General features: G+C 50.0%; 1 protein-coding gene and 1 pseudogene across 2 annotated transcripts; one reads left to right on the forward strand and one right to left on the reverse strand.

The window, feature by feature from the left end:
• The first annotated feature begins 6,247 nt into the window (after nt 1–6,247).
• On the forward strand, nt 6,248–58,853 carry ANXA6 (annexin A6). Of its 2 annotated transcripts, XM_060008498.2 has the most exons (26): nt 6,260–6,365; nt 15,716–15,759; nt 21,320–21,410; nt 22,112–22,206; nt 23,053–23,166; nt 24,136–24,226; nt 25,150–25,229; nt 27,218–27,274; nt 28,091–28,184; nt 28,614–28,709; nt 29,339–29,397; nt 30,662–30,784; nt 32,221–32,279; nt 33,692–33,770; nt 35,483–35,564; nt 36,821–36,915; nt 37,482–37,595; nt 38,939–39,029; nt 39,850–39,929; nt 40,534–40,587; nt 45,602–45,619; nt 46,410–46,503; nt 47,761–47,856; nt 50,552–50,610; nt 51,958–52,080; nt 58,033–58,853. In XM_060008498.2, the coding sequence occupies exons 2-26, from the start codon at nt 15,742–15,744 to the stop codon at nt 58,090–58,092; spliced, it is 2,022 nt and encodes a 673-aa protein (XP_059864481.1). In that variant the 5' UTR covers nt 6,260–6,365; nt 15,716–15,741; the 3' UTR covers nt 58,093–58,853. The 2 variants fall into 2 exon arrangements, with proteins under 2 accessions (XP_059864482.1, XP_059864481.1); XM_060008499.1 differs by lacking the exon at nt 45,602–45,619 and having other exon boundaries at nt 6,248–6,365.
• Nucleotides 54,056–56,680, reverse strand: LOC132423135 (N-acetyllactosaminide beta-1,3-N-acetylglucosaminyltransferase 2-like; annotated as a pseudogene).
• Nucleotides 58,854–70,430: the final 11,577 nt, after the last annotated feature.

Raw genomic sequence — 70,430 nt, forward strand, 5'->3', positions numbered from 1 at the left:
AAAGTTAAATTAGCTTTATTTACTGTAGATTAATCCTAGATCATGTGGACTTGAAAAACATTTGGCTTAGTTTCTGTTATATTTTGGCAAGTATACTCAATTTATATACTGCTTTTTTGTTTTAAGCCAATTAAATAGAGTTCTTTTACAAATTAGTTTTAGCAACACCATCTGAAGGTAGAAAAAATACCATTATCTATAATGTGCATACGTAGATATATATACAAATAGACACAAAGATCTCATAGTTTTCATTTTAAAACTTTAGTCATGAATCAGGTATAATACTGATTATATTACTAGGTATAAAACTCACTCGTTTATAGAGTTTATTATACTTAGTGAAGTAAATCAGACAGAGAAAGACAAATATATAATATTGCCTATTTGTAGAATCTTAAAAAAAGATACAAATGAACTTATTTACCAAACAGAAACAGACTCACAAACATAGAGAACAATCCTATGGTTACCAAAGGTGAAGGGGGTGGCATAAATTAGGAGTTTGGGATTAACAGATACAGAATACTATATATAAAATTGATAGGGACTTCCCTAGTGGTGCAGTGGTTAAGAATCCGCCTGCCAATGCAGGGGACACAGGTTCCAGCCTTGGTCCAGGAAGATCCCACATGCTGCAGAGCAACTAAGCCCACGTGCCACAACTACTGAAGCCCGCGCTCCTAGAGCCCACGCTCCTAGAACCCGTGCTCCACAACGAGAAGCCACCGCAATAAGAAGCCTGCACACCATAACAAAGAGCAGCCCCTGCTCTCCGCAACTAGAGAAAGCCCACCCGCAGCAACGAAGACCCAACACAGCCAAATATAAATAATAAAATAAATAATAAAAAATTTTTAAAAATAAAATAGATAAGTAACAAGGACCTACTGTACAGCACAGGGAGCGATATTCAGTATCTTGTAATAACCTATAAAGGAAAAGAATCTGAAAAAGAATATATAACTGAATCACTTTGCTGTGCAACTGAAACTAACACAACACTGTAAATCAATTATACTTCAATAAAAAAACAAAAAAACTCACTAGCTTAGGGCTTCCCTGGTGGCGCAGTGGTTGAGAGTCCGCCTGCTAATGCAGGGGACATGGGTTCGTGCCCCATTCCGGGAAGATTCCACATGCTGCGGAGCGGCTGGGCCCGTGAGCCAATGGCGGCCGCTGAGCCTGCGCGTCCGGAGCCTGTGCTCCGCAACGGGAGAGGCCACAACAGTGAGAGGCCCGCGTACCACAAAAAAAAAAAAACAAAAAAACCCCACAACACCTCACTAGCTTATAAATAACAGTTGGAATAAATTGCCTACTCACTCAGATGACTAAAGTCTTTCACTATTTGTAGAGAAGATTTTTAAGATCTGTATGTGCCCTTGACAAGCAGTTTTAAGGAGGCTATTTGGGCAAGAGTGTCCTTTAAGCAGTTTGTGTTTAAAAAGGCCTCTTTTCCTTTTTTTTTTTTTTCCCCTCCTGTCTTGGAAATTGGAGATGGCCTAGGTAAGAGTTCTCAGAGAGGTTACAAGCCTTTTGAGATAAAAGGGGCTCCATGAAAAAGAATGGGTAGAATGGGTAGAATTTGAACTGTCTCTACAGCTGCAGTTACAGTTGTGCAAAGATTTGTAAGATGTAACTTAAATGACATTGTAGGTTGAGCCACCCATCTAAAAGCATTATATCTGGTTTTAAAAGGGGCTGTCAGAGGGCTTCCCTGGTACCGCAAAAAAAAAAAAAAAGGGGGTTGTCATTACAGAAAAGTCAGTATGGCTAGCCTTCTGCACGGGATAAATCTCAGTGTTAAAAAAAAAAAAAAGGAAGTTCAGAGTGAGATGGCTAGCAGGGAGGAGAGCATCGTGGTAGATATTCAGAGGAACAGGGAGGAAGAGAGGAAGCCGGAGAGAGAGCTCTCAGCAGCCTCAGAGGATGTTTCCAATGTGGAAATCCTTTGAGATAATTAGGAGTTTCTCTAAGGGAAGCAACAGTGGGTTCATTATGATGTTTCGAGGCTTCCAATACCAATTGAAATAGGCTTCCCATTATTTGTTGTGTTACATCCTTTTTCTAATTAACTGTGCAGATAAACTAATTTAGAAATTTCAAGTGAGACCCAGTTTGGCCAATTTAATTGTAAATCATCCCAGGTAATCATAGTCCAGTAAGATCAATACTTGCAGGACTAGGATACATAGTTTTTACACATAAATCCAGCAGGAGTTCCAGAAAGGGGCTGCTCTGCAGCCTCACCCTTAGAGAGCGAAGTTTCCATTTTTCTAAGAGTGATTAGTCACCAGACCAACGTGGGAAACAAAGTCCTGAAAACAGAGGCCAGCACAGAGGAGACCCAAATAGAGTAGAACTTCTGCCAAGGTGGGAGGTTCAGGTACAAAACTTACCACTATGAGCCAGGACCACCTAAGAAACAACAGAGCACAAAGGACTCTTAGAGGTACCTTATTCCCATCATAGTGATGCTGGAGTTCGGGAGAAGGCAGGTCACTCTGTATCCCATTTGTCTGACACCAGGTCCACCAAAGACATGCAGAAGGCTGCAGATAAGAAGAGAGTTTATTTGGTCTTCAGAACTGCAATTTGGGAGACACAGATTCCAGTAGAACTGAAAGAGTGCTCCAAGGAAGAGAAAGAATCAGGGCTTATAAAGGCAAAAGCGGTGAGGCTGGGAATTCCCTGGCGGTCCAGTGGTTAGGACACCACGTTTTCACTGCCAAGGGCGTGGGTTCAATCCCTGGTCAGAGAACTAAGATCCTGCAAGCCATGTGGTACGGCCAAAAAAAAAAAAAAAAAAAAGTAAGGGAAAATTGTACTTGTATTTAAAAAAAAAAAACAGCCATGAGGCTGGACTCTGACATAAGAAAGTAAATATTTGTCCTTAAGGGATGGCTATTATGAGTTGTTTCAGGGTAAGGGTCTGATGAGTACTTTGAGTACCAGGCTCTGGATGACAATAGATATTCTGGAGAACAATACGTCAAAAGATCGGATTCCAAATAGGCTGAGACAAGCATAAGTCACACTTCCTCAGTGGCCTCCAGGCTCCATATTTAGAGAGCTCTCTTAACAATACCAAGTCCATTTGGATTTTCCTTTCACATTGCTCTGCCCAGAGAGCTAGGTAAAACATTATTTCTGAGTGTATCTGTGAGGATTAGCATTTGATTCAGTAGACTGAGTACAGAGGCTTGCCCTCACCAACGGGGTAGGTATCATCCAATCCACTGAGGGACCAAATGGAACAAAAGGCAAATGAAGGGCAAATTCCTCTGTCTCTTCTAGAGCTGGGACGTCTCTCTGTTCCTGCCTTTACACCTAAGAGCTACGTCTTCTCATCCCCCTGCCCATCCCTGTCCCCTCACTACCTTCCTGCCCCCTTACTCTCCCTCTGGCTCACCTCACTCCAGCCACACTGGCCTCCTTGCTGTTCCTTCAATATTCCAGGCTTGCTCCTGCCCTGGAACATTTGTTCCAGCTGTTTCCTCTGCCTAAAACACTCTTCCCACAGATCTCCCATCAGCTCTGCTACCTTCCTCACCTCCTGCATGTCTTTGTTCGAATCTCACCCTCTCATTGAGGCCTCTGCTGAACACCCTACATAATACTGCAACTTCCCATATCATCCTGGGACACTTCATCTGCTTCTTCTTCTTACTGTCCACACCACTTGTCACCTCCTAACATATTGTCATGTTTACTTATTGTGTGTCTATCTTCCCTCTGCTGGAATGCAGATTCCATGAGGGCAGAGATCTTCATTTTGTTTACTAATAAAACTCCTAAAATAGTGCCTGGCATGCAGTAGGTGCTGAATAAATATTTACTAATGAATTGTGAGGATTCAATGTGACATTGCAAGTAAAGCACTTACAACAGTGCCTGGCTCATACAAAATGCTCAATAAATAGCACATACGATTACGATGCTTGAGGAAACCTCACCTCTATCCTTGCTGGGGCCAGCCTCCTCATATCCTATCTCAGAAGGTGTTGCTTCTGAAGCCAAGCAGGACCCTGTGGGGCTCCCAGGTACAAATCCTTTCTGTGTCCCCATTTCTTGTTTGTAGAAAATAGGCTTTATTTAGAAGCAGGTTCAAACAGTTGCTAATCAGGGAAGGGAGGGAATGCAGAAACAAGGGAGGAGCAGTGAAGAAACAGTGCAGCCTTGGGTCAGGGTCCTGGTTCTTCCTGAAGGAATATACATAACAATATCTTTTCTTTTTTTAAAAATAAATTTATTTGTTTATTTTTGGCTGCGTTGGGTCTTCATTGCTGCACGCGGGCTTTCTCTAGTTGCAGAGAGCGGGGGCTACTCTTTGTTGCAGTGTGCAGGCTTCTCATTGCGGTGGCTTTTCTTGTTGTGGAGCACCAGCTCTATGCATGCGGGCTCAGTAGTTGTGGCTCGCGGGCTCTGTAGTTGTGGCTCACGGGCTCTAGAGTGCAGGCTCAGTACTTGTGGCGCACAGGCTTAGCTGCTCTGCGGCATGTGGGATCCTCCCGGACCAGGGCTCAAACCCGTGTCCTCTGCATTGGCAGGCGGATTCTTAACCTCTGCGCCACCAGGGAAGTCCCTCATAACAATATCTTTGAGTTCTTCTGCAGGAACTAAGGCCCCCACCCAGGAGGAGGATGTTAACTTCAGCCTGAGCACAAGATTCCTGGAACCACCCTGTTACCTCGCCACCAGCCAATCAGAAGAAAGTCACACACCTTGCAGCCCTCACCCCAAATTTTGCCTATTAAAAATTTCCCCCCCCAAACAATTGGGGAGTTTGGGGATTTTGAGCATGAGCCACCCATTTTCCTTGCTTGGCCCTGCAATAAACCTTTCTCTGCTCCAACTCTGATGTTTCAGTGTGTTTGGTGTCACTCTACTTCAGACACATGAACTTGCGATCGGTAACACTTCTGTTGAATACTAACAGCAGATCTCATCTTAAGGTAATTACTTACTTTATTTATTTATTTATCTATTTTAATTTCTTCTTAGTCTCCTACTAGATTGCATTCATCTTTTGGTCACAACACTACTCTCATTCAAAGGTCTAGGTTATGTGGGATCCATCTGCTGTGGCCATCATAGCACTTTATAGTTTCCAGATTACAACTGCCTAAACCGTATTGTAACAAAGACCTAACCATCTGTCTTCCATAAGAGTGGAAGCTCCATGCGGGCAGGTCTAGGCAGCATTTCCCATTTGCTCACTTTAGTCTCCCAGCTCAGTGCCCAGCATGCAGCAGGTAATCAATAAATGTTGGGGGGATGTATAGATGAAAGAACATACTAGGTCCCCTTGCTAAAAAGGCTTAGAGTTCTCTAATTAGTGAGAGGTTGAAGACAGCCTTTGGAAAGAGCATTGATCATCCCTATCTTTTGCTTGAGCTAACTGAAAATCAGAGCATCTAAGAGTCTTGCCTATGAAGACTCAGCAGCCCAGGGTTGCCATCTTTCCACCAAAGCAGAATTTCTAAGGGGTGGGTGGGTGGGAAGTACTACTGATTTCACTGCAGCATCACCTCCTCCAGGAAGTCTTTACAAATCCCCTGGGGGACAGTCATTCTCAGTTTCCTCTGGATTCCCAAAGAGTTTATCACTTTTTTATTATTCTATGGTTTTCCCCACAGCCCCGGATTATAACTGGTGGTCTGTCTCCCTTTCTTCTGGACTATGCACTCTCCTGAGCCAAGCTAGAGCAAGCGCCCCCCTGGAGTCACCTGGCACAGGTTTGAATCCGCCTCCACAACTTACTAGCTGTGTGACCGTTTAAAAACTGGGCTTCTCTGGGCTCTCCTCTGGAAAGTGGCTAAGTAATGTCACAGACCTGAAGGGGCTATGGAGGGACAGAATCTGATCAGGCAGGTTAAGTGCTTGGCTTTAATTTTATCAAGCCTCAAGGTTCTGTTTCTCAACAAATCTTTGGTGAGCAGTAGGAATTTGGGGACAGTGTCCAGAACTGGAGTCGGGAGCTTTGACTTCCAGCCCTGAACGGCCGAGTGACCTTGGCCAAATCCTCCTCCCCTCTTCAGGTCGCAGGTCTGGGGTCTGAGCAGAGACGGAGTTTTTCCTGGCGAGGCCCCTCCCGGCTGGTGACATTCTAAGATTCCAGGAGCGAATGAACTTGGCGGGGGCTGGGGGGTGGGGGGTGGGGTCGGCGGGGAGGGGGGGAGGCGGGACGAGCCCGATTGGGCCCCGCGCGCCACGTGTCCGGCCCAGGAGCCGAGGACTGTTCTCCCGGCCCGCCCCTGCGCTGCGGCTGCTGCTGCTAACGGGCTCTGACCCAGCGAGCTCCGCGTCCGCGCGTCCGCCTGCTCGTCCGTCCGTCCGCTACAGGAGGCTTCCGCCGCGCGGTAAGTAGGTTGAGGTAGGAGACGGGATCGCTCCAGTGGACCCCCACCCCTTCCGGCGGGCTTCAGGGATGCGGGGGGCGAGCCATAAATGCCCAGTCATCGCTGACCCACGCCTGCCGCCGGCTCCGGGGAGGGGCGCGGGAGGTGGAGGCCGCGGGGACCGGGAACCCGAGGGCGCGGGAACCCGAGTGGGTCGCAGGCAGGGCGCGTCTGCGCAGCATAGTGGAGCAAATCCACTGCCGCAGGCGGGGAAGCGGAGGCGGACGGCGGGCGGGAGGGAAGGGAAGAGAAAGGAGGGGAAGGGAAGGGAGGCGAGGGGAGGCGAGGCGAGGGGAGGGCCGGCTCTGCAGAGGGTGTGGTGGAGGGGCGGGGGGCACCTGGGCCGGGGCCACGCAAGCTGCTGGCCGTGCTTTGCGGGACTAAAGCGACTCTGAAGGCCCGGGATTGGAGACAGCTGGACAGGGGACGGACCCACAGGGAAGGGTGTAGCTGAAGCCGAAGACTGAGGGCAAGAAGAGTCGGACCCTGCGCTGCACCTGAAATGGTGGTCGTTGGGGCAGGGCTTTTTGTGTGCAGACTGATGGGGGACCGGCTGTCCACACCTCAGGGCCCCAGTGGACCCTCCCGCCCTCTTGGGGCCACTCCTCGCCTCTAAAGGAGACTCCAGCTGGGCTCCAGGGGCCTTGTGATGGGCCAGAGGCCCCACCCTTCTTCCTGCGCCCCCTCAGCCCAGTTTCAGCCTTTCCAAAGCTTGGGGGCTTCAGATGACTCCGCAGATGCGAGCATGGGCGTGAAATACCTTGAGTCGGAATCCCAGCTCCACCAACAGCGTGCAGTGTGACCTTGAATCCGTAGCTTTCCCTGTCTGAGCCTCAGTTTCCTTCCCCAAGTCCAGAGCTGATAAACCCAGCCTTTCAGAGGAAACAATGGCTGTGAAAATTGATTTATCTGTCAGCTGCAAGGAATGATTACAGGTTTGGAAGTCTTGACTACAGGCCTGGGAAGCCTGGCCTACCCAGCTAGGCCGTGCAAGGGGACAGGGTGGGGGTGGGGGTCCTTTGGGAGGATCCACCCTTTGCTTCCTCCCTCCCCCTCCTTTTCTCTAAACTCTGGTGGGTCTTCCCCGACAATTCCAAATTTGGACATACAGCTTCTGGGTTTGTAAAAGGACTCTGGTTTCCCTGGTCTGCCCTTTTCCCTCACTTCCCCTTCTCCCCTCTACCCAAAGCACACCTTAAATTGCCCGCCCCACTGACCCAAATGGGATATCGTGACCTGCTTAGCCCTCCCTTTGGAGGTGAATGACTGCCCAGCTTCAGCTGCCATGGACCCTGCCCCTCTGGCTGGCAGGCCCTGTGCCATGGCAGAGGGCACTGGCCTAGGGGCCAGTGGGAAGCTGGGTCACAGTTCCAGGTGCCAGGGGTCCTTGGGCAAGCCCCTTCCTTCCCTGTGCTTTAGTTACCATTCTGTGGCGAAGTCTGCTGAACTGGCTGCCCCTTGCAGTGCTGGTGTTCTAGAATTCAACTGTTCTAAGATTTAGGATGGTGGGAGTAGGGTGGGGCGGAGGCCTCTATCCCCCTATGCAGCTGTGACATTCACTCAGACATCTTTCTCTGCCTTCCACTCCTTGTTCCCGAGGCGCGGGCTGCTGGGATACAGAAAATATTTGTGGTTTCTGGGTAAGGGTCACAGCTGTTGCTGGGGCAGACTGTGGATGTGAATGTGTAGAGGAGGGGGCTGTCCCTGGGAAGTCGGGGACCTGGCCTCTTGGGGCTTGTTCCTGGGATAGGATCGGGGAGCTCTGCAGTGTTGGGTAGCCGCCAGCGTCTGGACCATCTGCACTGCAGCACCCAGAGGGAGCCCTGGGCCACCAGGCTCCAGCCACACCCAGTCCCAGCCTCTGCCCTGCCACTAGCCACCTGGAGCCCTGGGGACATGCCTACCCCTCTGAGCCTTAGTGCCTGCCTCTCTAGAGGGACAAGAGCTGTGCCCAGGGCACCCAGCTGGTAAAATGGGTTGGAGTTGCCTGGCTTTTCTTAATGGCCATTCTAGAATTTTCCAGGGAGGTCCAGTAGTGTCACCAGCCTCACCCCACCCATCCCCTCTGAGATGCTTCCTGGGTGGGGACAAAGCACAGGATGTGGTCTCTACCCTGATTTTCGAGCAAGCATGTCTGTCTACCTCCCTCTCAAAAGAGGAGAGGAAGTCTTGGGTGAGGGTGCCTTTATTCGTCCTTTTAAACTTCTTGGTTTGGAATCCAGCCATACTCCCTTTCCTCCTGGGCTTGAGAACCCTCCCCACTCACCCCACCCCCAGACGGGCTAAGGAGGAGAGCCTGTCCTTGGGTTCTCGGAGCCTCAGATCCCCCGCCTGTAAAATGAGGATGAGGTTGATAGCCCCCTCATGAGATTATAAGATGGGAGATGTGAAAAAGTGCCTTGTAAACTGTAGAGTGCCCTGCCCAGAGAATCGAGTGCTCTGTGGTGTGCCACAGAAGGGTGTAGTGCTTGAGAAAGCAGGTGATCCGAGCCTCAGGTTCCTCATCTGCAAAATGGGTGTCCTCGTAAATAATAGTAAAGCAGTCATTTTTATTATTTATTGAGCACCTCTAACTCACCAGGCCTTGGCTGAACCCTGTGTTAGATGCTGTTACCACGCCCGTTTTGCAGATGTGGAAACTCAGCCCTCAAAAGTTTAGAGTAGAAAGAATATTAACACTTACCTAGGGCCTCCTGTGTGCCAGGGCGTCTTCTGAGCACTAGATATGTCTTAATTCTTTTCACGCTCACCACAACTCTTCTGAGGTGAGCATAATTTTTATCCCCCATTTTACATTTGAGGTTAAGTGTGTGCCCAAGGCCACACAGCTCCTAAATAACAGGTCAGGCTCTGATCTCAGGCAGTCTGGCTCCTGCCTCTGTACTGGGAGACACCATGCTTCGCTATCTCTCACAAAAGTGACCTGAGCATTCCAACCCAGGCCAGTCCAACTCCAAACCCGGGGCCCCTGGACCATATCCTGGGGCCTTATCCTGCCTGAGGATCAATGATTCTGGGTCAGGAGAGGGAAAGACTCTGCTCTCTAAGAAACCCTAGTGCTGTGAGCTGGGGGGTGTGCCCGGGCACAGGGCCAGGAATGGCATTTACTCTGGCTTCATTAAAGGCAGGTCCTGGAGGGCGGAGGGGCTGGTCTTTGGTGTCTCCCTGCAGACTGGGGGAGGAGCCATCAGGAAAGGGGAAAGGGAAGGATCTAGATTTTGTAGGCCAGGGGCCTCCAGAGGGGGGTACATACAACCTGGGAGGCACTAAGATGATTTTCTGGGATGCCGGAAGAAACTTAGACTTCTTATTATATATGCTTTTAATCTTATGCTTAAAAATGTATATGTTTGTTTATCATGATGAATGATCATTTTTTTTCCTTAGTTACTGGCGGTGTATAGGGTCAAAAAAATTTGCAGATCACTGCACAAAAATTTGTCAGCTTCGTGGGGTGGGAGATTCGTCTGTCTCATTGTCTGCTCTACCCCCAACTCCTGCCAATGGGCATGCAGGAGGCGCTCAATAAATAGGTTTTGAAAAGTGAACCTCTGCTTAATCACTAGCTTTCTTTATGAGCTGGGCAAGTTACTTAACCCCTCAAGTTATTTCCTCTCCTGGCTGTTTAACGAGTCTGAAAACCAGTAGGCAAGGTGATTCCTTTTTATTCTATGACTTTTCAAGGGAGTCACTAGAGAAAGCATGAAAACCACTCAGTACCTTTCACTCAACAATCCTTATGAACCACACTTAGTAGTAAGGGTACATTAAGGAAGCATATACAGTAATTTTAAAGAAAAGGTAAAATCATTCCTCAGATATAAAAATGATCATGTGCGAAAGATTTTATTCTACCCAATAATCAGTGACTGGACCAGGCAGATGTTAGAACCAGCTCAGAAGAGAATCAGCAGATGCCTTTATATTGAAAGGAATGTACAAATGGAGGCAAACTTGTTTTTCCACCAGAGGTGGGGGAAGGGAAGGGAAGTCCACTGAACCTTTATCAGATGGGACAGAATGAGCATGTCTCTAAGAATTATCGTGCATTTTTACAGATTTTTTTTTTTCTCACAATACCTTGGAGACAAGCAGCCTCCATCTCATTGAGGAATGATAAATCCACAACGCTTGGCCCAAGCCACTCACGAGTAGATAGTCACACTGTGGTTCAGAGGTGGGAGAAATCCCTCCTGGCTTCCTAGAAAAGTTAGCAGAATCACCTAGGAAAGTTTTCAAAAATTACCAAAGCCCAGGCTTCCTCCCTGGCCTGTTGAATCTCTGGGGGTGGCCTTATGTGTTGGTAAGTTCGAAAAACTCCCCAGGTGGTATTGATAAAGCCAGAATGGAAAAGGCAGTGGTTTTGTTGCTAGAAGGCTGGTTAGAAAATGCCAGTGGAAGAGATTCCTGGTTTAGGGGGGAGAGGGTGTGGTAGTGGGTGAAGAGGTGGAAGGCGAAGGCAGACAGATCAGGACGGGTGTCAGTGGCCATGAGTGCGGAGCTCAGAGGGCCTGCATCGAAGGGGGGCCGTTGGAGATGAGTGGGCAGAGTCCCTCCGGCACTCCTGGGGCGCAGGGGTCTGGGTGATTGTTTTTTGCATGATCTTCCAGGTTATAAAATTTTTCTCAATTTGCCCTTACCCTCCACACCTGATCTCACCCCCTAATACTCAACATCTCCTCTCTCCTCTCAGAAGTACGCTCTGTTCCACCAAAGCCCACAGGCTACGTCTTGAGAACAGAAATGCTTTTTCTTACGCCGGTGTTTCTTCTCCCCTCTTTCTTCTCCTTCCTCTGCCTCATTCTATCGAGTCCAAACTTTTTTTTTTTTTTTGGTTGCGGCAGGCGGGCTCCTTAGTTGCATCATGTGAACTCTTAGTTGCGGCGTGCATGTGGGATCTAGTTCCCTGACCAGGGATCGAACCCGGGCCCCCTGCATTGGGAGTGCGGAGTCTTAACCCCTGTACCACCAGGGAAGTCCCAAGTCCAAACTCTTGATTGTGTACTTTTATCAGCCCTAATACGCATCTTTAACTTTATATATGTATAGCGAACATCAACAATGGAACATGAAAGGGCAAGATCAATTTAGAAAGTTGTAATATTCTCATTCTGCACCCCAATGGATCACTGTGCCCAGTACCCCACTTTGGAGACCACTGCTCTAATAACGGTGATTGTGATAACAGAAGCTACCACTTACTAAACATCTACTCTGAACCTGACCATGCTAAGTATTTTACCTGCCCTACTTCATTGAATTTTCACAAAAACCTTATGAGATTATCATTTCTGAGATGAAGAAACCGAGTCAGAGAGAAATGATGTAACTCCCCCAAGGTCATGAGCAGTCAGGATTTGAACTCAGGCCATGACTACAAAGCCCACATTCTTTATTACAGAGCCACCCTGCCTCCTTTGTAAATGTTTGGGACTTCATAGGCATCTTGTAGATGCGGAAATTGAGATTCATATTTAGGTAACTTACAAAATTACTAATTGGTGGGGAGCAGAGCTGTGACTCAGTCCTTCTGTAGGACTTGGACAAGACCTTCTGTCTGGCTCTCGGTTTCCCCAATGCTATAGTTAGGCAGTGGTGGTTGAGCCAGCCCTGGTATTCTCTACCCCAGAGTGTTCCTTCTGGAGCGAGTCCTGATTGCTTGCAGCCTAAAGGACTGAGGCAGGAGGTGGCCACAGCAGCACAAGGCCACCATCAGCTCTATCGTTGAATGGGTTTCTGGAAAATGGGTTTCTGGAATGATCTTCCATGATGAGCCTTCATGGAAATCCAGGTCCAAAGAGATTCAGGGTTCCTGAGAGGAGAGAGGCACTGGTGTATAGCGGCCATACCTGCCAGTCTTGAGAAGCTATTTTAACCAAGATGGTGAAACTTGCCTATTGGGGGTGGGGTGGGGATAGAGAGGAGTCCTGTGGCCTTGGGGGAGAACTCTCCTAGGACTGTTATTCTGAGATTTTGCTGTGAAAATCCCTGGTGGATACCTACAAAAGCCTCTCACATCCACTCTGGGTTTTCCCAAGGAGGGAGTGATATTATCCACATTGTGCAGATGAAGAAACTGAGGTCTAGAGAGACAACCTGGCTTGTCTGTGGTTACAGAGGGGCAGGCTGGGAACCAGAACCTGGGTCTTTTCCTTCGGCCTCTTCCTAACGTCCCAGCGTGTTATTACCCGGGGGTGGGATGCAGGGATGTGAGCCATTGTCTGGGCCTGGCAAGTCACTTATCCTCCCTGAGATGCCTTTACTTCATCTAGAAAGTGAGGGGCTTGGAAGTAATTGTTAAGGGCCCTCTGGGGTTCTGAAACATTGGATATAAAACATTTATTCAGGCAACCTGGAAAGTGTGGTCTGGGTCGCCCTGGGAGGGATCAGAGCCCCTCGTAAAGCCAGGGTAGATGGCGCCTCTGTGATTAGCTCCAGAGCTTCCCTGAAACCTCAGAGGAGGGGCTGTGGGAGCCTGGCCCCCCTGAACTGCAATCAGAACATCTAGTTCTGGAAGTTTGCTTTCCATGTATACACAAGACGTGCACTCACAAGAGGCACATATAAACTGCTCTCAGAGCTGAGAGTATTTTCCCAAAGACTTGGAGGCTCCTCCTCTGAGCCGTCCAGATGGGCCTGGGCTGCCGCCAGCAGCTGAAGTTTCCAGCAACAAGGCCAAAGGAAAATGCTTCGAGGCTGGAGGTGCAGGTGACGGGCCTCAGCTGACTTCCTGGGCCTCATGCAGTCCCTTTTTCTCTGCCGGCCCTGGAGCTCCCTCCAAACCTATGTTCTCCCTGCTGTGTCACATGTATTTTGCCCATACCATCCCCCAGACCTGGGGAAACCCAGAGCTGGCTCCTGGCCAGACCCTAGGGTAGATGTGGGTTCCTGCTCCCCCTCGGGGGAGTTTCTATTTCCTGAGGAGAGCTCAAGTTTGTACCAAAGGGCCCCTGGTTGTCAGGGAAACAGCAGGGTTTCCTCAAGCTCTGCTGTCAGCTCGCTGCGGTTACAGGCAGATCACTGCCCTCTGCTCTTCACTCCCAAGCCCATCATCTCACATCTGTCTGCTGACTGTAGTTTGGGGGACTTGTATTCAGGCAGTGGGGACACATGGGTAAACATGACAAAGCCCTGTCCTCAGAATGTCCCCCTAGCACACTGAATGCCACCATTTACGTCTCTGGCCTGGCCTTGACATAAGTTGGGTCTCATCCTCCAACTCTCCAAGGCAGAAAGGGGAAAGCCCCAGTTCTGTACTTAAGATAAGCTTGAATTCAGAGATGAGCAACGTGCCCAAGCTCACATAGCTGGTAAGTGACAAAACAGACTTGAATCCAGGTCTGTCTGTCTGACTCCAAACCTATGTTCTCCCTGCTGTGTCACATGTCTCCTGTGTCCCCAGAGTGAGAGAGCAGGATTATGGGCTGAGATCAGGGGCTGATTTCCCCTCAGTGTTGTTTTTTTTTTTTTTTTTTGGCGGGGTGTGGTGGCGTAGGGGTGATGGTATGTGAAGAACTGGAAAACACTGAGGTTACGCATCTCCTTTGTTTCTACCCTCTGTTCTGGTTCAGTTCCTTGTAGCTCTTACTGGATATAAGTCTGATAGAGTTTGTTATTTTTACTTTAAAAAAGTAATACGTAGACATGGTTTAAAAAGATCAAACCGTGCAGTCCTGACTACAATGGACAGCACTGGTCCTTTCTCCTCACATCCCAAGAAGATTGTGGCTCTTCCATCTCTGCCCTCCTGCAGAGAGTGCTCAGTAGCTCCTCCGCTCCCCCTTCTCTAACCCCTTTCCAAAGCAGCAATGTCCCTTTTTACGTTTCTTTTTAGATAAGATATCTTTGTTTCTTATTCCTTCACTGCAGACCCTGTGTCCTGACACCCCTTTCAGTGAGGTCGTGTGTCCTGTTTGTTCAGTTGCCCACCCTCACCCATGATCTGTCCCATCAGAGAAAAACCCAAGTCTTTACAGTGGCCTTAGGCACTGGTCCCTTGATGCCACGTCTTACCAGTGTCCCCACCCCACTCCCTGCCTCTGTATCAGCCACACTGACCTCACTGCCTTCAGGTAGCCACATGGTTCATGAGGCCTCTGGCCACTCCACCTGAGATCACACCCCTTGTCACTCTCTCCCAACCAAGCTTCATCTTTTCTCCTTAGTTTTTATCATATGTTTGTTATCCTTCCCCATTATAGAGGAAGCTCCAGCAAAGCACATGTTTTAGAAAGTCTCTTTTATTTACTGGTATATCCTCAGTGCCCAGAGCAGTGCCTTATAGGAGTAGACGCTAAAGAAACCATAGCCCGTCAGATATTTGCAACAGGTGACCCAGAGCCCCTTGAGGGTGCCCATCTACAGACTGTTAAGCCCCGAATTCTGGAACTGTTCTTGGTGACTTGGAAAGAGAGCATGCATGGTGCAGATGGCATGGACCCTGGGATCTAGACTTTGTTGAATTCAGGGTCTTTTTTTTTTTTTGCGGTACGCGGGCCTCTCACTGTTGTGGTCTCTCCCGTTGCGGAGCACAGGCTCCGGATGCGCAGGCTCAGCGGCCATGGCTCACGGGCCCAGCCACTCCGCGGCACGTGGGATCTTCCTGGACCGGGGCACGAACCCGTGTCCCCTGCATCGGCAGGCGGCCTCTCAACCACTGCACCACCAGGGAAGCCCCAGTGTCTTTTTTTAATTGAAGTATAGTTGATTTACAATGTTGTGTTAGTTTCAGGTGTACAGCAGAGTGATTCAGCTTTTTCAGATTCTTTTCCATTTTATGTTATCACAAGATATTGAATATAATTCCCTGTGCTATGCAGTAGGTCCTTGTTTATTTCATATATAGTGAATTCAGTTTTAAGATGTATGATCTTGGGCAGATTATTTAACCTCCCTGAACCCCCATCCTCAGTTTCCTCCTCTATAAAAAAGGGGAATTTGACTCCAGGAAGGATTGCTGTGAGGATTAAGTGAGACAGCATCTGGGAAAGTGCCCTGCGTGGCCTGGAGGCGTCGTGCTGGTTAGTGGTCGTGCCCTTTCCCTCTTTCAAGTTCTCCTGGTTCCAAGAGTCTTTCCCATCCTGCTGTGAGCATCTGGACACTGGCTAGTCCATCCATTATCCTCCAAAAACTGCGCCTGGCCCTGAGCTGGGTCTTTGGGTGTGATTTAACCTGAAGGGCTGGAGGCAGCTGGAAAACAGCTGCGGGAGCACACTCTCCCTTGAAGGGAATGAGGCTGAGGAAATTGAGGGGAAAGAATGGAGGGAATCAGAGTGCAGAGGAATCTCATGGCATTTCTTTTTTCTCCGCAGTGTTGTCTGCTGCAGAACTCGAGACCATGGCCAAGCTAGCACAGGTAAGGAGGCTTTCCCCTCCTATAGTCCTTCCCCTGGGCCTGGGCTTCTCACTGTGCCTGCAGCACAGATCCCTGGTACCTTCAGTTACAAAAGAGCTGGAGAGGTTCTCAGGCTTTGCTTGCTCCTATTATATAAGTCACGGCTCTTTCAGATGCAAGTGACCAATGACAACACACAACATTCTAAGCAGAAAGGAGGTGTATTGGCTCACATGACTGAGAAGCCTAGGGCTTCAGGTCTGGCTGGATCCAGGGGCCCATGTGATATTGTCAGGATCCTGCCTCCGTGAACTGGGCCTCCTCTGGGTGGCTTCATTCTTGGACACATTCTTCCTTAATTATTCATACTAGCCATCAGCAGCAGCTCTAGGCTTCCATTCTGCTTCCTGGGCAGCGTGCAGGATACAACATAATTTATACCAAACGATTCCAGGGAAAGTCTTGGGTTTGGTTTTCATTGGCTGGGCCTGGGTAACTTGGATCCAGGTGGTAGAGCTGGTCCCACCTGAACTGCCTGGCCCAAGAGTGGTTCCCCCAGGAAGGGAGATGGATACTGGATAGGCAAAAGCATTAGAGAGGGTCCTCTCTGCTCTGGAGGTGGATTTGGGTCCTCTCTGTCACATGCATTTGGGATTAAGTTTCCCTGGCTTGGGAGACAGCAGTCTTTCACGCTGTCTGAGCGCTTTGCTGGGCTGTGGAATTGGAGGTGTATCAGAGCTTCTACTCCTGTGTGTGGCCAGGATTAGGTTCCGTCCTTGGTCAGAGCTAGGTGTTGCTCTGGGCCAGGGTTTGCCCTGTTGGCTGGCCTCAGAGAAAAAGACGTGGTCACTGCAACAGTGGGGTTGAAAAGGGAGAATAAAACAAAGGGACCCCTGACTTGGCCCCTTTGGTCCCTCATGCCAATCGTAGAGCTATTGGCCACAGACATAATACAGGAGCTGTGTGATCTTGGGTGAGTTCTTTACCTTCTCTGTGCCCCCAGTTTCCATTAGGAGGTGATTGAGCTCAGTGATAGCTAAACTTTGTCCCCATCTTCAGGACTTGCCACCCAATGAACAAGGGCCTTAAGGATGTCTATTCACAATGTTTGAAGAGCCCAGTGTGTTATATGATGTAGGATCAGTACTCAAAAAAGTCTTAGCCGTGGCCTCCCTGTCGGCCTCTGAGGAGCACACTTTGCACAAGTGGCCTCTCTGACCAGGAGAGAGTGCTAGTGGTTATAGACAAAGATCCAAGGCGTAGTTGTTGTTGCTACCCATTTCCCATGAGTAATCATCCCAGAGTTACTTCCTGAGAGGCGTTCGAATTGCAGGGTTCTGGATGACCCAAGTGGACAGATCAGGTCCTGGGAGACCAGGGTGGCCAGGAGCTAGGGCACACATCTTTGGACTCCTGCACCAGTGCTCCCAGACCCTGCTGTCTGCCTAGCTGACCTGTGCTTTCTTGTCGCAACGGACCAGCAGCCATAGACATCCTACAAGCAAGAGTCCTAGGATGGCAGAGCCTTAGGGCGTCCCTTATCCTATGGGATGCGTTGGACCCCCCATGCACAGCTAATGCTCTAGTGGGAGCAGTAAAGGAGCTCTGGGGGCACGCAGGTTGAGGAAATAGGAAAAGTTGCCTGGAGAGAGCTACTTGAGGAAGAGCAAGGGAGCTGAGAGTGCTTTAGGTAGAGGGGATGCTGGAACAGAGGGGCAGAGGGGAGAGAACCTAGTGTGTGCAGGGCAGTAAAAGCAAGTTGGATGTTTGGAGTGCAAGGGTCGGGGGAAAGAAGAAGGTGGCTGAAGAAAATACAGGTCTTCCTTGACCTGCAGTGGGGTTACCTCCCAGTAAACCCATGGTTAGTTGAAAACATCATGCGTTGAAAATGCATTTAATCCACTGACCCCACTGACCGTCAGAGCTTAGCCTCATCTACCTTAACTGTGCTCAGAACTCTTACAGGAGCCTACTGTTGGGCTAAGTCATCTAACACAGCCTATTTCGTACTAAAGTGTTGACTATCTCATGTAATGTATTGAATACGGTACTTAACGTGAAAGCCAGAATGGTTGGGTACAGAATCGCCGTCAGTGTATTCGATGACCACCCTCGTGGTCGCGTGGCTGCCTGGGAGCTGCGGCTTGCCCCTGCTGCCCAGCATCACGAGAGAGGACCCTACAGCATATCGCAAGCCCAGAAGAAGATCAAAATGTACAATTCGAAGTACAGTTTCTACTGGAAGTGTATCACTTTTCGAATAATCGAAGTTGGATCAGTCGGGTACTGCCTGTGCTAGGGAAGAGTGAGAAAGGGCTTCCTTCCACTGAGCTGAAGTTTGTGTCTAATGCTCCCAATTATTAGCACCCCAACTCTGCTGTGCACCCCTTCCCAACACACACATGCGTGCACACACGTGTACACACACACACACACACACACACAGAGGCACAGAACAAGCCACTCCCTCTTTTCTCTGGTCCAGGCCGCCCCCAGTTACTTCTACTGTGATCTCTGTGTCAGTTCTCCTTCTCTCCTTCCAGAAGGGGGGACCCTGAGGCCCAAAGTCATAAAGAAATAGTGTGGTGTCATAGAAAGGCCCAGAAGCATGGCTCTGTGGCCTTCATTTCACAGGGATGTTCTGGGTTTGACGTGAAGGTGAGGGAACAGGGTGAGAGTGGCAGGTGTTGGTGGGGAGGCCTGGGTCAGGCCTGCTCCAGGTGGAGTCCTGGTTGGGCAGCCACCTCTCTGACTCATGTGGCTTAGGTTCCTGAGCGGCCTCGGGACTCCTGCTCTAGCAGCAGCCTGGGTGGAGCCTGGGGTCCAGGCTGCTCACCAGCTGGCACTGGGGCCTGCTGAATATTTCAGGGTAGAAAGTCCTTTCTCCTCTTCTCTCCCCTCCCCTCGCCGGTACTTGAGGCCAGGAACCTGTGTGCCAGAGGAGTGGCAGGCGGTCAGGGTGAGGTGGAGAAGTGGGGACGGCTGTGCAGGTGGCCCTTGGAGATGTAAATTCACCAGGTTGGTGTGAGAATGACCAATGATGGGAAACCTGGGTGATTTGAAGGACTGTCCCTGCGTCTCTAAATGTGACCAGTGCTGGGGCCCCCCTGCGCCGCCCTCTCCCCGTGGCTGTGATCCTGCAGGGTGCTGGGATAACTAGTCTGATGGGCTACTTACTATTGTTGTGCAAAGAGCCACATGGGAGAGAGACCGACTTGCAGCTGGCCAAGCCCGCCTCTAAGGGAGCGTTTTCTCCCGTTGCGGACACGCGGGCTCAGCGGCCATGGCTCACGGGCCCAGCTGCTTTGCGGCATGTGGGATCTTCCCGGACCGGGGCACGAACCCGTGTCCCCTGCATCGGCAGGCGGACTCTCAACCACTGCGCCACCAGGGAAGCCCTAAGGGAGCGTTTTGATCGGGACTTGTGTCAGCAGTTGGACTTCCTGTCCTCCAGCATGGCATGGCCCCATCTTTCAGCTGCAGCCTCTGCCCCAAATGCTGCCTCAACCACTGCACTGGGTGAGGAGGGAAGAGGGGGGAGCAGAAGCAGGAGAGAAGGTGTCAGCTTACTGCTGGGACCTCTTCCCTTCTTCCTGGGGGCTCCGCTTCCATCCTTCCCCTCTCCTCCTCCCTCCCTCCTGCCCACTTACAATCCCACGATCTTGGCAACTTTGGGCATCCGCAAGAGCCCTGAAGAATCTGTGCTTGCTTTCCTGACTGTTCTTGTATGCTCTTGGCTCCAGGCCTTTGCCATGCTGTTTCTCTGTATGAAGCCTTTTCCTTCCCTCCCCCACCCCTTGGGCCAGCTGTTGCTCATCCTTTAGGGCTCAGCTTAGCCTTCTCCTCCAGGAAGTCTTCTTTGATTGCTCAGGGTATGTTCACAGTCCTGTGTCTGCCCGTACACCTATCCACCTAGGAAACAAATGGTGCCTAGTTGTGGCAAGCCTTGAGCTAGCTGCTGGGAATACATCAAGACAGGTACGCGTGGAGCTTTCTAAAGGGAGTATCTCTTTTCTGGTCTGGGTATCTGGCGTGTGTCACTCTTTCTTTCTCTGTCCAGCGGTGTGATCAGGTTGCAGGGGATTCACGGGTGGCGGGAAGAGGGCCGTTTCCCTTTCTGGTCATCCTCCCTGCCAGAACTTTAAATAGCAACCCTGCACCCACGCATGCATACCTTGGAGGAGCCGGCAACGGCTGACATAAACCAACAGAGCGTTCAAATGCCAGGCCGGGTCCTGCAGTGCAGGTGCCGGGAGACACAGGAGGTGGTTGGAGGCTCATTTGCTGCCGTGCACTTCTTACTGCTCTAGGCACAGTTATGCGAGCCACCCTGCCCCTCCCATGAAGCCTGTCCTGGTTCCCTCATGCACCTGGAATTGCCCTCCACTGTTTTCCCAAGTCGCTTTGCCTCTGTTGTGGGGTATTTATTACGAGCTCTATGCTAATTTGTGTTCTAGTCTCTCTCCTCCACTGGGTCAGAAGCTCATGAAAGTCAGGCTCGGGTCTTCTTTCTCCCTGAATCTTCGGCCCCTCACATCGGACCTGGCACAGGCTAAGTGCCCTGTCACTGCACTGTGTGCTTAGTGCCCTGGGCTCTGGTATCCACGGCTATCCCAGCTCTCGCTGCTCTCCGGGGCCCCGTGGCTGACCCATATCTGACTTCTCTGTGAACCAGCCCATTGTGCATTCAGCTTCGATGTCTAAGATTCTCTGGCTCTGCCTCTCCCCGCCTTTGTCCCAAGGACCCAGCCAGCTTGTCCTCAGATGCCAGTTCATGGCTCAGTTTACTGGGCCCAGAAGAGCAGCACCTCATCTGGGTGTTGATTCTGAGGGTGGCTCTGGGCCCCCCACCCTGGGCCAGGACCCCACCCTCAGAAGCTGGCAGCTGCAAGGTTTCTGGAGCTAGAGAGCAAAGAGGAACTGGAGAGAGATGTGGGTTCTGTGTGACCCCAGCAAGTGGCTTCCCTTTGTGGGGCTTGGTTTCTTTGTTTCCATGATAGAGATCATCTGAAGCGCTTCTACAAGACACTAAAAAAATCACACTCGTGGAGGTGAAAGGGCTTTGTACATAGACATATATGGAGCTCTGGTTATTTTTGCAGGAATCATTCCCACCCCCTGCACTCAGTCTGGGTTTTATCTCTCCCGGCTCCTGGGAAAGTGGTGCAGAGCCGGGGGCTTGGCCGAGCGCTCCTCCCGTGGGGAAATGGTACCACCCTTGGGGCAGGCGGTGGCAGGAGGTACAGGGAGAGTCCTCCGTACCCTTGCCCGGGCTTTCTGTAGCCAGAAAGAGGCAGGGAGCTCAGCCACGCTCCAGGTGAGCGACGACGGTGTCTGGGGTAGGACAGTGCAGGTGGGGATAGAGAGAAGTGGGCAGATTCCATCTCACCACGTCCCGGGTCTCTTCAGAGAACTGTGAAAATACACCCCTGGGTCTTGCCGTGGCCATTATGGAGGCTGAGTTTTGGGATTTGTAGCAAATATCTGATCATTTTAGGGACAGCGGGGACCTGTATCCTGTGGCCAGGGCTGGGAACCCCGTTCAGGGCCAGCACCTCACCCTCTGCTCTTCTCTCCACAGGGTGCCAGGTACCGCGGCTCCATTCACGACTTCCCCGACTTTGACCCCAGCCAGGATGCCGAGACTCTGTACAACGCCATGAAGGGCTTCGGTGGGTGCTCGGCCCCCAGGAGTGGGGCCCTCAGGAAGAGAAGCGGGATTCAACTGGGCTTGAGGGTGTCCCCATACCAAAAGGATAGCCCTCTTGGTGGGCGGTGGGGTGGGATGGTGAGATGTACTCGGTCATTCTTTGGTCTCCTCTCTTTATTATTATAATTTTATAATGAACTATTCGAATAAAAAGATCTAAAGAGTAGGAGAAACTTTACCCATAGACCTGCCACCCAACTGGAGAAATAGCACTTACTTCCTCCTATAGTTGAAACCTCCATGGTGGGTCGCCCTCCTGATAGCATCACTCTGTCTTTTCTCTTGGGGGTAAGCACTACCCTGAATTTGCTGCTTATTCTCTTTTCTTTTCCCTATCACTGAAATAACCCTGTCCTGGGCGTTAGGACACCTTGGTTTCTCTAAGCCAGGCTCATTAGAAGACCTTGGGTGAGTTGTTGCTCCTTTCTGGGCCTCAGTTTCCTTATCTGTGTGATGAGCTAGATCACGGGCCCTCTGAGCTCGGATACTACATGTGCTAGGATCTCTCTCAGTGGTGGCTTGTCAGGTCCCCATAGATTCCCCCCTCCAATGTCACTGCCTCACGTGAGCAGAAGGCTGATGCTGAGGACTTGCAGGGAACAGCCCTGGTGGGCTTCCTGGAGGCAGGTTGGGGTAGGGTGACGGGTGCCTCCCCTCTTCTAGGCAGTGACAAGGAGGCCATACTGGAGCTGATTACTTCCCGGAGCAACAGGCAGAGGCAGGAGATCTGCCAGAACTACAAGTCCCTCTATGGCAAGGTAACCATGGCAACCAGAGGGCGGGTGGGATGGGGGTGGTGGTGAATGATTTCATTCACCTGTGTGTTCAGGGCCTTTTCTGAGTATTTTACTCCAGGTCAGCCTCTGTGCTGGCACTTCCGCCCTCCTTTTTTCTTTTTCTTTTTTTTTGGCTGTGTTGGGTCTTTGTTGCTGTGCGCGGGCTACTCTTCATCGCGGTGCGTGGGCGTCTCATTGCAGTGGCTTCTCGTTGCGGAGCAAGGGCTTAGGTAGTTGCGGGCGCGTGGGCTCAGTAGTTGTGGCGCACGGGCTCTAGAGCGCAGGCTCAGTAGTTGTGGCGCTTAGTTGCTCCATGGCAGGTGGGATCTTCCTGGACCAGGGATCAAACTTGTGTCCCCTGCATTGGCAGGCGGATTCTCAACCACTGCGCCACCAGGGAAGTCCCCTCCTTTTTTCTTCTCTCAGGCAGGGGCCATTCAGCCACGGGAACATCTAGAGCACCTGCTTCACGCTGGGCACTGCGTTAGGGGTTAGGGCTACACAGGTGAATAAGACCTGAGGGTGTTAACCCTATGGACTCACGGACCGTGGGAGAGACACACAGGGAACAAATAAACACAGACAACGGGGGGAAGAGGCACAGTGCTGTGGACTTGAATCCTGCCACTTGCTAGCTGCGTGCCTCTGGGGAGGTTACCTGATGTCTCTAAACCCATTTCTGAAGGCTGATGATAGTACGTACCTCCACGAATGAGGATTAAGTGAGATCACTTAGTCCAGTGCCTGTACAGAGTAAGTGCTCATTAAATGTAATCCTTATCATTATAACTGCTCTTCTATCTCCTCCTCCCTCTGCCCCGCAACCAGGACCTCATTGCAGACTTGAAGTACGAGCTGACAGGGAAGTTTGAACGACTGATTGTGGGTCTCATGAGGCCACCTGCCTATAGTGATGCCAAAGAAATTAAAGACGCCATCTCGGTATGCAGCGTGGGTCTGCGCATGTGTGAGGGTTGGGGGCGTGGTTGATGGGAGATTCCAACCTCTCCAGCAAGTGTTCAGTGAGCCCTGCACCCACCCCGCGTGTGTGCGCTGCTTGGAGGCAGCTTGCCCAAATCCTATCCCAGAGGGGCGCCACGGTCTCTTCCAGGTGGACAGAGGTGGGACAGGTGTCGGTGTGAGGCCCACCCTGTGAAATGGGGCCCTTGGCCCACACGCCCACCCCAACAGCTTACAGTCCCGAGGAAGCAGGACACAGGGAAGTGGAGACAGATTGTGTCCAACACCCAAAGGGCAAGGGCATGTTAAAGGAGGTCATGAGGACAGGCCCTGGGCTCGGGGTGGCTGGAGAGGGCGTCACAGAAGGTGAGAGGATCGAGCTGGGCCCAGAGCCTGGAGAGGATTTGGTTTGATCAGAGTGGGCTGGAGAGGAAAGGACAGGAGCGGCTGAGGAGGTGTGTTCAGGATCTGAGGGGCAGCCCAGGCTAGTGGAGGTAGAAAGTCGCTCCCCACCAAGCGGCGGGAGACCAAATGCCCTCGAGTGTACTTAGCACTTTACAGTTTATAAAGTGCTATGATCTTTGCCTCAGATGAGCTAGTAAACATGAATTTGTTTCTAACTAATAAACGTAACCATGTAAGAGGTTATCACCTTCTCATTCTTCCTGTGAGTTCAGTAGAGCAACTAGTATCATCTCCATTTTATAGATGAGAAAAGAGAGGTGCAGAAAGATAGAGTTTTTTTAATGAGCAGTCACAAAGCAAGCTTCAGGCAGAGGTGGCGCCAGAACTCCGTCTCAGGGCAGCAGCTCCAGCCTGGTGCCTAAGAGCTGTGTTAGGGGCTCCCTGAGTGCTGTGGGTTTCCTTGCTCTGACCACCCCAGGTTCCCATCTCGGGGCTGGTGGCCTCCCATCCCAACCCTTGACTCACATGCCCCTTCCCCTCTCCCAGGGCATTGGTACCGATGAGAAGTGCCTTATTGAGATCTTGGCTTCGCGGACCAACGAGCAGATCCACCAGCTGGTGGCAGCGTACAAAGATGGTGAGAAGAGCGGGAGGGGCCATTCAGGGTTTTTCAGATGCATAATGAAGGTGATCACAAGAGTAGGGACCCTAAGACTCTACCCATTCACCTTTTTTTTCTCCTTCCCTCTGTTCTGTCCATCCATCCAATAAGTACCTGCTCCGTGCTGGGCAGTGTGCTAGGTTCTCAGGATATGGCGGTGGGCATCCGTATAGTTCCTGCCTGAGAGCTTATAGATTCACGAGGTAGTGAGGGATACAGATAATAAACAGGTAAACAAATCAACATGACGGTGACTTGTTGTGGTGAAGTGTCATGAAGGAAACAAACAGAGAACAAGCATCCGACTTTAACTGGGGAGGACGTGCTTCAGACAGGTGGTCAGGGAAGCCTGTCTTGGGAGGAAATGAGAAGGATCCAGTTGTACACAGAGTGGGGAAGAAGACCCAGGAGAGGGAATGGCAAGACCAAAGGCCCTTGAGCGGAATAAGCCTGGTATCCAGTGCGAGCCTAGAGCCTAGGGCAGGACCGGATTACACAGGGCCGTGTAGGCCAAGAGAGAGAGACAGTGTTTATTCCAAGCCCAGTGGGAAACAGGCGCCCACGATGAATGTGGGCTTTAAGACAGTCACCCATGTTGCTGTGGATTGGAGAAGCAGAGAGAACAGTCAGAAGGCCGTAGCCACTCTCCAGGTGAGCGACGACGGTGTCTGGGGTAGGACAGCGCAGGTAGGGATAGAGAGACGTGGGCAGATTCCATCTCATCACATCATGGGTCAGTACAGAGAACTGTGAAAATACACCCCGGGTCTTGCCATGGCTGTCACGGAGACTGGGATTTGTAACAAATATCTGATCATTTTAGGGGCAGCAGGGACTTTTATCCTGGTTTCCTGGGGTGTCCTGGGGATGGGACTAGAGCTTGTGTTCCTTCCCCGCAGCCTACGAGCGAGACCTGGAGGCTGACGTCATTGGGGACACCTCTGGTCACTTCCAGAAGATGCTCGTGGTCCTGCTGCAGGTTGGTCCACCTTGGGGCCCTCCCCGAGCTCTCTGCCAGGGTGCAGGGGGCTGTGAGCACCTTCTCCCTGTTTTCCCAAACAGGGTGGCCCGTGAGGGCCTCCTTGGTGGTTCTTCACATGTAAAGTCCTCCTTGGTGTTTTGTGGCCTCCCCCCTCCCTCTGCCCATCTTATCCTCAAACTTGAGATGGTTTCTCTCTGGCTCACCTGGGTGTGGAATCTGAGCGTCCAGGGTCTATTCTGTCCCCCGTGGCTTGCACAGGCAGGTGACCTGCATTTCTTTTCACATACCCTGTCTCTCTTGTGCTCCTGTGTCCTCCTTCCTCTCTCCGCACGTACCCCTTCCCCCTCCTCTCCAGCCTCGCTCCTGCCAAGGCTTCCCCAGCCGCTGCACCTACCTGAGCTCACCAGCAGGGGCGCCAGCGGGGTCATAGCATCTCTGGAGCTGCCTGCGTGGCATTCCCCCATAGCCAAGCCCTGCTACTCCCTCCCACCCACGGATGACATAAAAAAGAGCGTAAAGATGCTGCACACTGGTGTCCGTGGCTGAGTTCTGCCTGCCCAAGTTGGGTTTCTTCCTTTGTTCATTTCCCCCCACATACGTTTTTTTTAAAAAAACACTTTGAGTTAGTTGCTAACATTTAAAACTAGGGAGATTTTGGTCCAAAACCAGATCTCTAGATTCTTTTGAATAATCGAAAGCTCTGGCAACAGCAGGCCTGCATTCTGCACGACTGCAGTGGCTGGAGTACACATCCCACCCTGCTGCTTCTCCTCTCCCTGCTCAGCCCCTTGGGAACAGGCATTGAGGTATCTCAAGTCCAGCTCCAAGGACCAAACTTTTAGGAAGGTTTATATATAAAGCCACCTCTTTGTTTCTTTCATTGCCCTCCCTCCCCTCATCTTACAGCAGCTGCTCCCAGTTCTTTTCCTCTTGTTACCATAACTATCCTCATTCGGTATTAAGCAGCTGCGGAATTATCAGGAGATGCTCTTCAAGAGTGGGAAAGCGTGGCCTTTGCCCCCATTTTCAAAGCTCATGTTCCAGACAGGAGCGTGCCAGCCTGTATCTTGGAGTCAAAGGTGTGGCCTCCTCCATATCTAACATCTAGCAGGCGGTTACATGGCACGGATTGTAAGCATACCGGCTCTGTCTCCTTAGTCTCGCTCCCAAAGAGAACCAGGGGGTTTGAGATCGTGAAATGCACAGTTCAGGGGGAACAGGAGATCAGCATAGGCTTGACCTCTGCCCACATAACTGGGAGCCCGGTATGGCTGGCCCCTGGCCCCTATGAGTATCCCCCTCTGTCTGATGGGGCATAGGGCGTAGGTGGAGTGACAGGAACACAAATAGGATTTGGTGCCTTCACAGCTTGTGAGCTCAGATCTCAGGCCCCCAGTCTCAAATCCTCATTGGTGAATTCCTTGGCTTAAGATATGGGAGCCCCTAACAGAATGCAAATATGCAGACTTTTGACCCCTGTGATGTTGTTGGATGGCCTCGTGGGCCATGCCAGGACTTGTGGCAGGAGTCCTATCCTCAGAGATGTTCTCAGTACAAGGCTTCCTCTGGGGTGGAGGCACCTAGGAAGACCTTGGTTATTCTCAGGACTCCTCTGTTTGATCCAAGCTCCAAGGATGAGGGAGAAGCCAGTGGGAGGGGCCCTATGATTTGCTGCAAAATAGATGCCGTGGTCTTTTTTTTTCTTTTTCTTTTTTTTTGGCTGCACTGCGTGGCATATGGGATTTTAGTTCCGCAACTGGGAATTGAACCCGGGCCCTCAGCAGTGAGAGCTCGGATCATAACCACTGGACCGCCCAGGGAATTCCCAGGTGCTGTGGTCTTGATCCAGTGGCTGCTGTCAGTCTCTTCTCCTGGACACTCTGGGCCACCACGGTTTTCCCAGTCCTCCCTGTCTCTACCACTGGCATCCAGGCTTTGTCTTGGCTCTGGTATCTGAACCATGTGTTCCTTGTCTTTCTGCCCAGGGAACCAGGGAGGAGGATGATGTAGTGAGCGAGGACCTGGTGCAGCAGGACGTCCAGGTAAATCAGCACCAGTGGAGGTCCCCGGGCACAGCGAGGCAGCCCTGAGAGAGGGGAGAGGTTGGGCATGCAGGGAAGGGCTGGAGGCAGAGTAATTTGCATCAGATGCCAGAAATAACTGACTCACAGCCATCATTTATACAGTGCTTTGTTGAAGAAAGGACTTAAGTTAGCTTTCAAAGGTACACAGTATGTAAAGTTGGTGAGATGTATTTTGGAGCTTTTCATCATTTGTTCCTTTATTCATTCAGTTAATTAATATTTATTGAACACTTACTATGTGCCAGGCATTCTGCCAAGCATTGGGGAATCCTAAATGAACAAAGTTGGACAGTACTGGGGAGACAGGCATATATTAATCACACAAACACCCTCCCTGTGGATATACCGTACATTCCAGGTGTTTTGAGCCCCCACTATGTGCCAGTAACACTGCAGCAGTAGATACAGAGAATGTAAGACATAATTCCTGTTCTTGAGGAGCCCATGTCATAGTGGGAAGCAAGGCATATAACTATTATAATATACACTAGATCAAAGCTATAAAGAAACAGGAAGCCTAGAAGAGAGAGGGAAGGAAAGAGAACTCTGCCTAGGGACATCAGGAAGTGCTCTGAGAACAAATGGGACATTTAATCTGGGCCCTGAAGTTTGAGTAGGAGTTTCCCCAGAAAGAAAGGGAGAATATGCAAATGTCCTGAGGCTACCAATTAATGGCATGTTCAGGGATCTGGCAGCAGTTCTGAGTGGCTTGGCTGGTGAGTTCTGTCTCCTGCGGTTTCCTCTTTTAGTTAAGTCTCACCTCTTCCCCTTCAGGACCTGTATGAGGCAGGGGAACTGAAATGGGGAACAGATGAAGCCCAGTTCATTTACATTTTGGGAAATCGTAGCAAGCAGCACCTTCGGTTGGGTAAGCGCCAGAGAAGACCTACCGCTGCCCCCTTCGAGTTATGCCAAGAGTCCCTTTCTCGTTTCCTTTTCTGCTAAGGGAGCATGATAGCTGCCCCATCCACAACCCAAACACTAGTCTTGATTTTATTAGTTGGTGGTTTGTATAGGCCCTCATGAGAGGCCTTAACAGGATGTTCAGCCCCTCCATCTCAGTACCAGTCCTGTCTTCATGTTGGAGCAGGAGGTGTACACAGTCCCTCACAGCAGACGCAGCGAGGCTGCATGGTGGCCGGTGATGTGCACGACCTCCCTGACCCCTCCCTAGGTGCCAGCCCTACCTTCATGGTGGCACTCTGGTCCTGGCCACTATGCCTCCCCTTCTGAAGTCCCCATTCCTTCCAGTGTTATGGGGGTACTCTTGACACCCCTTTCTGTCTGTCGGACTCAGTGTTTGATGAGTATCTGAAGACCACGGGGAAGTCGATCGAAGCCAGCATCCGAGGGGAGCTGTCCGGGGACTTTGAGAAGCTGATGCTTGCTGTGGGTACGTCCTGACATTGCATTCCTGGGGCCTTTGAGGGATTCAGGGATTCTGACACAGGAACGGGGAATTGTATGGTATGGAGGTGGGAAGGAGAAAACCAGATTGTCTGTTTGCAAGCCAGATATTTCAAGAGTCAGTATGTCTGAGCCTGGGGTAGGTTGTGTGTATGTGTTTCTTGGGGGAGAGCTACGGCCCAGCCCTCATCTTGCCCAGAGCTATCCCCCACCAACCCTATTTAAAGTAGTCAGGTTCTAGCCTGCTCTGCCAGCAAGATCCAGAGGTTCAGCTGGTACCTTTCTGTTGAGGAACTACCTTTCCCAGCCCCATCCCAGATGCTTCCCCACCTGACCCGGTTCCCTGTGAAACCCCGAAGGACTAGAAAGTGGAAGGGGGTCCTTGCAGTACACTCCCCACATTACAACAGGCCCATTTTCTGATTTCTCTGTCCCCTGGGTTTGTGATAAAAGCGGTGGATCTGGGGTGCTCTAGGAGTGCGGCTTTTCAGGAACCAGGTTCTTCCCAGGTTTGAACTTGGTGACCCCCAAGGAACGGAAACAAAAAAGGGCTCGGGCCACCCCTTCGTCCTTCCGAGGCAGCCAGAGTAACTACCTCTTCCTCCCTCTTCCCAGTGAAGTGCGTCCGGAGCACCCCAGAGTATTTTGCTGAAAGGCTCTTCAAGGCCATGAAGGTGCGTGGTGGGGTTGATGTGAATGAGGTAGGGGGATGGGGGCTCTGCACGCCTCCACAGGACTGTTGGGAGTCTGACAAATCCTTGGGGTCCACCGGCCAAAGCGAGTGTTCAAGGCGTTGACCACAGGACAGCGTGATGCCACTTGGTCCCAGGTGAGCTCCAGAGCCTGGAGTGCTGCCTGGTCACACACCTGTCCACCCAATACCTGCCCTGTCCTCATGATTGATCAGAGGGTGCAGTGACAGCCTGCACCCGATCCAGCTAACCGGCTGGGTTGGAAGCCCATGCTTTTTTTTTTTTTTTTTTTTAATTTTTATTGGAGTATAGTTGATTTACACTGTTGTGTTAGTTTCAGGTGGACAGCAAAGTGAATCTGTTATACATACACATACATCTGCTCTTTTTTAGCTTCTTTTCCCATATAGGCCATTACAGAGTATTGAGTAGAGTTCCCTGTGCTATACAGTAGGTCCTTATTAGTTATCTATTTTATACATAGTAGTGTGTATGTGTCAATCCCAATCGGAAACCCATGCTTTTTTAAATACTATTAAACAGAATGTTTATATACAATGTACATAAATAAGTGAAAAACAGTTTGGCATTTTCTGCCAAGATTCGTGATGTTCATCCCTGAGACCCAGGTACTGAGGGTAGTGCTTCCCAGGACTTTACACACATGACACACAGAAAGTGGTGATATTCCCACAGTGCGCCAGGCTGAATGAATCATTTGTTGCCAGAGGCCATAGGCCCAAAGTCCCTGCATGGCCATCCCACAAGGACAAGTGGCCTGTAGCCCATCCTCTGTCTTCCAGCGCCAGAGTGAGCTGGACAGCTGGGCCCCGCAGAGACGTTTGCCTGTATGATGTGTTCATAAGAACGTTCATAGCAGTGTTGTCCATATTATGAAAGAACTAGAAACAACCCAGTGTCCATCAGGAACATCATAGACAAATAAATGCATAGGGGTGTATTTACAGAGTCCCAAAATGTGCAAACCTAAACCACGTATTGCTTAGAGTTAAAAAGTTAGGTAAAATTATGAGGGTATCAAGGATGGGAATGACATGAGGTGGGGGAGGAAGGAGATAAAAGCAGGAGGGACACACAGGGAGCTTTGGAGGGATTGGCAATTTGCTGCTTTCGTTCTTAACTTTAACATTTGATCTCAAAAAGTTGTATTTTCAGTTGAGTTGGGGGCTGTCAGCACTCCAGCCCCCTCTCAACTCCCCGTCCCCCAAACCTGCTTGTCTTGCAGGGGCTGGGGACTCGGGACAACACCCTGATCCGCATCATGGTCTCCCGCAGTGAGCTGGACATTCTCGACATCCGGGAGATATTCCGGACGAAATATGAAAAGTCCCTGTACAGCATGATCAAGGTGAGGTGCTCACGGGGGTACAGAGAAGGCTGAGGAGCTCTCCCAAGAGAAAAGGCACTGTCCTGGAAAGTTGGGCATCTCATGGGGATTCCAGGAGCCTCAGCCTGTGGCACCTTCAGGAAATTTAAGGCAGCTCAGCAGAGGAGCAAGTGTCCAGGGTGCTTGTAAGACCTGAGGCACCTCTTTAGAGGAAGGCAGGGCGGGGCCATGAAGAGCATGAAGTTGAATCCAGGTTGAGGGCTCCATCCCTAGGGCAGTGAGAGGTCAGCCTCCTGAAGGCAGCAGGAGGCACTGAAGAGCACAAAGGAGGGTTTATTTGGGACCTGTTGGCCCTGGGCCGGGCAATGACTCTGGGCTGTCCAGCCCACGAGACTGGAGACAGGAGACAGATGCAGAGCTGGTTGAGTTCTCCTTGTTTCAGGTGAGTGGGATAAAGCTTTCTGAGTTCAAGCTGAGCTCCCCAAAGTGTGTTTCTTTTTTTTTTCTTTATAAATTTATTTATTGATTTACTGATTTTTGGTTGTGTTGGGTCTTTGTTGCTGCTCGTGGGCTTTCTCTAGTTGCGGCGAGCGGGGCCTACTCTTCGTTGCGGTGCTCGGGCTTCTCATTGCGGTGGCTTCTCTTGTTGCGGAGCACGGGCTCTAGGCACACGGGCTTCAGTAGTTGTGGCTCACGGGCCCTAGAGCACAGGCTCAGTAGTTGTGGCACATGGGCTCAGTTGCTCCGCGGTATGTGGGGTCTTCCCGGACCAGGGATCGAACCCGTGTCCCCCGTATTGGCAGGCGGATTCTTAACCACTGCGCCACCAGGGAAGCCCCCCAAAGTGTATTTCTAAATAGGAATTGTATAGGCATTGTGTGCAAAAATGTCCCATGGAAAACATTTGGGAAAAAGTAGAATAAGCAAAGATAAGTCAGCTTCTTTACCTCAGCACTTCTCACAGCCTTCACTTTAGTGTGTCCATTATGAGGCTCCAAGAGGGATGTGGAATATGCCGTGTCTATCAAATGTACATTTGTTTGTTTGGTTTTGGCACTCCCAATGTTTTTGCTCAGGGAGCCCTATCTAATGGACTATTTCATGTGGGAGAGCACGGCTGGGGCTTATCTGGTGGCAGGGGTGTGCTGAGGCCAGCTGTCTGGGGAAGGCGTCTCTTCTTAACTCCACGTTCAGTAAAGGCATATCGGTAGCTTGGAATTGTCCATTGGAGGTATTTACACCATGGAAATTGGCAAATGCTACAAATCAGGGCTTTTTTTTCTTTTTTTTCCAGAGAGCCAGTTGTTACTACTTACCAGTACACCACTTTTTGGTCTCAGCCACCTCCAGACAGGAGGAGAGTCAGGGCTGCTGTGAATACGTGGACAGCCTCCTCCCCTCCTTGTCTGAGAGGATCCCAGGGCTGAGTGAGAGGTAACCTTTCTCTTTCTCCCCAGAACGACACCTCTGGCGAGTACAAGAAGACTCTGCTGAAGCTGTGTGGGGGAGATGATGAGTAAGTGACCTCCTGGCCGAGGGCTGGAGGGCGTGGCCTCGGGCGTGGCCGCAGTCGTGGCCGGTCAGGATTCTCTTGGCCTCATCTGGATGGATGGGTGGATGGATGGATGGATGATGGATTGGATGGGCTTGGGGATTCCCCAAAGGTCAGAGCACCACACAGGTGAAAGTCGGCGTGTCCACGTATGTGCACATGAGTGTGGTCTCCCATACATGGAGACGTCTACTCCTGTGAACTTGGAAATCAGCCTGGGGGTGTGGACCAGGAATCAGAATATGAGGGTCTAGGCCCTGCTACTTTCTTCACAGGTGCTTCTCGGTTTCATCATCTGTTAAATGGAAAAAAATACAGATGCCTGCTCTGACTCCTTGTTTATTCAGCATCTCTATTAAGTACTCTCCATGTGCAGGCATTGAGGGGAAGCACAGTGATGATGCCTCCGGCCTAGAAAAGCATACAGACCAGGGTGTACGTACATGATGGGGAAGTATACGAGCCTCTGAGAGCCCTCAGAGGGTGCACTATGCCAGACAGGGCGGGGAAGCGCCTGGAGACAATGAGGCTGAGATGCAAGGAGGAAGGTGAAGAGGTGAAGACAGGGCCTGGAGGGGAGAGTGTTTGGGGTGGAGAGAGGGCCTAGAGAGGAGAAGGCACAGCCTGGTTCATTTATGTAGCTGAGGTCACACTTCTGTAGCATGCTGGGGAGAGATGAGGCTGAGAGGTGGGCAGGGTCTGGGGCCTCCTCCTGGCACACGAACCTCACCTAAGGGTAGCAGAGAACCAGCCATTGGAGGCGTTAAATTGGGGCATGACTTGACCAGATTTGGGTGCTAGGAAAGGAGCTACAGGTACTCTGATTTCCCTTCTCTGGGGCTTCTAATGATCCAGTTAAGTAGGGAATACGAGAGCCTCCCGTTTACCTTTGTTAAGCGCCTTAGGGGCTGATTCAGTTCAGCAGATATTTACCTGGCAACTAATAAACCGGGGTGCTTGGCAGAAGGAGAGGTAGAGATGGCGTGGCCCTAAGCTGGTCATGGACGTGTCTGAGAGGGGAGACTTGGATAGAAGTCACTCAAATTATGAAGAGGAAAGGGGAGGTTGAGGGACTAGAGAAATCATCTCCTGCGTGGGGCCTGGTGCCAGGAAGGCTGCTGCTCAGAGCCAGCATGGTGGGGGGGGGGGGGTCCACAAGAGAGGGTAGAAGGTTCTCAGAGGTGGAGGGAGGGCTATGGTGAATGGGTGAGGCCCAGGCTGCAGAGAAGGGAAGGCCAGATGGATTTACTTAAAGTGTGTGTGCATGAGTGTGTGTGTGTGTGTGTGTGTGTGCGCGCGTGCGTGCTTGTGTTGTGTGTGAGTGTTGCCAACGATGACCTTCCCTCCTGTCCTCTCCCTAACACCCTCCGTTCCAGTGCTGCTGGCAAGTTCTTCCCGGAGGCAGCGCAGGTGGCCTATCAGATGTGGGAACTTAGTGCAGTGGCCCGAGTAGAGGTCAGACCCTCCCCCCACCCCGCCTGCTTGACCTCTTGACCACAGTTTCCACTCTTCTGCTCGCACCTTCCTGCTGCTCTGGTTGGCACCCAGGTGCCCCCTGGTGGCCAACCCGAGACATTGAGTCTCACGTCTTGAAGCTTCCTGTTCTCCGCGGAGTGATGGATGGGTGGGTGGGCACTCTGGTGTTGGCATCTGATTCCTGCGTTCACCTCTCACATGCTGGGGGGTGTTCTGCCCCACTAACTACTAACAGACCTTGCCAAATGGAGACCTGGTTGGTTCAGTAGCGGGGCCTGTCCCATCCTAGGTCCGACAGTTGGGTTTTGGAGGCATGAAAACTGAGAACAGCTGGGCACCCCTGGGTGCACTGGGGGATTCTTGGTCATCCTGACCATCCTCAGACCCAGGGTCCACACAGGGCAAGAAGGAAAGCTTTCACAGAAGTACTCAGGGCAAACGCATCCAGGGACTGGTAGCCCTTGGTCCCTACGAAAATATTTGGAACCTAGGACTCTATTACTCACTCGCTAGCTACCTTTGGCGGGTCCCCACCTCTCTCTGTCTCCACCTCTCAGACGAGGCTGTTCGACATGGCAGTCTGGATGCCCTCCAAGGGCTCTTGTGCTCTGATGTTATAGGACGGCGTTTCCCCAATCATAAGGCAAGAGCTGTCATTGCAGATGATGTTAAGTCATATGAGAAATGAATTGCGTTTTTCTTCTGGGGAGGGGGACCTCCATGGCATTAAATAACCCTGAGTCCACATAGTGAGAAAGCTGCCCCACTTCACTTTCATCGACCTTATTGTTAACATCAAAGAAGGAGTCTCAGTTTGGTGCCACGGCTTTGCCATAGTCGCTAATTTCCCCTTTTCACAAAGAGCTGAGAGAGCTAGCTTCAGGTTCACAGCTGCTGGCAAGCAACGGTGTCTTGTTAAATTAGGTGGTATTTGAAAACATGTGTTTTGTTTTTATGACATGTATTTTCATGGGTTATTATCAGTTTATGGCACATGACACCAACTTTCTATTCATGATAGTGATATAAAATTATTTTCATTCATTAATTCATTGAGCAAATTTTTTTTGAGAGCTTACCCCTGTGTCAGGCACTGCTGCAGGCTCTTGGGGTATATCAAAGAACGAAATGGACCAAAATCCTTGCCCTTTAGGCATATTTAAATACCCTTCAAAATGAATGCATTTAAATGAAACAGAAAAGAAGCTGAATTAAGTTAAAATATTAAGAAATAACATAGGGTGTACACAAATATAGAAAACATTATGATGAAGTCATTCAGGAGTGACTGAAATTTGGGCAACTCTGTTCTGGTATTTCAGAACATTTCAGTTGCCTTTTCAGGGAGAGTGTTTCTCTAAGAGGCAAAAAGACCTTGGCAACAGGGCAGGGTTCCGAGGGACTGGGTTCCAGTGCAGCTGGGCCAGAGCTGACTCCTGGGGCAGGAGCCCGGCCTCTCTTCCCCTGACAGCACTTGACCTGCTCCCAGGCCTGGGTCTGTCGCTCTCCTCCCTCTCTCAGCTCTAGGGCAGGGGTCTGTCTGCTGTGCCTTCACCCCCGCCTCTTTCCCCCCAAGCTGCTTGGTTTGGGGCTCATGGGGAAAAAGCCTCCCCTCCCTCGCATGCTCCTTTCTTGGCCTGGCCCCCGGGGGGCCTCCAGGCACCTGCTGAGTCACTTTCTGCTTCTTGCAGGTGAAAGGAACTGTGCACCCAGCTGGTGACTTTAACCCTGACACAGATGCCAAAGCCCTGCGGAAAGCCATGAAGGGACTTGGTAAGGGGCACGTGAAAGGGACCAGGTTGGCCTCTGGAGCAGCAGGGGTGGCAGGTCTGGCAATGGGCCTGGCAGGGGCAAGAGCTGAGGCCTCAGACTGGGATCTGCAGGATGATGAGCCCTTTATTTGCTTTGAGTCTCCACCACCCTGGAGCCTCCAGCTCCCTAGGTCTAGGGAGGAGAGGAGTGAGGGCGTTTGTAAGGAACATTCCCAGAGACCAAGGTGCTCCCAGGCCCTGGTATAGAAAAAAGTACTAGGTGATAAGGCTGCGTTTTTGCTCTGGCTTTGCTGCGGACTCACTGTGTGACTTTGGGCAAGTCCCGTAACCCACCTGGGGGTCTTAGTATCTCCGTGCATAAAATAAGGGATGTGGACCCTGTAACCCAAGAGGCCATTTCTGGCGTGGGAACACCCCCTGCTGGTTGCCCACATCCAGGCCTCCGTTTGGCTTAGATGAGAAGAACCACCTGTGGGTGGGTGGCCTGTCCTCAGGAAGGCCAGCGGGGACAGCGCATCTGGGTTTGGCTTCCATTGCCCTTTCTCCCCCGTCTGTCTAACAGCACCTCCCAGGGGACCTTGGGCTAAGTCTTTTACCTTCTGGGCCTCATTTTCATTTGTCTCATGGGAATAATATCTACCAAGCATATCTAGGACTGTAAGATGACAGGGGTAAAAATGCTCTTGAAAGATAGAGTCCTTAATAAATAAACAAATAAATAAAGACAGAGTCCTGTGCCAGGTCTGAGGTTGATAGCATTGATCTGAGGGGCAGGAAATGGTACCCTGATGCCTTCCAGAGTCAACCTGCTGTGGTTAGAGGGACTTGGGGTCCAGCTTTCAGGGCGTTACAGAGAAAGGACGCAGGGTCCCCAAAAGGACTTAGGTTGTCAGGTTGGAAGGATCCCTTAGTAACCCCTCCAGCTCTTCGTGAAACAGAAGGGGAGGGGACTTGTCCAAGGGGATGGCCATTGCCAGAGCTGGGACTAGAACTCAGAAACCCTGGCTCTCCACCCAGTGCTCTCTGCTCCCCCAAGGGTCTTTGTTTCCTCAACTAGTGACACAGCAGAAAGAAGTGCAGAAGGAATCCAGGGGAAGTTAGTGTCTTGGGCCAGAAGCAAGACTCCTGCAGGGACTTGGGGGCATAAGACTGCCTATCTTGGCCTCTACCCTGACAAAAGTGGATGGGGCCCATCACTGGGGGAGATGGGGGAGCTGGGCCAAGGCCTTCCTCTGAACTGTGGTTTTGGGGACTCAGGAACTGACGAGGACACCATCATTGACATCATCACGCACCGCAGCAACGCCCAGCGGCAGCAGATCCGCCAGACCTTCAAGTCTCACTTTGGCCGGGTAAGGGCCTCAGCCTGGGCCCTGGGCCCCGCGTCCACGCTCCTCCTTGGAGGGAGCTCGGCCTGTCACAGCCAGCTCTGCACCTGGGTCTTCATGGCAGTGGGACCCCCCGCTGTGGCCACGTGTTCTTGGAGTGTCTCCGGCACTGGATTTGGGCTGCCTGCACACACACCTCTCCCTCCCACTGCACCCCGGGTTCCTTGTGGTCAGGAACACGTGTGTGACTGGCTCCACTTAGAGCTTCGATCAGGGATATGAGTTGTGTTAGTGGCATGTAGTTTTGGCTGACCAGTTTCCCCAGGATGGAAATGGCACTGCCCCCTTTCCTTCTCTGTCTCCTGCCTCCAAGGAGAACAAGCAGGTCTTCCTCCAGCTTGGTTTTTTTCCCCCACCCTCTTTGGCTTCCTCAAAACAGTGAACCCAGTGTCAGCCAAGACAGACACAGGCTCCCACGATCCCTGCATCCACGTGGAGCCCCCGTCTCCTCCTTCCACGTCTCCTCCCTGTTCCAAGTCACATGTGGGCAAGTGCTGATGTTGGCGTGACCTTGGTTCTGCTCTCTGCAGGACTTGATGGCTGACCTGAAGTCTGAGCTCTCTGGAGACCTGGCGAGGCTGATTCTGGGGCTCATGATGCCACCGGCCCATTATGATGCCAAGCAGTTGAAGAAAGCCATGGAGGTAAGGTGTGGGCACCAAGGGAGTAGGGTCCAGTCTCTGTGGGTGACACAGGTACTCCTCCCAAGCCCAGGTGTGTTGGGTGTAACTCCTTGGTAGCGCCCCTCCCACACCTATCCTGGGCTCAGTGTCTTAGCTCAGTTCCCTGTCTCATCAACCCACAAAGGCAAGGCCTCTCTTTTGTCCCCATTTTACAGATGAGGAAGCTGAGGCTCAGAGCTTAAGTTACTTGGTTAAAGTCATAGCACTAGGAAGTAGCAGAGCTGGAATTTGCATCAAGTCTGTCTGATTCGAGTGCCTGACTTGACAACCACATGAAACCACTAGAGTTTTCGGCTCCTTAAGGATTAAGAGGAGAGCAGACATTCCCTGGGCAAAGCAAATTGAGATTATTGTCCTTTTAAAATTCCTGGACAAAAAAAGGAATGACTTAAAAACATGGAATTAGGAGAAGGATGAGGCTAGACCATGGATCTCAGAACACTCTGAGGGTAAGGCTGTCCTCATCACACACCGGCTTTTAATAAAGAGACTGTTGAAGCTTTCCTTCAGGTCAGAGAACCCAGAGACCAGTTGACCGCTGGGCAGTAACCTCCCAGGACAGAGACACGTCTTACCTTTTTTTATAGCCGTTGCCCCAGCAGTTTGCACAGTGTCTGGCACATAATGGGTGTTTAATAGATATTTGAATCCGTCAGTCAGCCAGTCTTGTCTGCCTCCCTTCCCTCCCCCAAGGTGGAGACCTTAGAATAATAGGTTCCTCAGCTGCCTCAGTCCATGTATCGTCCGTCAAATCCAGATGTAAACAAATGCACCTTGTTGTTTTCCTTAAAGCACGGAACTTGTTGTTTTCTTCTGACAAATATGTGTTCACCATGAAAGCTTGGGAAAACATACACAGAGCAAAAAAGAAGAAAATAAAAATCATCTGTGATCCCTCACCCACCCAGAGACCGCAATCACTGTTACACTGTGATGCATGTCCTCTGTCCTTTTTATGTACTTAGATATAAATATTTATATTCAGATATGTATGCATCTAAGCATTTTTATACACACACACACACCCATATCCTGTATATTCTTTGCTTTTTAAAATTTTTGGTCCAAAGCACTTCTCATGGGAGGTTCTGGAAATCTTTACAAGCTAGTATGGTCCCTTGATTGTGCCAAGGTCTGGTCTGGGGGCCACATCTGAGGGTAAAAAGAAAATTAGGGAAGGCTTGGTCTGAGCGTTGACCTCCTGTGTGGTTTCTTGGAGCAGGGGTCTCTTTGACCTGGGCCCGTCGGGCCTCTGTACGGGGGTCGGGGCTGTGGTTCAGTTCCTCTTTGCCTTGACCTTCTAGGGGGCCGGCACAGACGAAAAGGTTCTCATCGAAATCCTGGCCACTCGGACCAACGCCGAAATCCGGGCCATCAATGAGGCCTATAAGGAGGGTGAGTGTGGGAGGCCTGGGGCCAGTGCCGCTGGGAGGTGTGGGCGGAAGAGCAGGTCCCCCAGCTCCTGGCCTCACCCTACAGCCCTGCCCCATCTCCCTCCTCTCAGGCCACGAGGCTTTGATAAACCCGTTGGGTGTGCCCAGCCCTGTGTCTGGGAAAAGGGTGCCCCAGACGGAGTCCCAGCAGGACAGAGGCCTGGAGGTAGAAGAGGGTTTGACTGGGAGTGGGAGAGAGAGCACCCAGGCCACTGGAGAGAGAGGGTGGCTTCATGGGCGTTTGGCCTGTGCAGTCACACAGGGCCCCACATTCAGAAGGCCCTGTGCCTGGTTACATGCTTTGCTGTCACCGTCTTGAAATTTTTAATAAATTTTTAACAAATGATCCCATATTATCCTGAAGAACCTTGCGTGTCAGTCAAAAACGTTTTAAGCATTTTCTCTTCTGAGCAGCTTTAAAATGGTAGAGTCTTTGAGCAGGGAAGTGACATGATCAGAGCTGTGCTTTTGTGTCCAGCAACTGCCATGCAGAAGCGAAGGTAGGAAAGAGAGTGAAGACAGAGAGGCTGTTGTATGGGAGGGGGGAGAGGCACTGAGCCCTCAGCAGGGACAGGAGCAGAGGGAGATGATGGACCGATGGGCACATCACTGTCAAAATCAACAGGAGCGTAGCTGGCTGCCCCCAAGAGCCAACTACAAACTCCTTCATCTCCACCACCCCACCAGCACTGCTCTGACTTCAGTCTGCCCTTCTAGGACCCCTTCCCCATCCCATGTCCTTCTTGGCCAGCAGGTGCCCACACCTCCTTTCTCTGTCTCAGACTATCACAAGTCCCTGGAAGACGATCTGAGCTCAGACACGTCCGGCCTCTTCAAGAGGATCCTCATCTCTCTGGCCACGGTGTGTGAATTCACGGCCCCAGGCCTGCTTGGCCCTCTGGGGCCCTGGGAGTGGGGGAAGGGTTGCTGCAGGGAAGGGCAGGGAGTTAGGAGTCCACTCCTGATGAGGAGAGAATGTCTTCCCCTGCTGCCTCCTCAGAGTCTTACCACTGAGGCAGTTACTACTTGTGCAATGCCTTCTCCATTGTTCACTTTTCAAAGCTGGCTTAGTGCCCCCTTCTCCAGGCAGCCTTCCCTGATTGCCCTCAACCTGGCTTTTTGGGCCCCCAGCTGACAGGACAAAGCCATGTAGGTGACCTTTCCCTGTGTCATCATCCAAGAGCTTCTGTTACCATCTCTTGAATTCTCGCAACCCAGGCGCCAGGCCCTGATGCACAGTTATGGCAAGCTCAGTGTGTCTGAGTCAGGCATTGGGCTAAGCGCCTTCCCGATGCTTGTGGTAATGCTCATGACTGCCTACCTTATGAAGGCAGGTTTATTGTCCCCATGTTACACATGAGGGAGAGGATTCAGAGAGGTGAGTGGCTGAGCAAAGTCCTGTGGCTACTGAGGGACAGGGAGGGTGGATGTTTGGAGGCTGAACTTTCTTACTGGTCCTGCTACAGGGGAACCGTGAGGAGGGAGGAGAAGATCGGGACCGGGTGCGGGAAGATGCCCAGGTGAGACACCCCACCCCATCCCCCGCCCAGTGACTCCAGCTGACATCTGTCCATGCCAGGCCCTGGCTATCTGGGAGTGGGGAAGGCATCTGGCAGGACATGGCTGGTGTGACCGGCTACACTTAGACTTTTGGCCTCTGCACCTCTCCACCCTTAGAAGTGAGACTAGGACACTTTCCAGAACTTTCAGAGAGAGGCTTGGGAGGGTGGTGCTGATTCTACCGACATTCCCTATGTGAAGAGTAGAGCTCGAGCCCTAGACCCTCAGAGCTAGAAGGAACCTATGGATGGTCCAGGTCAGGCCCCTCATGTTACAGTTGGAAAATGGAGGCCCCGAGAGCGTGAATGGCTTCTGAAAGTCACACAGCAAATCAGTGGCCCAGGTGGAATTGACCCAGAGGGCGCTGGTCTGGGAGCTTGCTGGGAAGGGGGCCTGAGTGCTAAAGGTCTCAGTTTATTATCCATAAAATGTGACCAAGTCGAAGAGAATGTCCTGGGAGACCTAGAAAGGGAGTTCATCGAGGGCTGGGGTCTTTGTTTTGCTCACTGATGTATCCAAAGTGGCACATAGTTGGTACTCAATATATATCTGTTGTTGAGTGAATAGGGGGGCAGGGGGTTCTATAGGGTCTCCTGGATGCTCTGCTGCTACCCTGCTTCTAAGGCTGATGAGCTTGAGGTCTGGAGATGGCTTCTCATGGAGGCTGGACAACCCCAAATCCATTGTCCCTCTGGGTCCCCATGGATGGGGAGTCCCTGTTGAGGCCATCTGCACTGTCCCCACTCACCTGTGCCTTTTTCCCGGCATCCTCTGGCCCGGCCCAGGTCCAGGGCTCAGGCATAGATACCACAGCCAGTGTTTCCAGCCCCCTTCTTTTACAGTTGGTGGGTTGAAAAGAGCCCTGATAGACTGGGAGTCAGGGCAGCAGCCCTGTTCTGAATTCTGCCAGCAGAGGTGTGAAATGTTACAGCACCCTCTGAGCTGAAGAATCTGTACCTGTAACCCGACAACTACAGAACTGTTACAGTGTGTACCGAGTAGGATGCTGAGGCTATTTCATACTTTGGTATGACCCCATTTTCTTACTGGAGGAAAAATGAAGCCCCTTACCTATCCAAGGATACAGTTTGTAAGTGGCCGAGGTGTGATTTTAAGCCGGGCTGGCCTGACTCCAAAACCTGCACTTAATACCATTTAATATCCTCCAGGACCCAGTATAGTAATTTCCCTGCAGCTTCCAAAGCAGGTAGCTGCTGATACCTAGTTTTCCTGCCCCTTGTTTGGAATACAGTTGTCAGAAGCTGCAGGGTTCCATTCAGATAAGGTATTCCAAATGTGTTATAGATATGTTTGGGGGGGCTAGCCTGGGAACCCAGTCTAGGGAAGCCCCCCACTAGACTGGCTTGCTGAGACCACATTTCATCCCCTCATTCAGCAGGTATTTATTAAGTACTGCTGTGAGCAGCCCCATTGTGCCGTTAAGGGTCTTTGAACCTGGCTTTCTCCTGAAAGCTCAACCCAAATCCATCCATCACCCTGAAATTCATCCTCCGGGGAATTCTGCTTGGTGCCTGGTCCGCCTAGGAGGCTATGCTTCTAGTTGCTGCCAGCAGGGGGCAATGGTGGGCCTCGCTGGCAGCTACTTTTCAGGAGAGAAGCCGGGAGAGAGAACCTGGGTGGAGTCAACCAAGGGAGCCAGAGCCAGACCCCGCCCAACTCAGCTGCTTCCCCAGATTCACAGTTGCTAGACCCTGATCTTAATGTGGACTCATTTCCTTATAGCTAGAAATATTTTGTTTCTCAAGTAATACATATTATTTTGTAGAAACTTTAGAAAATAGACAAGCAAAACCAAAAACAAAACCCCATAACCTACTACTAATAATAGCTATTTTAGAATATATTATTCTAGTTGTCTTTTTATGTATTTATAAAAATGGATTCCTGATTTATAACAGTTAAAAATGAGTATTCTGTGAATACGGTAACATATTTTTTAAAAATCAATAGCATCATTTAATGGCTAAATACTTAAGAATCTACCAAACTTCTTTTAAAAAGCTCTCTCCCTGGCAACCAACTCTCATCACATTCATGATTGTTTTCCTTAGAATAGATTTCTAGAGGTGAGTTGGGAATGCTGGAGGAAAATGTATACAAAAATTGAAGGCATTTCACATGCAGAGCCAAGGTCCCCCAGAAAAATAATGACATTAGTGCTTGACGGTGTGTGCTTGCTGGTTTTACACCTCCTCCTTCCCAGGCTCTCACTCTGGGCATCGAGAACAACCTCAAGCTCTTGGAAATCTGGGTCTGTTACGATCAGGTGACATATGGCCAGTGTTTACCTGTTGCCCCACAGTATTGCAAATAGCTTGCCCTTTACTCTCAGTGTTCCAGTGTGAGCAGTAAATCATGTAAATAATCTAATTATTATAGACCCAGAGTGAAATGAAAATTGTAGCCATTTTTAGATAATTCAATCTCCAGGTTATTTTTTAATATAACAGCTTTATTGAAATATAATTTGCATACTATCTATTGACCCATTTAAAGAATACAATTCGGTGGTTGCTAGTGTCTTCACAGACTTGTGCAACCATCACCACAGTAATTTTAGAACAATTTCATCATCCTAAAAAGAAACCCAGTACATATTGTGGTTCCTCTCATTTCACCCCAACTCCCCAGCCCTAGGCAACCACTAATCTACTTTCTGCCTATATAGATTTACCTATTCTGGACATTTCATATAAATGGAATCCTACAATATACGGCCCTTTGTGGCTACTTTCTTTCACTTTATTGTAATGTTTTCACAGTTTGTCCATATCATAGTATATATCAGTACTTTATTCTTTTCCATTGCCAAATAATATTTCATTGTATGGATATATTACTTTTTTTTTTTAACCTCCATTCATCAGCTAATAGGCATCTGGGTTGTTTCTAGTTTTTAGCTATTATGAATAATGCTACCATAAACATTTGTGCACAAGTTTTTATGTGCACGTATGTTTTCATTTCTCTTGGGTGTATGTCTACGAGTAGAATTGCTGGGTCATGTGGTAACTCTAACTTTTGGAGATTAATTTTGGCATGAAGTGGCTCAGCTAATAAGGAAAAGCTTTTGTGTTGAATATCTGGAAAATTATTGTAGTTACCCACTGCATTTTTCATATTACAAATAGGATGGTCTTCAAGTGCTTTGAAAAAACAAATATATCTGGGGGTTCTTCTCATCCGAATAAGTAAAGAATCTTGACACTTTAGATTCCATTTTGTTTAATTTTTTAAACATCTCCCTCTTTTTAATAGCAATACTAGACTTTTTAGCATAACTTTTAAAAAAACCTGTGGTAAAATACACGTAACACATTGTACAATTTACCGTCTTAACCTTTCTGAAGTGTACAGTTCATTGGCATTAAGTACATTCACGCTGTTGTGCAGCCATCTCCACCGTGCATCCACTGATCTCTTCATCTTGCAAAACTGAAACTCTGTACCCATTAAACAGCAACTGCCTACTCCCCCTCCCCCCAGCCCCTGGCAACCACCATTCTGCTTTCTGTCTCCATGAAGTTGACTACTCTAGGGACCTCATATATTTGAAATCATACAGTATTTGTCCTTTTGTAACTGGCTTATTTCACTTAGCATAATGTCCTCAAGGTGCAACCAGGTTGTTTTTAATATGGAAAAGTGTAAATAAAAACCAGAAGCATCCCATAATCCTAGTAGCTCTGATAACTCCTATTTGACTTAAAAAAAAAAAAATTAACGTATTTGCATGTTGAAGAAATGTAAACATAAAATTTCAGGAAAAATAAAACAAAATGCAAAAGCTCTTCCCCCCAGTCCTTCTCCTTGAAGGTAACCGCTGTTAACAGTATCTTGACTACCCCTCTAGCACGACTTCCCAGTAAATATGTAAGAGTGAGCATACATTTATCTTTTCTCATCTAGATAAAAGGAACACTTACACACAGCATGCTGTACTTTACTTTTCTGCTTAATTTAAATGGAAACTCTCTCCTTATCAGCCCTGTAGACCAGTCTGATTCTTTTTACTCGCTGCGTGGATTTCCATTACTAAATGAACCATTGCCTGTTTAACAAGTGATCTAGTGATGGTTTCCAGTTTTTCTCTATTACAGTGAACAATATCTCCAAAGACTTCTGCTGGTTTATTTGTAAGAGAAATTCCTAGCCACGTGTAGTCGCTTGATCAAGCGGTGTGTGCATTTTGAATTTTGATAGACATTACAAATTTATTTAATGCAAAGGTTTCTAAAGCCCAAGTCTACTGAGATGTTTATAAAGAGGATGATTTCAGTCTGCCCAATAGAATAAAGTAGTTGGCAGAGTTTCGGAAAAAAAAAGAAAAGGCAAAACTCAGTCTGGGGTACACAGGACTGGCTATATTCTGTTCCCAGGCCCTGCGAGTCACAGCTATTTGCCTAACAAAGTAGTGTCCTAACCTCAGAATTTTGTGTTCAGCATAACGTGATGATGAAAATTCACCCTTGTAAGATGACTTGAACAACTGGCATCTTCCACCTGATCGGCTGCACGTCCCCTCCAGGCCTCAGCTTTCCTGTCTCCTGTCTGTAACATGAGGGGGTAAATGACAGGTCTCCTAAGGACCCTTCAACTCCGAGTGTGGTAAAAGGTGTAGGAAACAGGGCACGTCTCACGTCGAACTTCTCGGTGGCTCTGAGGAGCCGCCCTAGGTTGCCAGGCGTGAGGGGTAGAGTGTCCTGTCCTGTGCCCTCCTCTTACCCCTCCAGTAAACACTTTTCATCGTGAATTCCCAGACCTGTCCTCATTTTGAGCTCCAGCCCAAAGGTCAGGGGAAGGTGCCTCCTCCCAGCCCCTTCCCTGCCCCCGACTGTGGGACCTCTGCCACCCTGAGCCAGGCTCCCTCACCTGCACCCCAGGGCCCCCTCTCCGGGCCTCCTCTGACTCTTGCCTTCCCCCCTCTCTCTCCTGTCTCCTCCTTGCTCTCAGGTGGCTGCTGAGATCTTGGTAAGTGCCCGGTTCTTCACGTGGATTTTAAAGGTCTGAGTCTGGCTGTGCCTCTGGGCGGAGCTGAGGGGCAGAGTCAGGCAGTGATTTGGGGGCGTGCCCCCCAGGTTCTCTCTCTCCCCTTCAGGGCCTCCACAGAACCCCGGTGGGTGACATATGGGCCAGGCGAGTGTTTCCCAAAACTTCACTACCCACCATCTGCCTGATTTGTGCTACATACCACCAGATGTGAATAATTTTCTTTAAATGGACTCTTTTTATTTTAACCCAAAATGAGTTATTTTAAAGGAAATTTCATATCGATGTAAATAGAACTGATAGCTGGCTAGAAGATCACTGTGGAAGCCTACATATGTGATGTGTAAAAATATGTTTGCCTGTTTACCCCACTTGGAGAAACACTGGCTAGGCCAGCCATTTTTCCTTGCACACGTGCACAGACACACTTCCCCAGAGGGGCTTTCAGAGGGGTTTAAAGATGGAAGGAGAAGTCTGAGTGTCCATGCCCAGTGCCTGTTTGCCCCTCCCCTGGGCCCAGTCCCGTGACCCTGAGGCCAGGGTGGAAGTGCTCTGTGCTCAGCTCCTCTGGGTGAGTCCACGGGGTCTCTGGGAACTGGAGCGGGGATGTGGAGTCCGAGGAAGAAGGAAGGGGCCAACGTCAGCCTCCTTGGGTGGCTGAGTTAGCCCAGCTTCTAACTGCCCTCGGCCCAGGCAGACATGAAAGTGAATAACAAACGAGGCTTTCTCGCGTCTTCCCTCTCAAATTCTCTCCCCGACCCCGGCTCTGCAGGAAATAGCAGACACGCCCAGTGGAGACAAATCTTCCCTGGAGACACGTTTCATGATGATCCTCTGCACGCGTAGCTATCAGCACCTCCGGAGAGGTGAGGCCTGACTCCCTCCCCCTCCCAAGTCAGCAGGAAGACCCCCTAGTCTTGACAATAGGAGCTAGTTGCCCACGCACCCACTCCTTACCCCAGCAAGGGAGTGTGGTGGCCAATGGGGACCGGGAGCCAGGTCTAGTCCTGGCTCTGCTGCTAACGGCATCATTCAGCCTCGGGCCAGCTCTCTTCACCTCCTTTGGGAAGCATGTGGGATGCCTGGGATAAGAGATGGCAGGTGGCTTTTCCCTCCAAGGCCAACTCCAGTGGATTGGTAGTGGCTGCCTAGAATGCTGCGTTTGAGGATTCGAAGGTTCTGTGTCATGATTCTTTGGTAACGTCTGCCAGGAGCAAGGCGGTGAGGGGTGATAATGACACAAGGACCATGTACACACACCAGGCTGCCAGGTGCACAGGGCACACCCGTATGTGGCGGCCCTGACACTAGGTGATGATGAAGTGCCCTTACCACTAAGACATGGACGTTTTGACACGCGTATGCCTGGCACTTGCCAGTAAAAGTGCTTTCGCACAGTGACTAAAAGAACGGACTCGGGAGCTGGAATGCCTTCATTCAGATCTCCCACTTATCAGTTGTGTGACCCTGGGCAAGTTACTGAATATCTGTGCCTTACTTCCCTTACCTATAAATTGAGGATTTTAATTCTACCTCACATAACTGTTGTGAGAGTACAAAAAATAAATACACAAAAAGCACTTAGCACCTGGTAACTTCCTTAGTGTTATCATTGTGATTACTTACATGAGTCTCTATCCCGACTTCCCTGGTGGTCCAGTGGTAAAGACGCCACGCTTCCACTGCAGGGGACAAGGGTTCCGTCCCTGGTCAGGGAACTGAGATCCCGCATGCCTCAGCACAGCGAACAAACAAACAAACAAAACAAACCTCTATCCAGGAGGAAGGGGAGGCCCAGAAAGGGGGAGGGGTTCACCCCAGGTCAACTTGATGAGCTTGTGGCAGAGCTGTGAATAGGACACATGCTCCTTCTGCTACCCATGCCTGGGTTCCTGGAACTTGTCCAAAGCTCTGGGGCACTGTCTGACTTGATAGAGATTTGGCTCTGAGCTCAAGGCAGCCCTGAGGTCAGAACATCCCTTCCACAGCAGTCCTGACCAATGCATTTAGGTCTGGGCTGCAGCCATACCTGCTGCTGCTGGGTGGGTTGGGGAGGGGTGATCTTCCCCCCTTCCTCTGAGTCAAAGCTCACCTCCCACCTCCGGGGCTTCTCTTGGGGCCAGTCTTCCAGGAGTTCGTCAAGATGACCAACTATGACGTGGAGCACACCATCAAGAAGGGGATGTCCGGGGATGTCCGAGATGTGTTTGTGGCCATTGGTAACTGGTGGGGACCAAGGGAAGGGGCTGGGGGGCACAGGGAGCATGGCCAGATTCACTGGATGAGTGTGGCCTCTATAGTTTCCTAAGCTACTAGTACTGGAAAGTAAGCACTACCACTCCTTCGGCTCTGCCTGTGTGTGATTGGCAGGATAACACAAGGACTTGTTCTGGGTTGCAGGGCAGGATGAGGAAACAGTGCTCTCTGGGGAGGTGGCTGGGAGGGTGATGGCCAGGCTGGGTAGGGGGTGCAGTGTCCTGCAGGACTTGGGTGTGTACACACACACACACTTACCTTTCCCTCCTCCCAGCACCTGGATCTCTTTGGTTACTCTCTTATTGTATAATTTGAGTTCTTGCCTTTGAAGAAGTCTTTCCCCTTTTGGATCTCAGTTTCTCCATGTGTATAAACGGATGAGTAGATATGAGCAAAAGTCAAACTTGTTTTTCTTAGTATTAGTGATTAGCAGCGTCTTATTTATGACTACAAAATGCATGGTATTGACGCACATTTGTTTTTCATCTTACCTGGAGGTGTCAGTGGAAGGTTTTCACATAATTGCCTTCAATTACAGGATGCATCTTGATTTCAGGGACTTCAACTTCGAGGAAAAGGTGTTTTAGAACAGATGGAGCAGAGGTGTTATTGTTGTGATGTTATCATCTAACTTTCAGTGGGTCTTTACCACCTGGGAACGATACCTAGGAGGCAGAATAGCATAGTGAATCCAGGTAGAGTCCCAGCGGTGCCACTTACTATCTGTACAGTTACATCCATTGGCAAGTCACAGAAACCCCGTGCCTCAGTTTTCCTCCTCTGTAAAGTGGATGTGATCATAGTACACAGATTTAAATGAGTTAATTATACAACACTTAAAAGCATCGCCCCCTGGCACATAGAATGCACTGGATGAAGGTTAGCTTCTATTATTATTTCCTGCCAGGCACTGTGTGAAGCCAGTTGCACACAGCTTTGGTTGAATCCTTACGAGGTGCTTTTATCTGCTTATTTTACAAAGTGGGACACTGAGGTTCAGAAAGGTTACATGTCACTGGTGGAGGCAGGACTCACACCAGAGGCCGCCCCAGCCCAAAGCTCACGCTAGGATTAATCACCAGAGTAATTGGTCTATGGAGACACGTCTAGACCTCTTTTTCCTCGTGTTTCTCCCTCTGTCCTCTCTCCTCCCACCTAGACCATGTGTATGCGCGTGTGCACGAGTGTGCGTACCGACACACCACTCCACCTCATTCCATCCCACGGCAGGCCCCGGGGTCCTCAGAGGCAGGTGGCGGGCTTCAGGTTCTGGGGAAGGTTTTCGGGGACGGTTGCAGAGGATGGAAGTTCCTGCCCAGTCTGCTCCTTAACCACACTGACTGAGCCCCAGGCTCCCAGTCAGGGCAGGCTCCTTGGGGGAGGTGATGGGACTGGGGATGTGGATTCGGGAGGTAAAGTAGTGGAAGGCAGACAGCAGACTTCTCCTTACAGGAGGACAGAGGCACAAAGGAATTCACAGAATGTTCAGAGAATGGGCAACAGAGGCAATGAGAGAGCAGAGGCAGGCAGGAGCTTTGATTTTCAGGCCAAGGAGCTTAGGGTTTGTCTGGGAGGTGGTAGGGAGCTACATAAGGACCTGGGAAGGTGGGTATGTAATGTGATCTTTCCCACGGTTCCCGAGCCTGCTGCAGGGGAGGGTACAGGCCTGTCTTCTGCATGACTGTGCCCTTGGGATGCACAGCTCCAGTCTCTCGCCCCCTGCCTTCCTGATAGAGATACTTTTATATCCCGAGTCATTCTGGCTTTCTGGTCCTGGCGTCTGATTCCTCCTCCTTAAGCTATCTGAGATACCCTCCCGCCCCCCCGCCGTGAGCTCTGGAGCCTTGAAATCCAGCAGCTGCTGAGGACTAGAGACCCCCAGGCCTTGCGAAAGTGTGGGAGGTTGTTAGGCAGGCAGTATCTGGGGTAGGGATGGGGGCTGCCAATGGGGCAAGAGTGGGCAACACTCAGCCCTAGAGATTGGCACCGTGCCCTAAATTATACTGACAGACGTTCTTTGGCATATTTCAATCAGTAGTTCTCAGACATTAGGCTGCACCAGAATGGAGTGACCAACCATCTGGGTTTGTGCTAAAACCAGGAATGTCCCAGGAAAAGTGGGATGAGTTGGCCACCCACCGTCCGGGTTGCAGATTCAGCACATCTCGGATGGGGCATGAGCATGTGCATTTCTACCAAGCTCCCAGATGATGCGGATGCCTTCCAGGAGCTATACTTTGAGAACTTCTGCTTGAAATATTTCTTGAATCTGGGTCTCTAGGGTAGAGCCCAAAACCTGAGTTTTAAACAAGTTCTTCTTTGATTCTGATGCCCTTACGAGTTTGAGGCCCTGTACCTTGGGTTCACGAGTGGTTTCTTCCCTTTGAGTCCTCTACTAGCCTTAGTTAGCTGCAAGCACCTTAGCAGGAAGCGAGTTGCAACCCAGTGAGAGCCAGGTCTAGGGATGAGACAGAGGAGGCAGCGTCAGGAAGAGGGAGTGAAAGTGTCAGGCCCTGGATATGACCCTGGCGTTGGCAACGATCCTGGGCCCAGGTTGCGGATAGAGGAGATGCTACTTCTCTAGCAGCAGTAGCAGCCCATGGTCTGGGCACATCTCCTCTGACCAAGTTCCCTGCATCTCTTTCCTCTTCCTACCAGTTCAAAGTGTCAAGAATAAGCCTCTCTTCTTTGCCGACAAACTTTACAAATCTATGAAGGTAAGAAGACTTGTCTGTTCGTTTCCCTTCGAGCACTTCTGCCCCCACAAACACAGATGTGCGCCATCCCCTGGATCAGGAATTGTGTTTGTTTCCGCCCATTTGATAGGTATCGGCATCTGCCTCGTGCCTGGTTCTAGGAGAGTAGTCCTCAACCAGGGTTTACGTTGCCCCCCGGGAAACATGTGACAATGTTCAGACTCATTTTGGATGTCACAACTTGGGGAGTGTTGCTTTTTGCATCTGGTGGGTAGAGAGCAGGGACGCTGCTAAACATCCTACAACGTACAGGACAGATCCCCTCAACAAAGAACGATCTGGTCCCAGGCGCCAAGGTTGAGAAACTTATTCTGGGGACTCAGGGCTGAAAAGGACAGTCTCTGCCCCTTGGAGCTCACATTCTAGCAGATGACACAGTGTCTCCTATGACCAACGATCACGAAAGGAAGCAAGTGCTCAGCTCTGGGACTAGCCCTGGCTTCCTGAAAACCCAAGCCACTCTGGCCACCCTCTCAGCCCAGCAAGTGGAGTCTCAGCTGCTGACAGAGCCTGCGCAGGCAGTCTGGTGGGAGTGAGCCTGAGAGCCCTGTCAGCCTGCTGTCCACAAACATGACAGCCGTCTCTTGAGCCCCCGCCGTGTGCCGGCTCTGATTCCTCAGCTGGTGTTCAGAGCTCCTTGGGGAGCAGAGGTGGGCCTTGGCTGCCCGTGTATTCCATGTCCTGTGTCTGCTCCTTGGGCCCTGTATTAGTTTCCCAGGGCTGCTGTCCCAAATTAAGTGACAACAGAAATGTATTCTTTCACGATTCTAGAGGCCAGAAGTCCAAAATGAAGGTGTTGGTAGGACTGGTTCCTTTTGGAGGCCCTGAGGGGGAAACTCTCCCATGCCTTTCTCCTAGCTTCGAGTGGGCATCTAGAATCCTGGTGTTTCCTGACTTAAGCATGAGTCCCTGCAGTCTCTGCCTTTATCTGTGTGTATGTCCATGTGTCCTCTTCCTGTAAGGACACCAGTCATTGGATCTAGGGCTCACCCAAATGCAGTATATCCTCAACTGATTACATGTGCTAAGACCCTATATCCATATTAGATCACCTTGTAAGGTTCTAGGTGGACATGAATTTGGGGGGCACACTATTCAACTCATACAGGCTGTTCTTGCCTCTGTCTGGCCAGTCCTGGCACAGGGGAGTTTGAGTCAGGACTGTTTGTGGAAGAGAGGGGCAGGATGTCCCATCCTGGTTTTGGAGGGAAAAGGGAGAGAGGCAGAGGGACACCCATGAGTTCCTGCCTGACCTAACCCCATTTCTCCTCCTGCCCTGTGTTTCTCCCTGTCGCCTGGCTCCACCAGGGTGCTGGCACAGAGGAGAAGACCCTCACCAGGATCATGGTCTCCCGGAGTGAGATTGACCTGCTCAACATCCGGCGGGAGTTCATTGAGAAATATGACAAGTCTCTCCACCAAGCCATTGAGGTGAGGGGCGGGGTGAGAGGTCAGTGGGGGAGCGGTGAGTATCAGATGCTTGAACATAGATTAGAAGTCCTTTTTATTCCCAGAATGTTACCTCTTAGAACAGCCAAGATGTTGCTAAATGAGAGGAGACCTGCCTCACTCTTCATACCAAAATAGATTTCAGATGGATGGATCAAAGGCTTATAAAGATTTCCAAGTAAAACAAGAGTCTTGGGTCTTCCCTGGTGGCGCGGTGGTTGAGAATCCGCCTGCCAATGCAGGGGACACGGGTTCGTGCCCCGGTCAGGGAAGATCCCACATGCCACGGAGCGGCTGGGCCCGTGAGCCATGGCCGCGGAGCTTGCGCGTCCGGAGCCTGTGCTCCGCAATGGGAGAAGCCACAACAGTGAGAGGCCCACGTACCGCAAAAAAAAGAGCCTTTTTTTTTTGGCTTTTTAAAAGCAATTTTATTGAAGTGTAATTTAAGTATCATAAATTTTATGAAATTTACTCGTTTAAGGGCCTCAGTAATTTTTAGTAAAGTTAATGAGTTGTACAGCCTTCACCACAATCCAGTGTTAGAACATTTTCATCACCCCACTGATGTCCCTTGTACCTGTTTACCTATTTCCACCCCCAGCCAACCTACAAGTGACTTTCTGTCTCTATGGATTTGCCTTTTCTGATTATCTCATGTAAGTGGAATCATGTAATATGTGATTTTTTGGATCTGACTTTTTTCATTTATGAAGCCCATTTCTTTGATTTTGGGGACTGACCAAAATCTTAAAGTTTGATGCTATACTTGGTTGACAAGACCATGAGGAAGCTCACAGGCAGTCTCATACAGACTTGGTGTAAATGTAACTTGGTAGCACATCTTCGTTATTTTTTTCTTCCAGTTTTATTGAGATATAATTGACATATAGCATTATATAAGTTTAAGGTGTACAGCATGATGATTTGACTTAGATACATCATGGAGTGCTTATCACAATAACTTTAGTGAACATCCATCATCTTGTATAGATGCAAAATTAAAGAAATAGTAAATTTTTTTGTGTGTGTGATGAGAACTCTTAGGATTTACTCTCTTAACTTTTATATGTAACATACAGCGGTGTTAATTATATTTATCATGTTGTACATTACATTCCTAATACTTATTTGTCTTATAGTTTGTGCCTTTTGACCGCCTTCATCCAGTTGCCCCTCCCCCACCCCCTACCGCTGGTAAACACAAATCTGATCTCTGTTTCTATGAGTTTGTTTGTATGTTTGTTTGTTTTTGAAGTATAATTGACCTACAGCACTAGGTTAGTTCCTGTTATACAACATAGTGATTTTTTTCTATGCATTTCAGAATGATCACCATGATAAGTCTAGTTACAACGTGTCACCATACAAAGATAGTAGTTGTTGACTATACTCTCCACGCTGTACATTTCATACCCATGACCCACTTATTTTGCATCTGGAAGCTTGTGCCTCTAATCTCCCTCACCTTTTTCTGTCCTCCCCCTACCAGCTCTCCTCTGGCAACCACCTATTTGCTCTCTGTATCTATGACTCTTTCTTTTTTTCTTATGTTTGTTCATTTATTTTGTTTGTTAGATTCCGAGTATAAGTGAAACCATACAGTATTTCTCTTTCTCTTTCTTACTTATTTCACTTAGCATATGTTCTAAGTGAACATATGGCAAAGATTTCGTTTTTTTATGGCTGAGTAATATTCCATTGTATGTATATACCACATCTTCTTTATCCATTCATCAATTGATGGGCACTTGGGTTGCTTCCATATCTTAGCTATTGTGAATAATGCTGCTCTGAACATAGGAATGCATATATCTTTTCTAATTAATATTTTTGTTTTCTTTGGATAAATACCCAGGATTGAAATTGCTGAGTCATATGGTAGTTCTATTTTCAATTTTTTTTTTCACATGACAATTAAAAATATGGTGACTTTATTTCTATCTTCTTACAGTCCCCAGTATCACATCTGGTAAGAATCTTCATATCTGTAACACAAAAATATCTCAGAAAGCATGTTACAAGACAGTATATATAAGCAACAGTTTGGCAGAATTCTAGTTCATATCCCCCACCCCCCCAAAAATTTTTTTAATTCAAAAATGACACTTAAGTTTATCTAACATATGTTCTACTTACTACTTAAAATACCATGCTCTAGTTAAATAATTCATCAACAACACTGTATACAAATAAAATATTACACAAAATATATTTAAGAAAATGTTTTGGTATTTGATCTGAATAATAAATAAAAACACAGGCACTTCTACACTGAGACAGGAAAGCAGTCACTACTCAGGATAATAATTTTGTATAAGCAACGCGTAACCATATGGCAAGAATAGAATTCTGCAGTTTTAAACTGACAAACCACTGATAAAAAGGTCTGCCACTTCAATCTTTTCACTTAAAGTTCAAAAGTTACATATGCTTTCCTGGTTCACAATGAAAAATCAAAAACACAATATGGTTGCCAGGGTCAATTCAGTCTTCAGTTTGAAGATTATGGAATCATACTCATTATTTTCAAATACTGAAAAAGAGAGAACTATCACAACACCACCCAGCAAACCAAATACAAGATAGTTAAGCTTCCTCCTTATTATGACCATAAGACCATAACAAGATAAACTGGATGAATGTCACACGGTGATTCCCATTTTGCAAAACTGGTTGATTAGATTAACACAAGGAGATGTTGCAGTGGCAGGAAATTTTGAAAGAAGTCAAATTTTTCTAGACAATTTTTAAAAATTCATCCAAATTTCATGAAAACGTTATTCCATTCCACAGAAAGCACTGAGTCATACATAACAATGTCTTTGTAGCCAATAGGTTTATGAATACCTAAATCGCAGATAGTTCACTCATCATAATGGGAAATAGGGTTATCATCATATGAGAGCAAAACAAAAATAAAACAAAGATAACACGATCAAATTCCAGAAACATGATTTCAGATGACAAGGGGGACAAGTTAGAAAACAATGACCACTAGCCAGCAGGAAGGGTCAGAACCATTCGTCCTGTCATATCCTACATAAACATTAGTGTCTTCTGCTTTCCCTCTTCAGAAAGTACTACACTGAAAGGTTTAGAGACCCTCATATGGATACTACCCATAAAGGCAATTTTGATGGTTTTACATAGAAATTACCTCTAATGTGAGAGAACATCACATGGGAACTATTCGAGATACATCTTTCTATGCAAAATTTAGTTTGTACATAATTTAACAACTTAAATAAGCATTTTGCAACCGAGACCAAATATCAATCATCTCTTGAGGTTTTCTACTATGTACCAACATCAAACCTACATAGGAACGAATGTTATTCCTGTTTTACTCTTCTATATCAAATGTCCTGAAGCCTTTGTGTTTCTCTGGAATGAGGCCGAGTTTCTGAAGGCACATTCCAGTATAAACAGCATCGATGGGGTAGAGAAGGACCTGGCCAGTTACATCGTATAGCCTCAGAGCCAGGTGGCTAGAGTAGAGGAATCCCCCTCCCCCTGCATAAGGCAGGTAGACGCCAGTGTAAAGAACTTCCAGGACGTAGTACTTCAGTTTCTTATCCTGACGGGGTCCAGCATGGGGAATCACATCACCTATAAACAAATCTTTGGCTTTGTTCTTAGATAAGCTATTCAAGTGATTCAGGATGTGACGGGTGTTCACAGAAACATCATCATCGCCCTTGAACTCAGCATTTGGGCAGGAAGTGCTCACCCACCTGAGAAGGAGTACTTCTTTCAGAGATAAATTGAAGAAGGTGTCTCTGTAGTTCCACATAAGAATGCCTTGGTGCTTCTCACTCTCGAATTTCAGCACATCTGAAAGGTCAGGATGGTTGTCCCCTGCAGGGGTCTGGCCCAGTAAGAAGACTCGCACCACTGTTTGGTTCCCCACATTGGTTTCTTTGCCCCAAGATTCCCAAATCGCTTGCCTTCTATCGAAATGTGAAGTAAGGGACTTAATCGCCAGCAATAAGAAGGGCTGCTTTGCGCACTTACCTGGTTGATCTATAAGCAGTGAATAATTTCAACATCTCAAATACAACAGAAAGTCTTTAAATCTGTCTGGCAAACTGTCGAAACCTGAAACTACTGATGTGACCCTCAGGTCAGGTTCACCATAATTCAGATGGCTTATGTTGGAAAATCCTTATGCTTCCCCTGTCTGGTTGGCTAACATGTTCAAAATGGGATTGTACCTCCTGTTCAGCTTTTCTTGTTCCCTGTTCCAATGTGCCTTGGGAGGGTCAGGTATCTTCCAGAGCTTTTCTTTGGGTATTATTACTTCCCCTCCCCATTTTTTTCTTGGCTACTGCTTTTGGAGACTGCCACGATCAAATAACTGAAGACATTTACCATCATACAGAACTGGTTAAATAAATTACAGTGCACCCATATGACAGAGTACAGTACAGCCATGAAAAAGCATGAGGAGGTTCTATGTGCTGATTTGGGATCTTCTCTAAGTCAAAACTTATGGCCCAGAATAGTATGAATGCTCTGCAGAAAAGGGACATTATACATGTATACATATTTGTATATGCATATGGAAAAGCATTGCTAGAAAATCACACAAGTAAATACCACAGTGGCTACCTCTTGATTTAGGAAGTTAGGGGTTGGGGTAGGAGGGAGACCTATTGTATAATCCTTTGATTTGAATTGTTTACAACAATGATTTTTTTTTTTAAGAGGAAAATTCCTCTTTTTTTATATATAACTTTATTTATTTATTTACTTACTTACTTTTGGCCGCGTTGGGTCTTTGTTGCTGCCCTTGGGCTTTCTCTAGTTGTGGCAAATGGGGGCTACTCTTCGTTGTGGTGCGGTGGCTTCTCTTGTGGAGCACGGGCTCCAGGCACGCAGGCTTCAGTAGTTGTGGCACGTGGGTTCAGTAGTTGTGGCTCGCAGGCTCTAGAGTGCAGGCTCAGTCGTTGTGGCCACGGGCTTCGTTGCTCCGTGGCATGCGGGATCTTCCCGGACCAGGGCTCGAACTCGTGTCCCATGCATTGGCAGGTGGATTCTTAACCACTGCGCCACCAGGGAAGTCCTAATATATTACTTTTAATCGTATATCAAAAATTACAGAAACAAAAAATATGAAAATGACAGGAGCCCTCTAAAAAGAGGGAGAAAGTCTGCTCCCTCCCCCCCATAGCCCTGTCGCATGCTAGACAATACAACATAAATCCAATGAGGGTCACATCAATTCTTGCAAGGGCCTGTTACCCAGTAAGTGCTCAATGATGTTTGTTCAAATAAGGAATTCCGTAACACAGGGATCCCCAATCCTGGTCCGCGGGCTCTTAGGAACCGGGCCGCACAGCAGGAGGTGAGTGGTGGGCGAGCAAGGGAAGCTTCACCTGTCACTCCCCATCGCTCGCATTCCTGCTGAACCATCCCCCTCCCCTCACGCCCCACCACGGTTTGTGGGAAAATTGTCTTCCACGAAACCGGTCCCCGGTGCCAAAAAGTTTGGGGACCACTGCCGTAACACTTGTGTTAATGGCCGTGGGGGGAGGGTTAGCAGGGTGCAAGGCAGCCATGGGAGCAGACAAGAATAGAGGCAGGAACGCTTCACAGAGGAGGGGGCATCTGATGGCAGACAGGATTTGGGGGCAGTGTGGAGGACGTGCTGGGCGGAGCAATGGTAGGTATGTAGGTAGTAAGATGACCAAGATGCTCCCGGAAGGAAGCGGGGAGGTGAAGCCACAGAGCTTCATGAGGGTCAGACCACACAAGACCTTGAAGCCAGGCCTAGAGCTTGGACATTTTCCTGAGGTTGATGGGGAGCCACGGAAGGGACATGGTCACATTTACGTACTAGGGAGACATCCAGGCTGCCAGCGGCTGGGAGGAGGGGGCCTTGAGGTCATCAAGATTGTTTCACTCACTCTGCTCTCCCTCTGTCCCTGCCAGGGCGACACCTCCGGTCACTTCCTGAAGGCCTTGCTGGCTCTCTGTGGAGGCAAGGATTAGGACCGCCGGCGTTGGCGGGCACCTCTGCTAAGAAGTGGTCATCCCCCCCGCCACGACCCAGCCTGATGCTCCAGCTTCAGAGACTAAAGAAGGGACAGGGGTGGGGGGGAGGGGCCAGGGTGGGCTCTTGTCTTCAACTGGGGTTTAGGAAAAGCTCCCACTCCCACTAGCCAGTAAGGGCGCGGCACGGTCACTCCTACTCACGTCTGAGTGGCTGAAGAACCGTAGCCATTGATCCCGTCCACCTCCTCTCCCCAGTTTCCTCCTCCTGCCTTCCCAGCTTCCGTCCGTTGTCACAGTCCCTGCCCTGGTTTGGGCTCTGTCGAAGCCAAAAACATTCTGAGGCTCTGAATGTGAAGCGAGTGATGTGTGTGCTTTGCATGGTGGGGTGTGGTGGCAGGTGCCAGTTCTGGGGGCGGTGGGCGAGGAAGAAATATCTTCGGGCCAACTGACAATCCTCCCACCGTTTCACCACCACCTCTGTCCCGGTTATTGTGCTAGACCACTGAACCAGGAGTCCAAATACCTGTGTTCAAATTTGTATCCGCCACACACTTGCCTTATGACCTTGCACCAGTCTCTTTCCCTCCCTGAGTCTCCTTGTTCTTGGCTACAAAATGAGAGAGTTCAACAAAAAGATCTTGGCTTTCTAACATTGACATTCTAGGATGTGCCTCCAAATCATTCCCTTTCTTCTCTCCCATTTCTCTCCCTCCCATTTCTTCTCTCTTTAAATAAAAAGAGACACACAGACACATAAATGCATTTCCAAGAGGGATCTGTGGTTTTGACCTAGAACCTGCAAGCCCAGATTGTTGCCATTAGAGCTGAGGTGTTAACCTGCCCAGGAGTGACTTTCTATCTTCCCATCCCTTCCTGGGAATCCCAAATGAGGGTCTGAGCTCAGGTCAGCCTGGGAAGGCTGGCGCAGCCGGGTCTGGGTCTCGGGTCCGCTCTCCTCCCTCTGCTACCAGGATGTTTCTCTGTGCACGCTTCATCCATGACATCCGAGCCCAGACTTCCTCTTTTGAACTCTTCAGGGGCACCAGATGTGATCGTGATCTGGGGAGGCCTGTGGGAAGCTTCCAGTTTGTGAAGATCAGTGATCAATGGGAGGTCAGCTGCACTTTCTCCATCTCCCTTCCCCCAGCTCTGCTTCTGCTCTGGGACTCAGATCTAAAGTTATCTAGCGACCACGGATTTAAAGTTATCCAGTGACCATGGCATGTGGGTGCCTACTGGCTGGAGGGCTCTGCTCCCTGGCCCGGCGGACCTGCCCTCTCCTGCAGTTCAGCGTGTGTTTGTTGTAGCTGCTGAGGAGGGAGTGGCGTGGGGACATTGGGAAATGTGCTGCGTCTGGTCTTTTTTCTTTTCTTTTTTTCTTATTTATTTATGTCTTTGGCTGCTTTGTGCATGGCATGCGGGATCTTAGTTCCCCGACCAGGGATCAAACCCGTGTCCCCTGGCAGTGGAAGCACAGTCTTAACCACTAGACCGCCAGGGAGGTCCCGAGTCTGGTCTTGTGTGACCTTGGACCAGCCCCTGCCCTCACTGGGCCTCAGTGACTCCATTTGTACAGTGAGGGGTTGGACCTAACAGTCTCGAAGAGCCCTGTCTTCATCTCTGACGTAATGAGTCTGAAAGTCAGGCAGTTTACCTTGTGTCTTTCCCACTTCCTTCCCTCTACCACCCTGTGAGCCCAAACCCCCATGAGGGTCAGCTGCGAGCTTGTTTGACTCTTTGCCCAACTTAATTGAACTGTTACCGAAGATAAATTAACACAGTGGTTCAGAGCTGTGGAGTCAGACCTTTGCCACTAACTGGCTGTGACCATGTTATCTCTGTGACCCTCAGTTTCCTCGTTTGTAAGACAGGTCCCAGTCCTACCTGTGGCACAGCCTTTGTGGGGTAAATGAAATGATTCGTAGAAGTTTGGGGCCATCTGGCTCGGAGTCAGCTGCCAGCACTACCTGCCCTGAGCCAGGCCCCATTGTAGAAGCCGGGAGGTGGCTCCCAAGACGCTTCCTTGAGCTTTGTTTTCAAAAAGTCATCAGCTGCACATCACAGAGGCATCAGAAGACAAATATGGAAGCGCCTTAAAAGTATGCACCGAGCGGGGGGGGGGGGGGGGTGCTTCCCTGGTGGCGCAGTGGTTGAGAGTCCGCCTGCCGATGCAGGAGACACGGGTTCGTGCCCCGGTCCGGGAAGATCCCACACACACACAAAAAAGTATGCACCGAGGGGGGACTTTGCTGCTCCCATGGTTAAGACTCTGCTCCCAATGCAGGGGGCACGGGTTTTGATCCCTGGTCGGGAAACTGAGATTCCCCTCATGCCACACAGCGCAGCCAAAAAAAAATAAATAAAACCTCCGAGGGAAAAATAGGCTGGGGATGGAAAGGAAAGAGTGATGGAATCTGAGGCCATGGGAAGACCTCATGAGGCTGAGGGGAATACACAGTGGAAAAACCAGGAATTTCTAGAATTCCTGGAAAGCAGGAAGAAGGATAGCTCAAGGGGAGCACTGGCCGTGTACTGGACACCACTCTAATCCCTCAACATGCAGTTTTCACTTGTTAACTTGAATTTTCAGTTAAGGTATGTTGCATTCTGGGATAGGTCAGCAGTAGGAGGGAGACCCTCAGCGTTTTGAGGGGAGGTAGATGAGATTAGAAATGGGAGTTTGCATCCACTTAGAGGACCTTGTAAGTCAGGATTTTATCTCATAACCCAGGGGGAGCCTTTGGAGGTTCTTGGCCGGGGAAGGTAAGCCTCTGAATTTAAGCAAAGACTATGAAGGGAGGGTGGCCAGTTGGGAGGCTACTACAACAGTTGCGCTAAGTCCCAGGTACCTGCAGAGCAAACCCCACTTTTTTCTTGGAGCTGTGGCAGAGGAGGGAGTAACCACTGTTCTGAATCCAAGGCACCTCATTCTTCCATTCATCCATCCACTCATGCACCTCGTGCGTACTGAATGCCTCCTATGTGCCATGCCGTGTGCAGGATGCTAAAGATAGAACAACTTAGACCGTTGTGGTCCTCATCCTTAAAAGATTATGTTCAAGTGTCCCTCCCATCCAGCCGTCTCCAAAACTGTACTAAACAACACTGGAGGTTGTTTCTGTGGCCAGAGTTCAACGGAGAGAAGTGGTGGGGACTAAATTAAAACTAAAAGGAAAGAGAAAGCAGAAGCCCAGGCCGCTGCTGTCTCAAAGTGGGAGCACAGGAGGATGGTCGTGATGCTCTAGTGTGGAAGGGACCCTCAGAAATTCTCACCTCCCTCTCAGCCAGACAGACAACTGTCACTTCACAGAGAGGAAGCAGCAGGCCTAGGGTCACGTAGCCTTTCAGCGGCAGAAAACTGGAACCGTGCAGTCCTGGCCCCGGTCTAGTGCTTCTGTCAACACCCTGCATGTCCTTCCACTTTCTTCAGTCTTCCCCTCCGAGAGGGCTTCAGCCCAGAGCCGGCTCCCCTCCTGCCCTGAGCCGTGCCTTTTCTCTCGGGGCAAACGCTTCTCGGCAGCCCTGGACGGGTATGCGCCCACCTTGGTCTTTGGGACCAGGAGGAAATGTCTGAAGGAAGTGGCTGGTTGGGAGGAGGTTGCCCTTTTAAGCTGAGCAGAGAGCGACTCTTTGGGAATCGCTGCCATCACATTTCCTGCTGTCGGAGAACACTGTGGGAACTGTTGGCTATTTACAGCACCCTGATAACTTGCTGTGCCCGGCTTTGCTGAGAGCCGCGAGTCACCATCAGCAGAGTGATCCCACCGGAGTGATTCCCCTCCTCAGTAATCCTCTGCTGCTTTGCAGGGGTGAGCACCTCATTCTACTAACGAGGAAACTCAGGGTCCAAGTGGTGACGCAAATTGCCTGAAGGCAGCACGTCATGGGTTGACTGAGCTGGAAATGGTCTTAGAGATCATCCAAACCAACCCTCTTATTTCCCAAGTTTGGAAATCGAGGCCCAGAGAGCAGACTGTGGCCGCGCTGTCAGCAAGGGCTAGTCCTGCAGCTAGCACCAGGGTCTCCTGATTCCGGCTCTGCTCTCTCGGGTGACACATCCCCCTCTTCCTCCTGATGGCAGAGCTGAGAACAGGAGGGACAAGTGTCAAGTTACGCAGTCCAAATTTCAGAACCCAGAGCGGTAAATCACCCCTCTAATGGGCCTCCGCGCTCCCCTCAGACCTCAGGTTTCCCAGGGCAGACTTCCCCACTTCAGAGCTGCAGTTAGGCAATTGGGAAATTCTAGTTCTGTCACTGAGCCTAGTTAGATCTATGGAGGGAGGGAGGCAGGCAGACCAGCCTGGATTTGAATGCCAGCCAACCACTGGGAAGTAGGTAAGTTGCTTGGCCTCACTATGCCTTGATGTCCTTATGTGTAAAATGGGAACATCCAAGGTTTCTATCTCACAGGGTTGTTGTGAAGATGAACTAAGGCAATGCATGTCTATCTCTGGGGACACTGTCCAGGACACAGCAAAGACTCAATAAATATCACCTCTTTGTTATTAATAAATAGACTGGATTCCATTTCAGAGCAGAGAAAGACAGAGAGGAGTCTCTTTCAAGAGCCTCTGATGATGGGCTTCCCTGGTGGCGCAGTGGTTGAGAGTCCGCCTGCCGATGCAGGGGACGCGGGTTCATGCCCCGCGGGTTCGTGCCCCGGACCCGGAAGATCCCACATGCCCGCGGAGCGGCTGGGCCCGTGAGCCATGGCCGCTGGTCCTGCACGTCCGGAGCCTTTGCTCCGCAACGGGAGAGGCCACAACAGTGAGAGGCCCGCGTACCGCAAAAAAAAAAAAAAAAAAAAAAAAAAAAAAAAAAGAGCCTCTGATGATTAACTGAGTCCCTACAACTGTTCTCCTTACCTTCAGAGAGCTAAGTCGGGAAAGATTATAAGAAAAATTCAACCAAACACGCAGTAGGAAGGGGTACCAAGTGCAGAGGCCACAGATTAACCACAGAGAGGCCTGAAAAATCTCCCTGGAAAGAGGGCATGTGAGAAGCACCTCAAAAGATGGTAGAGAAGCTCTCAATAGTAAAAGATATTGAAGGAGGGAGAGAGTCGCAGGCAGGGACAACTTGAGTAAAGGTACAGAGGTGGGAATTGGAGGCAGTGGGGTATGCCCGTGGAGGTCCTGGGCCCCGCACCCAGCGTGAAGACAACGTTTGGGAAGGTCACGGAGAGTCTGGGCTGGACTGTGGCCCTTTCCCTCTGGGCCCTAGCCAGCCCCTGAATGTGCTGGGGATGGGAGTAGTATATTAGAGACATCCTTTAGAAAGCCATCTCTGGGGCCCTGCGTGGAGGAGGAGACCAGCCCAGCAGCTGGGAGACCATCGGACAGGCTTGCAGTTATTCTCCTGACGTGGAGGGATGAGGACCCGAGCCAGGGTAGGGGGAAGCAGAGATGGAGAAAAGAAAGACACAAGAGGGAACAGGAAACCAAGGAAACTGCCTGACCTGCCATGGGGAACAAGAGAGGGAGGCCGAGGTGAAGCCAGGTGTCATCACCTGGGAGCCCAGAGGCAGCAGGAAGTGCTTTAAAGGCAGTAAGAGGCCAAGGCCCCTGGTGCGGGCCATCCCATCGCCCTCCGCTCAGCTAGGTGAGGACTGAGGAGGCCCTCAACCAGAGCCATCTGGGAACTGGCCCTTCCCCCAGGCCCAGGTGTCTAGCAGTTAACAGATTCTGTGGGATGGTCCCACCCCTTCCTCTAGCCCCACCACCTGCCTTCAGTGCTGCCAGCTGTAGCCAGAACCCCCTAGTGGCTACCCCACAGAGATGGCCATGGACCTTTACCTGGAGATAGCCATGGGTGGGGATGGGAGGGCCTGATAGGAGAGCAGGGAGGGCGGGGGATGACACAGAGATCCCAAGCCTGTGCTGGGCCAGGGATCTCCATTTCCACTTTCCCACACATCGGGTATCCACTCAAAGCCCATAAGTACTACTTACCACACACACACACACACACACACACACACACACACACACACACACAATTCCAAATCACCACCAGACACAGCCACAGGGACACACACTGTATACCCAGAATCAGAAACACACATTCTTGACCATAGAGAGAAAAATGATTAGGCCTCCAAAACACGGTTGGTCACAAATAGAAAGACAGACACCGCTGCCCACAGATGCACTGCTGGCCACGCAGGAAGGGCCTCACACAAGCACCCAAACTGGCGTTTCACACGCACTCGCTAGGGCACGTGTGAGCTCATGCTTTTCCTGGCACACAGCCTTGCTGTGCAGCACACAACTCCAGGAACCTGTGACCTGCCTGTTCCGGTGTATATTCTTTGTTCTGTTCTTCGATAGGAGGAGGAACAACCAGGCTGTCTGGCGGGCAGACTTTGGGCCTAACTACCCTGCCTTGAGCTCTGGGGAGGCAAGACCAGCTCCCTGGAGGAGCTGGGGGGTCAGCCTTGCAATGGAGAAGAATCCCCGGGAAAGGATTCCTGGAGGAAGTGAGCCTCAAGGTGAGTGAAATGTAAAGGTGCGGGAGGGAGAGAGAGATTTTCCTTCAAAAGCCTCCAGCCCGTTCTCCACTTCTCTTGGAGTGTTCTAGAAGAAGCTGGTGGTGAAAGGGTTAACAGCGCCAGCTGTCACCCCCAACCTCCTACCCTTGAACCTGGGAAAACTTGAGGGCTCGGATTTGCCCACAGGAAGTCAGGGTCACTACATTCCTGATGCCTTTTTGCTGTTTCCAGAATAAAACTCCCCAGGTGAGTGAGATGGAAACCTAAAACGGAACTGCCAGACTTCTCAGACTTGGGCCCCATTACTGTCACCTCAGTCAGCAGCTGCAACACCAGACCCATCCTCATCATGACCTCTCCCCTCAGGGTCAGAAGTGCTGTGCTTTCTCATGGGCAAATGTACCTTCCCCTTACTGGGTCTCAGGCTCCCAACCTTCCTACTTAGGAGGATGTTTCAGGAACAAAATGAGATTAAGCACACAAAGACCCTAGCACAGTGCCTGGTACCTGGGAAGTTCAGGCCCTATTACCTGCCTTCCCAATTCCCTACCCCTCCCAGGGTCCCCTCTCTCCCCTGCCTCTCTCCCATCTTGGGGTCCAGGTTAATTGGAGTGCAATATTTGCGTAGACATGAGACCTCACCCGGGGAAATTCCCCCTGGTGACCAGGCTTCCTTTCTGAGGTCAGGCCGCATCATCAGACACTGCTCCTTCCTCTCCAGCTCCCCCCAGTCTCCCGCTGGCTTTCATCCCTGTCATCTGGCCGGTGTAGATCCAGGCTCACAGATTTAGTCCCATCCTTTGATCCTGGGTGCTATCCAAGAGGGTGTGAGGGTAGAGGGTGGGCTGGGAATCTGGAACAAAAGCAGAAGTGATATGTACTTGAGGGACAAAGGGCAGCAGGCAGGAGGTGTTCTGGAAGCCTGGATTGTAAAGCTAACTCAACCTTGGGCACATGCCTCCCCCTCCCTGGGCCTTAGGTCTCCTTCCGTCTGGCCAGGGGGTTGGTCTGGATAATCTCAAAGCTTTGTTCCAGAGCTGATATGCTAAGAAACCACTTCCTTCAGCAGCACAGTCTTGCAACATTTGTCCTTGGATTTTCTTGCTTTGACTCTTGCTACATACCGCCTGCCCTGTTTCTGTTTCCTTGGAAACAACAATTTTGCAAAATGCATCCCTGAATTCCATTTTTCAGGTGTTGACAGAATTATATGTACCTCCTCTCTTCGTAGTGACTTGGTTTGAGTTTTAATTTTTCCTTTCACATCCACCATGTATGATGTCCTGTGACCCACAGAAGAGGGATAGAGCTCTCCAGATGCTAAGATCTGTTCTCCTCCTGGACTCTGACCCTGGTACTGAGAAGCTACCTTCCCTGGTACAAAAAAAGGAAACAGTGAGGTCCTGCGACCACCTGCATCAGAACCAACTGTTAGAAAAGACCTTTGAGGGCAGTGGTCACAACTTTGAATCACCTGGGGAGCTTTTTATTTATTTATATTTAAATTTAATTTATTTTACTTTTATTTATTTTTGGCTGCATTGGGTCTTCGTTGCTGTGCGCGGGCTTTCTCTAGTTGCGGCGAGTGGGCGCTACTCTTCGTTGCAGCACACGGTCTTATTGCAGTGGCTTCTCTTGCTGCAGAGCACGGACTCCAGGCGCGCGGGCTTTAATAGTTATGGCACGTGGGCTCAGTAGTTGTGGTTCGCGGGCTCTAGAGCGCAGCCTTGGTAGCTGTGGTGCACGGGCATAGTTGCTCCACGGCATGTGGGATCTTCCTGAACCAGGGCTCAAACCCGTGTCCCCTGCATTGGCAAGCGGATTCTTAACCACTGCGCCACCAGGGAAGCCCTGGGGAGCTTTTTAAATACCAATCCCAGGCCACACCCCCCTGAGATTATGCTGTAATTACTCTGGGGTGGGGCCTCGGCATCTGTAGTTTTACAAGGCTCCCCAGGTGATTCTGATGTGCTGCCTGGATTGAGAAACACTGATCTAAGGCCCCCACCCAAGACCAAATGGATCAGATGATTCTGACAGACACTAAAGTTGACAAACCCCTCACCTATGATATTCTTTATGAAATCATCCTAATGGGCACACCTCTACGCACACAGCTATTCCCTGAGTTATAGATGGGCAAAGAGAATTGACCGCTTTTCACAAATGAGGAAGGTGAGACACAGAGAGGAAATTTCTACTGAGGTCACATAGTGAGTCAGCAGCAGCAATGGGCCTAGCACCTAGTGGATGCTTGTGGACTCAAAGCATTTTTGCAAAAGTCACAGATTTGATGTTTGGGTGACCCAGAGAAGTGCTAGCATACTTGGTACTTCCCGCTAGTTCATGACAGTGAGTTCTTGGCTGTCTGTATCTGAGCAGGTAATTCTCACTTTGGAGTTGGAAGACCCAGCTTAGGGAGCTTGGGCTTCTCAAACTGCTAAGTACTAAGACTACCCCTGAAAGGTTATTTAAAGTGCTATCTCTAGGGCTCTATCCCCGAGAGTCTGATACCTCAGGTCTATGGTGGGATCCAGAAATCTGCCCAGAGTCCTGGTCTAGGTTCAAATAACACTGGGGGAGCTTTCAACAGAATTGATGAATCAGGAAGCCCACAGAGTCAAATCTATTCATTCGCTAAATAAATATTGATTGACTATTATGAGACGGGCTCAATGCTATTCCCACAACATCAGCAACGAGACCAGAGACGTCAGGGTGGGAGAGGAAATTAAGGGTAGGGTGGGCGGCGGGGTGTCCGGTTAATTAAGTAGCAAAGGAGTGGGCCTGTGAGAGCTTCCCCCTGTATATCCAAATCTCACCCATCTTTTGAAGTTCAGCAAAGCTCTCATCTCCCCCAGGTAAGCTCTGGAGACATTAATTACCTGAGTTTGAACTCCAGCTATGCCACCTAGTAGCTGTCGGCTTAAACCACTATAAGCCTCAGTTTCCTCCTTTGTAAAACCGCAGTACCAATCTCATGGGGTTCTGATGAGGAATGCATAAAAGAACGCATTGAAGAGCACTTAGTACCATGCCTGGTACATGTTAATCTTAAGTATCAGATATTACTGTTATTATTTCCTGACCATCTTGGCCTGCTCTGATTTCTCCTTCCTTTGAACTTTTAGTCTTCCTTACAGTGTCAGAAGGGAAGGTCGCTTCGTGATCATCTAGTCTGATTCCTTCATGTTATGGAAGGCGAAGCTGAGGACCAGAGAGGGGAAGGAACTTGCCCAGGGCCACACAGCAGAGCCAGGACTCAAACTCAAGTCTTCCGATACCCAGTCCAAGGGCCTCTTCTTCCTTGATGTCTAACCCTTGGCCTGAACAGGGAAGGCAATTTCAGGAAATCCATGGCTGGAAGAAGGAAGAAGGGGAAGAGAAGGTGGGAGAAGCTGATTGTTCTCAGCGTTTGAGCAGGGAAAGCCCAGAGCTAATCTTCCCACTGGGTACGCAAACCAAGTGTTCTAACTGGAGATTGCAGCTCATGTGGGTCCAGCTACTCGAGCCTCCTTAGCCCTTTAAGGTCCCTCCACCATTTAGGACTCCAGGAGCAGGACCCAGTCTAAGCTGAGTTTTGTAAATTCACAGAGGATCTATGATGATTGTGGCCTCTGGAGAGAAACTACTGTGTATAGGGGAAATATCACAATCCCGGAACATCAGGGCTGAATTACACATTATACTAATGAGGAATCTGAAACTCCATTTCCTCTAGGAAATTGAGGGACATTCCTCAATTTCACAGAAGGCTCTGGCTGACTCAGGGGGCTTCACAAAGGGAGCCAGGAGCAAGATCTCTCTCCCTGATGCTGAGTCCTGCCATCATCCCAAATGCCAGTTTCTGAGCTGTTGGGGACATGAGTAAGGGAGGCCTTGCAATTTGGTATCAGAGGACAGAGATGGGAGCATCTGACAACGTGGGTGTGAGAAGGTATATTTTTACTCCCCGCAGAGAAAAGAGTTTACATGCATGGAAGCGTATCACCCTTTGCGCCTGGTCTAGCTCAGGGACTGGTGTCATTGGTCCTGTAGGACTTTCTGCACGGTTTGGTATGGTAGCTGCTTGCCAGATGTGGCTATTGAAACATTTAAAAGGCAGCCTGTGCAACTGGGGGACTGAGTGTGGTGTGGGAAAGAGCACTGGACTAGGAGTCAGGAAGTCCCGCGATTAACTCACTTGGAAAGTCACTTCCCCTGTCTGTTCTTTACTTCCACATCTGTAAAGTGAGACTGTTGGGCCAGGAGGTGTCTCTAGCATTCCCCGGGCAATCCCAATCTGAAGGGCACAGAAGCAGTTGAGGATCAGAGTCAGTGGGCTCTCCCACTCCGTCACCCCCTGTCCCCCTACCTCCCAATGCCCTGTCCAGGACTGATGTGGCCTCTTGATATCTGACCCTGGGTATTTCTCCAGACCCACCTCTGTCACTTCCCCTTTGCTTGCTTCAAACTCCATGGTCCACTCAGAGTGAACAATTTTCAGTTCCCTGAATGTACTCTCTCTTCTCTTTGCATATTCTATTCCCTTTGCTGAGAACACCCTTCCTTATGCTCTTGCTTGGCTACTTTCGGGTCTCAGCCAAAGTGTCCCTTCCTTTAGGAAGACTTCCCAGATCCCAAATCCTGACCAGACGCTCCCTTGTCCTGGCTCCTATAGCTCCTTGTATTCCTCCTGTCAAAATATAACTCTGCCACCCTTGACTGTAGTTACCTATTGATTTGCCTGTAGCCCCCAGAACAAAGCTATCCAATAGAACTTTCTGTAGTGATGGAAATATTCTATACATGTGCAGTCTAAGGTGGTAGCCACACATGGCTCTTTAGCACTTGCGATGTGGCTAGTGCTACTGGGGAACTGACTTAATAATTTTATTAATTTCAACAAATTTATATTTAAATAGCCATATACTGCTAATGGCTACTGTACTGGACAGCGCAGCCCAGAGCCTGTGAGCTCTGAGTGGGCAGAAAGTGGGTGTGACTTGTCCATTCCTAGGTCTTCGGTGGTCTATAATGTTGTGCAAGAATGATGAAACTCCAGAACCGGGAATGATGGAGAAAGGCCGGCTCATCCAGATGGTCCCCATCCTTCTCCTCCTCGGCATTTTTTCAGCAGATAATGAACTGAGACCTTACGTTTGTAAAGCAGTCAATAGTTTACAAAGAATGTCTGTAAACCATCATTTTATTTTAATTACCATCGCAGGAGGCGGGCAAAGCAGGACTCATTATCCCCATTTTACAGCAGGAGATCACTGAGGCTCAGGATGGGGAAGTGAGCCTCAGGAGTTAGTGCAGAGCTGGGCTGCTCATTGGTGGGTAGGTCTCTAAGGCCCCACTCAACATCTCAATGAGATCCGGCACAGAGGGAAGGAGTGGGCTTTTTCCTACCCTGTGGAGAAGAAACTAAGTGGAAACAGATGGGAGAGGAACGGGGAGGGGGGATGGGCAAGAGGATGTGCGCTGGGCGGCTGGTGATTTTGGCCAGGACCCTGGGTGCTGGAATCCCCCCACCTTAGGCAAAGGAAGAGATCGAGGTCCTCGGGGAGAACTGACGCTGGGGCAGGGTGGGCCCGCCGGGTTGCCTCTGCCCCTGGGCCAGTTCCCAGTCCAGCCACAGAATCATCAGGCTTCCGGGCGGGCTCTTACCAAGACCCCCCTCCCTGCCCTGGAATTCACAGCAAGCGACAGCCCGTCTGGGAAGTGACAGGTGGGGAACTGACAAAGAAGGGCCCTGTGCTCTGCCAGGGGGCGGGATGGGCCTCAGTCGAGTCTGCGGGGCTGCCTGCGTCTCTGTTGTGGGGAATTCCCCTCCTGCCTAAAAGTCAGCCTGGCCCAGCTC

Source organism: Delphinus delphis, chromosome 3 (assembly GCF_949987515.2).
Source record: "Delphinus delphis chromosome 3, mDelDel1.2, whole genome shotgun sequence".
NCBI lineage: Eukaryota > Metazoa > Chordata > Mammalia > Artiodactyla > Delphinidae > Delphinus > Delphinus delphis.

Coding starts and splice junctions, on each gene's coding strand:
- ANXA6 (XM_060008498.2), top strand. Junction 24,227..25,149: donor GGTGGCAGCGTACAAAGATG/GTGAGAAGAGCG, acceptor CCTTCCCCGCAG/CCTACGAGCGAGACCTGGAG. Junction 46,504..47,760: donor CTATCAGCACCTCCGGAGAG/GTGAGGCCTGAC, acceptor TCTTGGGGCCAG/TCTTCCAGGAGTTCGTCAAG.